Here is a 72,089-nt window from a genome sequence, read left to right on the forward strand (position 1 = left end):
AAACAAATCCAACGTAACGTGTTGGAGCTGTGGGGAAAAAGGACACTTTCGGACAGATTGTACAAAACTAAAGAAGAAGCAGAATCATAAATCTGAAGATGATGATGATGCTATATATACAACAGAAGATGTTGAGGACGTTTTAATCCGTAGTGTGGACAGCCCAGCTAAATCCTGGATTTTGGATTCAGGTGCATCATTCCATTCGTCTCCAAGTAAGGAATTATTTTAAAATTTCAAATCAGGAAATTTCGGGAAGGTGTATCTTGCCAACAACAAAACCTTGGAGATTGAAGGAAAGGGAGATGTCTCCATACAAACTCCAGCAGGAAATTAGTGGACATTACAAGATGTCAGATACACTCCTAGTCTCAAGAATAACCTGATCTCTATTAGTCAGTTGGATAGCACAGGCTATGCAGTAGAGTTTGGAAAGAGTTCATGGAAGATTGTGAAGGGCGCCATGGTTGTTGCACGTGGCACAAAATTCGGAACCTTATACACCACTGCAGAGTGTATAAACATGACTGCTGCTGCTGAGAGTGCTTCCAATTCAAGTCTATGGTACAATAGACTTGGACATATGAGCGTCAAAGGAGCTTTAGAAGGCTTAAAATCTGTTGATATGGGTCTTTGTGAGAGCTGCGTTATGGGCAAACAGAAACGAGTTAGTTTCACAAAGGCTGCTAGAGAACCGAAGAAAGTGCGGTTGGAAATGATCCATACAGACGTCTGGGGACCATCTCCAGTTTCATCACTTGGTGGATCAAGGTACTACGTCACCTTCATCGATGACTTCAGCAAGAAGGTATGGGTTTACTTTCTGAAACACAAGTCCGATGTGTTTACCACCTTCAAGAAGTGGAAAGCTGAAGTTGAAAATCAGACCGGCTTGAAGATCAAATGCCTGAGGTCTGACAATGGAGGAGAGTACAACAAATCAGAGTTTATAACATTTTGTATAGCTGAGAAAATTAGATTAATAAGAACAATTCCCGGTAAGGCAAGACAAAATGGTATTGCATAAAGGATGAACAGAACATTGAATGAGCGAACAAGAAGCATGAGGATTCATTCTGGACTGCCAAAGACATTCTGGGCTGATGCTGTGAACACAGCAGCATATTTGATTAATAGAGGGCCGTCAGTACCCTTGAAGTTCAAATTGCCCGAAGAAGTATGGACAGGAAAAGAACTCAAGTACTCTCACTTGAGAGCCTTTGGTTGTACTGCGTATGTTCATGTTGATCCAGAGAAGAGAGATAAGCTTGATGCTAAGGCTGTGAAATGCTACTTCATAGGCTATGGCTTTGACATGTTCGGGTACAGGTTTTGGGATGAGAAAAATATGAAAATCCTAAGACACTGTGATGTGACCTTTGATGAAAATGTCATGTACAAGGACAAAGAGAAGATAAACTCTGAGACTACGAAGCAAGTGGGAGTTGAACTTGAGTGACAGGAAAATTCATGTAGTGATGGTACAACAGAAGCTCAAGAAACTCCTTATCCTATTGCTGAAGAACCAGACGTGGAGCAAGTTGCACCTGAGCAGGTGTTGAGGAGATCATCCAGAACTATCAGAGCACCAGATAGATATTCAACCTCATTACATTATCTGTTGCTGACTAACGAAGGAGAACCAGATTTCTTTGATGAGGCCCTACAAGTGGAAGGTTCAACCAAGTGGGAGCAAGCCATGGATGATGAGATGAGCTCACTTGAAAGGAATAATACGTGGGTGCTGACTGAGTTGCCTACAGAAAAGAGAGCTCTGTTGAACAAATGGGTGTTTAAAATCAAGGTTGAACCAGATGGCAGAAGAAGGTTTAAAGCTCGGTTAGTAGTTAAAGGATATTCACAAAGAAAAGGCATTGATTATGCTGAGATCTTTTCTCCAGTTGTGAAATTAACTACTATCCAAATTCTGCTGAGTATTGTTGCATCGGAGAATTTGCACCTTGAGCAAATGAATGTAAAAACAGCGTTTTTACATGGAGATCTAGATGAGGAGATCTATATGCAACAACTAGAAGGATTTGCAGCTCCAGGCAAGGAGCACATGGTGTGTAAGCTCAATAAAAGCTTGTATAGACTGAAACAAGCACCGAGACAATGGTACAAGAAGTTTGACTCCTTCATGTGAAAGAGTGATTTCCACAGGAGTGAAAAGGATCAGTGTTGCTACCTCAAAGAATACACTGATTCTTATGTGTTTCTACTCCTGTTTGTTGATGATATACTAATTGCTGGATCAAGTATGAGGGAGATAAACCACTTGAAGGCAAGCTTGTCTTCAGTATTTGAGATGAAAGATTTGGGCGCAGCGAAGCAGATTCTTGGGATGAGGATTTCTCGAGATAGATCTGCTGGCACATTAAATCTATCCCAAGAGCAGTACATTGAGAAGGTGTTGTACAAATTCAAGATGAATGATGCTAAACCCAGGACTACCCCCTTGGCAAATCATATTAAACTGTCAAAGGGGCAATCTCCCAAGACAGTTGAGGAACGTGAGCACATGGCATCAGTTCCGTACGCTTCTGCAGTTGGGAGTTTGATGTATGCTATGGTCTGCACTAGACCTGACATAACACATACAGTGGGAGTTGTTAGCAAGTACATGGAAAATCCAGGGAAAGAACATTGGGAAGCTGTGAAGTGGCTTCTGAGATATCTGAGAGGTACATCCAATACTTCACTTTGTTATGGCAATGGCAAAGTAGTTTTGAAAGGTTTTGTGGATGCTGATCTGAGTGGAGATGTAGACTCTAGCAAGAGCACATTTGAATATATCGACACTATAGATGGAACAGGAGTGAGTTGGATGTCCAAGCTTCAGAAATGCGTTGCTCTTTCATCTACTGAAGCAGAGTACGTGGCAATAGCTGAAGCTGGAAAGGAGATGATATGGATGACAGACTATCTAGAAGAATTAGGTAGGAAGCAGTTGAAGAAGATCCTTTATACAGATAGTCAGAGTGCCATACAGTTGGCGAAAAACCTAGTCTATCATTCAAGGACAAAACACATTAGAAGACGATACCACTTCACTCGCAGGTTAGTGGAAGAAGGCGATATGTGTTTGGAGAAGATAGAGGGCGCAAAGAATCCAACAGACATGTTGACAAAATGTGTTGATGTTGGAAAATTAAGGTTATGCAAAGCCTTAATTGGTATGGTGCAGTGATCGTTTGAGAATGAAATTCTTGGTTGACTGGGGAGGCTTCCACCGACATTGAGAGCTCCAAAATCGTCGTGATTTGGATTTTTCTAGATAATTCGTCGAAAATATCATCTCCGATCAGCGAGCTACCAACTTCGAGTTTGAATTCCAACTGTTGGATTTGATGATCTTTGAACGTTCTAGATTGTATACAAATTTGGGAAAAATCCAACGACACGATTTTGAGATTCAAAGGACTTTGTGCAGATGGTCACATGAAGAGGTTTTTATTTTCAGCAGAATGACACTTTCGTAATTATCTATATTATCAGGGTAATTTGGTAATTTGCCACTTTCAGAATATTTTATTATTATTTTTCCCAAAAAATTCATAATTTTCCTCAAAATTTCTTCATCTCTTGTTGGTCATTTTTCCGTCCTTGAGCATCCTGAAATTCCCTCTAGATAAGGAATTAAATATCCGGAAATTTCCTTAAAAATTGGAAATTGACCTTTTCGTCATTTTCGCTTACGCTTTCATTCTCAATACTTCTCCAAATGCCTTAGTCCTTACCGTTACTCATTAGGGTATAGAAATGACTTGCTTAAGCCCACTTTCCTTGCTTCATCCTCTTAATTTCTTTATTGGATCATTTCGGTCTTACATGGGTGGCTTTGCTTCATTTTTTTAGGGTGTTACAGCTTTTTACCTCGACCGACCATCAACAAACAACTAAAAAGAAATGTAGAAATTTAAAATAAACAGACGATTGGATTCCTTGGGACGACACCTTCTGTGACCTCATAGTTCTCGAGCAGCGCTTCTTACCTTGACCAAGACACGACTGGATGCCTTGGGACGATCCCCGCTGTTTCCACAGAGTTCTCGAGCAATGCTTCTATAACACCTGTTCATCGACAGCTCGATTCACATGAGTTACCACTAACATAGATATTTTGCTTTGAAAATCGGTCATAAAACAAAAAATTTCATACATGACAAGTAAAACATGTGAATCAAGTATATTTTACAACACAAAATAATCAAAGTAAGTTTTCAACAACGAAAGCACATGTACTTAAAACAGACTCAGATAAGGATTCCTTGTTGTCTCGAGCCTGCTGGTCTCGTCCTCGATTGGCCTGCAACTTCTAATTTGGCCAAAAAAGTTAAAATAATCTTGATAAGTAATTAATTTACTCAATAAATAGCTAACTTGTCATTCACAAGTTTATTACTTCCCTTTGTAGTTGTTCTTAAGTTTTATTCTCCATTAATTCCTAGTTTCTTTTACTTGGATCATTTGTAAGTTAATAAGGTATTTCAACTACCTCTCGCTTAGGTTACTTCAATATGGTTATTTAAAATTTTAGGACTCGTACGTAAGACTCAATCTCAATCAATTACGATCCGTCTACTAATTTCTTTAGCAGCATGTAACATCATATAAGACTCAATACTCATACTCTAAATCTTTCAATAATTTGTTTGGCGATAAATGGAAATGCAGTAAAGATGAGAATCAATATTTGGTTTACCATGGTTAGAAGAAATATCTCTCTGAAAGCACAAAATTTTATGGACAAGGTCAACTAAATTGACAAGCATCGAAAGACATTGATAGATTTCCGACGCTTGCTTATTTTGTTAGCCAATGTATGCTGCGTGACAAAATTTAGTACATCTAGAGATATTTTTGCCCACCACAATCTACCTTTGATGCCTCCAAAGCCCTCCATCTCCCTTATATTTCTTTTTCTCCATTTGCTTCCCTACTCCTTCACTGGCACTCTCTTTCTTCCATTTTTTTGTGTTTTTCACGTGGTGAATGGCTATCCATTTGCGGTGTTTGAGGGAACTTGCTACTTTTTGGGTTTTCTCTCTTTTTAAAAATCTTTTTGTTTCCTTTGTTCATAAATTATGTTGTCAGTGTAGGTTCATTTTGATGGTTTTACTATAACACGTATGCAATTTGGATCTTAGGCACTCTAAGTACATCAATTATAGTAAATTAGCTAGCATGTTCAAAAGAATTAAAAAAACTCAATGAGTTTGAATACTAACCTTTTGGAGTTCAAATACCTTTTTCCTCACGAACGGTTTTGAACCACCACTAGTGTCTTCCCTACTATTCTCCGGCCTTAGAATGGGATTGTGGAATCCGGTGAGTCATATTTGCATGTTCATGCAAATTTGATATTACCAAATTTTGACACTAAAAATTCCGCTCAAATTTGTGGGATTATGTGGCAAGCATGCAAGTTTGAGTTAACCAAATTTTCACACTCAAAATTCCACTCAAGTTTGTGGGGGTTTATTTGGCAAACATGCATGTTTGGTTAAACCAAATTTTGAAACTCAAAATTCCACAAACTCAAAACATGGATTTTTCCATTAGGTGAATAAACATTTTGACTTTCTTTATTTTAATTCAACAGTTAGTTTAAATAATTAATTTCAAATCAATATAATATAAATGATAAATTAAAAATTTTAATTAATATTTAACATTAAATAAAATGCCAATCCCAATCAATTCCGGCACATATGGATTATCAATCACTATTCATAATTAAAATATTTAAATCTTATTTAAATAACTCAAATTCTCTCTTTTTGTTCAATTCATAATTAAAACAAAATGAGGTTAAATATATCGTGTATATTTAGCGTGTATTCCCTAATTTGAATTTGAACACTTTGAACTGACTCGTTACACTGTTCTAAGGTTTAGTGCCATATGAGCTAGTAGAGGGACCTAATGGACCTACAGATCATGGGCTCAAATGATCCGAGATTAACCGGTTAAACTCATTAACCTTGTTAACCAACATTCATTAACTACTAGGACACTCCACTGTAGCCTAGTAGTTGCACTCCCCTCACTAGACATATTTCTGTCCATTTGATATAACCATGATTAGTAAGTCGATCTTTCACATGTTGTTTGTAACTAGAGCTGGGTCAATTTACCGTTTTACCCCTAAAGTTACTTTTTGTTTCTTAAGTCCCACTGATCCTCTAATGAACAATTGGTTTGTGGTCCAACCACCAAACCGAATCCCTCTTGAGCCAATGAGAGGGTGGGGCCCCATGTTCAAGACTTGGAGTCAGTACTTAAGGGAACAACCTCTCTACTATCCCTAAAAGCGGGTAGGAGTGAATTCCATCATACACCCTAAGTCCCCAGCTATTCACCCAGTCTTACCCCTGAAATGGGAGGCTTATTGAGTCGGTGAACTCGGGCCACTCTCACCCATGCAAATCTAAGGATAATTTCGAATAAACAGGAGTTTGTAGTTAGCTTAGGATTAAGATCGAGTTACCTAGGTCATCGAATGAAAAAATCAGTCTCAACAGTAAACGACATTATAAAGTGAGAGTGGTTTTCTTCATGGTCCGATCTTATGCAATACTCATTACATAGGACGCCCCCACTCACATGTCTCCACATGTACAATTTAATGATCACATTGTTTATATCATATACAAAAGTTGGCCGCATCCATAGTGCCACAGAATAAGGTACTCAGCCTTATTCCTGTACTATAGATCATTTTGACTATATACTTGCACTTGATCCACTCTTAAGTCTCTACATATAGTTCAAGTAATCATACTATAGCAAGAGTGTTCTTAGTTTATTGAATTTGGATTAATGATCGTAACATTTACTTTATTCAATAACAATGTTTACTGAATAAACATCAATAATAACGTTATTGAAAACAGAATATGTTTTTGTTTACAAACTATGAGTTTTAGGACATAAAACCCAACACATTTGGGGTATGCCCAAACAAAAAGTAAGCTTCAATTTAGGTTTAACACTTAGAGATCAATATAGGTACTGTCAATATACTTCAAACACCTTAAAAGGGATACCTAAAAATAATTCGGCTCAAAGTTTCATTTACATTTTATTTCAACGACCCAAGCTACCCCTAAAAATTACTTAAACATTATAACTAAATTCAAGGGTTTTGATCCAACAGAAAAGGTTGGATGATAATATTACCTATGAAATGTCATCGAGAATGCTTGATTAAGACTAAGTAACAATGTTAGAAAACTCAAAGATACCTCGAAAATGAACTAAAAAATTATAATTCACTAGAAGAGTTTTGATTTAATAGAAAAGGAAAATTACTAAAACATTATAACTTGTTTTGATTCAATAGAAAAGGATAGATAAAATTTCCCATGAAATCTCATCGAGAATGCTTGATGATTAGAAATCACAAACCTCCATAATAGTATGATATTGTCCACGTTCAAAAATAAGTTGTAGTTGTTTTACTTTTGGTCCCCTAAAAGGCATCCCACCCTACGCATCACACCAATGGAAATAGTAATTCTTACTTATAACAATAAGAAGTTAGGATGACCTATTGGTTTGTTGGCTTCATTCCCCTTTCCACACCCTATTGGCTTGTTGAGTGGGCATCATCAAATTGCCTAAAACGATTCTCACATCAGGCTTGTAGTGGGATTTATTTCAGCTATAGGTGCTACTGGAGGTGCGCAGCCAGAGGTAGCACAGCTTAAGGTGCGTCCGTCCTAGTCACTAGACCTTGACGGGGTGGACTATTTCCACCTCCACCTCTTCCTCTACCTCTAATATAGGGTCGTCTCCTTCCTCGTCATCCTCTTTAGTGTCCTTATGTGGCATGATTCTAAAACCAATATATAACTTTTCTTAAGTCTATATCTCGCTAACATAAATTGCACCATATCACATATAATCACAACATATAATTTAGCAAACATGACATATTCATAAAAATACAACTAGGTGGAACATAATGCTACCATACATCATATAATTAGAGGTCAACATATTTGATACTAAATTACATTCAATATTAGTAAACAAAAAAAGTACATGCAATTAAAGGCACTTCTTTATCTTATCTTATACAAGACATACCTGACGGTGATGAGACATCGATGGTGAAACCATGGAATGTGCCAAGCCTATCTCGTAGACAAGTCTACCAAATCTATAACCTAGAGCTTTGTTACCAACGGTAACGACCCTAGATTTCTATTAGCCTAAAGTTGCTGCCGTCATCATATCCTATGCTCTTATACGAAATTAAACATTTAAACTTCATCTTAAAACACAAACTTCATCTTAAAATACTGTCATGGACTTACTCATTCGAAAGCATCTTTAAAAAAACATAAAGTAAAAATGCCCTATACTAACCTATGCCTAGGAAAAAAAAAATACTACTATTCTATGCATGTGTCATTATCTCTATTTGTGATGTCGTCGTCAGCTGTATAGGAGTGTTTTGCCCTTACCTGAAATAGAAGTAGCACAAGGCTTGAGTATTTTAAGAAATACTCATAAGTGACCCACTATTGAGGCTAGGGAATGCAAACACATGCAACTAATGATCTTAGGAACCTATTGTTAAAAATATCATAGGGGTGGCCTCCAGTCCAGAAAAAATTGGATGTGTAGTACTTCCCTACACACGACTCACACGTGTGAGCATGGATCTCCAGATGGTTCGCACCCTCGGACCCATTATAGTCGAGCTAACTGTCTATAGCGACGTCGGGAGGTCAGTAGACCCCTGAGTGTCATGCAAGGCTTGATGATGATCATCATCATAGTGTACGCATCCGTACTCATCATCATAAATGAGAAGTAACTTGATGTATATGTACACACAAAATGCATGAGGTCCCTAGGATTTTTCATCTTTAGAACATCTTTATGACACAACCCTATATACACTTCACATATTACTCTAATTAATATGCATGCCTTAGCCTTCATACGTTCATCATCATTAACATTGGCTAGGGTTGTATCTTAAAAAAACTCAGTCTCATAGTGCATCATGGCATTTAATACATGCACCACGTCTTAATACAGAATAATGTCATATTAATCAATCTTATAATCTTCCATCTTACATCGTCATGTTACCATGCATCATAATCATCATATAATCATGATACAACGTCATAATGTAACGTCATAATGTAACATCATCATATAACATAATATAACATCATATAGCATCGTCAAATAACATAGTCATAGTCAACACCTCATAAAATATAAAGCATTAATGACACGTGCAAGGACCACTGGGCATGTGTTGTCATAGATAAATCAAGTCGTCCGACTTAGCCGATAGTAAGGCCACTTACTTGGTTGGTCTTGGCCGACATTTTCTCTAAACTCAAGTACGTTTGAATTTTGTCTCTCGAAGTTACTCCAAGTGTCGTCAGGAGTTGTTTCCTATTAAAACGTCCATCTCGCTTCGTTAGTAATTTACATTTCTAATCTAATTTAACTTGAACTTCAAAAAATAAGACATTATACTGACCTTAAATATTTCTATTAGAGTAAAAATAAGCTTCGGAAGGGCAAAAAACGTAAAGGACGCAGTCAAAATGTCAAACCGAGCCTAATACTCAATTTTTGAGCCTAGGACTCTGAGATACCGAGCCGAAGGTGCCGGTATATGCAACAGTGACTCTTGCTGAAGGACATTGATATATGAGTAGGTTGCGAAGTGGTTTGAGGTTGCAAAAGGTATGACACTTGCAACCGTCACTAGGCATGTGTTGCTCACACTTTAAACAATTCATATAAACCAAATAGTAGTGAAGCCACTTACATGAGTATCTTAACCGGAGTTGCTAAATTATACTTCGAGTGCTAAGTACATAATGGGGTATGTTTTTGTACATCATGGTATGTTTTTGTACATCATGCATGGGGTTTCCTATTATTTTCTCGTATGTTTTTCCTTGGCGACATTGTTCATAAATTATAGTGCCGGCTTCAGTTCATTTAGAGTAGGTAAAAATTTCCACAATCGTAAGGAATGACTCATTCCCATCGCTAGAAGGAGGGTTTGAACCTCTGACCTTGTGGTTAACAGCCACACGCTCTAACCAACTGAGATATTCCAGCTAATTATTTATAATAGCTCAAGCCCACCACACCCTTATAAGGAATGTTTCATCCCCTCTCCAACCAATGTTGGATCTCATAATCTACCCTCCGTGGGGGCCAGCATCATCGTTGGCACACCACTTGGTGACTAACTCTGATAGCTTTTGTAATAGCCCAAACCCACCGCTAGCAAATATTGTCCGCTTTTGCCCATTACATATCGTCATCACCTCACAATTCTAAAACAAGTCTACTAGTGAGAGGTTTCCACACTCTTCTAAGGAATGCTTCGTTCCCATTTCCAGCCGCTAAAAAATATTGTCCATTTTTTGCCCGTAACAAATCGAAGTCAGAATCACAATTTTAAAACACGTAGGTAAGGTTGAGTTTCCATCCAACCCTTTGATGCCAAATTGGAGTTAATAAAGTGTAACGCCCCTAATTTTCTTTAACCTAACTAGTGACGTCACCCATGCATACATAATTCATTACGCGGAAGCTCATCATAAATAACCTTGGAAACAAAATAAACTCTTTCGTAAACATTCATAAATCCTAAACAACCCATCTCCAAAAATAAACCTTCAATAACTGAATTTAAGAATAAATCTAAATAAAGCAATACTCAATGCTATAACTTAAAACCGTCCAAGAACAAGAAAGGTAAACTTCTAAAAATATCCCATCTCCAACTTCTATGGTGTCCTTAGCTCCACCGTCAATCATACATTGGCGCCTTGCCTTTACCTAAAAAATGTAGGTAGCACGTGGCTTGAGTATTTTATGAAATACTCAGTAAGTCACCCCACTGTTGGGGTCAGGAATGCAAACACATGTAACATATGAGCGGGACCAAATTTTTCATAAACTTTTCATAGCCTTGGGCACTTTTCTATTCCGAGTAGGGTTGGATGTGTGGTACTCCTTCACACATGGCCCATGTACGCGTACATGGACCAACCAGGCGAGCTCATATACGTACCCCCTGGGCCTGGCTTGGTTGGGCACAACGTGTTGCACTTCGCCGGACACCACATAACAGAGAAGGGCCCGCATGATATCATGGCGAACATAAATATCGTAATTCATTCTTTCGTATCATAAAGGGGAAGAATCCCGATGCACGTGACATACATATATGCATGAGGTCCCTTAACATATCTAACATGGCATTACATAAGAATTGTTAACATATTTACGTTTCTTACATCACATGGCATCTCACATGACCTACATTACATGACATACTACATAACATGAAAGTACACTCCAGTTGCATAAACATCTCATGACATGACTTGATAATTCTACGTGTATCTATGACATCGATCAACATATTCATTGCATATAATACTAACATCTCATTCATAACTTCACATAACATAAACAGTCAACAGTCAACATAATTCATACATCACATAACATACACAATCTACAGTCAACACAATCTATACATCACATAATCATATCACATAAATATGGTGCATGCAGGGGCCACAGGGCACGCACCATCATACAACACGTAGTAAGCTAACTCGAACAGTAAGGTCACTTACCTCGATGGTCTTGGTTGAAGTCACTCACAACGAGCTAATCCCAGCGGTTAAATACGTCCTATGATAACCACATAAAAACTTAGGAACCTTTCATAACATACCCTAGCTAAACCTCATGCTATTATCAAAGTAAACCCCCCGACCTAATCTGTCTTTAACATTTAGGAATCATACTGACTTCGGATGGTACAACTAAGGGCAGAAACTGCTTCGGAAGGGCCAAAAACCTTGGAATCGATATATTATAGTGATACCTTGCCGCTAAGCCTAGTTGCTGAGCCGGCCAACTAAGCCGCCAAGTCGAGCTGCGGGAATTGACGGAACCGGGCCGATTTCGTACGCGTGCGAAGTTGCCAGAGCTGCTGGGTGTGCGTCTGCGGCTCGACCCTATTCCAAAAACCTTGCCTTCCTTACCCGATTCTTCCTCCGAAGAGCAACCCCAAGGTTCCGGAGGAATGTTTGGAGAGAAAACAGTTTTCAAGGGAGTTAAAAAGTTGGGCATAGGAATATAAAAATAATCTTAAGACAATTGCATTCTAGGGTTTTAGGATAAGGAAACTTAGAGATATAGGAATGTTTCTATTAGGTAATAAAAGTCCAGCACGAATCCTTCCGGGGAGATTACATTTAATTATTTATTTTATATTTAGGTAATGACTTCCTAGTTGAAAATTGCACCTTTTATAATAAATGCATAACGTAATATCTTGTCATATATGGAAATAAAAATAACAATCAACCAAATAAGGCAAAAATTGGAAGTGGTGATTTGGAACAATCCTTCGAATCCCCTCTTCCGCGTCATTGCAAATTTAAAGAGAAGATTTAGGTTAGTAGAGAATATATATAATATCTACATAGAGTGGAATTCACGTTTTTATTTTAAGTTTTGAGATTTAAAAAACAAAAAATTAAACTATTTAATTTTTACATAATATTTATTAGGTTTTTAATGGTTTTATTTTTGTATTTTAATGTTTTTATTTTCGTATACTTCTTAAAATTTATATGTATATATTTATCTTAGTTTGGGGGTATCTAACCTAAAATTTTGGAATAAACCTCTGTGAGAACAACCAAGAAAATAAAGTTGTTTCAGTTATTTACTATGTGAATAAAACGCGGAAGGTAAAATAATTATAGAAAATGAAAACATGTACGACTCCCGCGTACAACCAAGAAAATAAAGTTATTTCATTACTACATCATGAAATTCTTGTCACTAAACTATAGCTACTTATTGGCAAAGTTTTCACGATCACAACATAAAATTCTCCCTATTAAACTATGACTTAGATTATCTTTTAAATTTGTTATTAAATTACTCTAAATACTTTGAATTAAATTCTGATCCTTGATTTTGATGGGCAATATCAAGACCGTTATGAATTGGATTCAAATTATAAATCTAGGTCAAATTTTTAGAGGCATTACACCCTTAAATGAAGCAATGACCAATTTCAAGCTCTCTCCGTAAAACAAATAATAACCATTGATAAAACAATCTCAAAATGAATATTAATATCTTCCTAAACTTTCTTTAATCTCACAAGTTTATGAAACATTTGCTGGGAAAGTGTCTAAAATACAAGTGAAAGGTATCTCAAATTAAGCAGGGAGGAATGACATATCATGGATCTAAATTAAATGAGTGAAGTATTTTTCTTCAATCTGGCATGGACATTTGGATTCACGAGAATTCTCACAACTCGTCATGATTTCCATTCCTTCCACTTGGACTTCCACTGGGACTTTTGTTTTTATTTTTAACTATTACATGAACAATTTGATACACCATAAAATATATCTAATTTATTATATTATTAAAGTTTATCAATTGATGTACTTGAATGCATTTTAAATGAGTACGAGAATTAAAAAAATTTAGATTATATATCAAGTACAATCGATTACTTATTGTCTAACGACTCTAATTTTCCATTAAAAAGTAAGGTCCCTACGACATACATGTCATGATTACCAAGTGCATAAATCCTTTCAAATAATTTACTAAAACAATGTTACGGACTCAAAAGATTCATAAAAAACCATTTAAACCAACAAATACCAAATCAAAATACAATAATTTAAAATAATGCAACACACTTATCAAATCCAAGGGCTACTACATCAAATGCAAATGCAACTACCTTGACTCACTTCCATGGTCTCCACGCCGTCATTCATACATTGTTGGCTTACCTTTACCTAAAAAAGAAGTAGCACTTGACTTGAGTATTTAAAAATACTTAGTAAGTAACCCCACTATTCAGGTTAAAAAATGCAATCACATACAATCATGGTGGGATCTATCTTTTCTTAAGACATCCTGACCTTATTCTCTACTTCAAGTTCGAGTAAGGTTTGATGTGTAGTACTTTTCTATACACGAAACACACATGCGTACATGGATCCCTTAAGTGAGCTCGTATACATACCTCATGGGTCTGATGGCAGGCTAGCGAACACTAACGTTGCCAGAAACCACAAAGGGAAAGGAGCATGCATAATATCATAGTGTACATAATAAGAAAGTGGACACACGTGTACTAATCATAACGAGAAAGTCTCTCGATGCATTTGACATGCGAAATGAATGAGGTCCTATAATTTCGAATCATGATACATAGTTATGATGCAAATCATACATCCATTTTATTTTTCATGACATAGCATTCCTATGAGACATACATACATATACTGGACAAATATTTTATGGCTAATATACATGGTTTATCAATGTCTCATAGGCACAACGTGAACATGTTAGCATAATACATGTGGTGTAATATGTGAAGGTTCAAGCATTATATATCATTCATATCGCAACGTAGATTCATAACATATATTTCATTCATATCATAACATAAAATGTAACACTCCTAAGTTTCTTAAGCTAATTAGTGACGTCAACTCATGCCTGCTTAAATCATAAATGCGGAAATTCATAATAGACATTTTTAAAATAAGGTCATGGACTTATATTATCGATTCAAAACATGAAATTCAACCGTTTTAAAGGAAAATCAAGCTTCACACAAACATCTAACAAAATTGACTGAAATCCAATATGTCTTATCATGTACTAACTTAAAGTACGTGGCTTGAGTATTTTATAAAATACTCAGTGAGTGACCCAACTATTAAAGTTTGATATGTAAACACATGCAATATATGAGTGAGACCTATCTTTTATAAACATAACATAGCCTTGGGCTATTATAGTTTGGGAAGGATTAGATGCATGGTACTTCTTCATACACGGCCTACGTCGATGCACATGGGCCCACAGGGTGGGCTTGTATCGTACCCCTGGGCTTGACTTGGTCGGGCACAACACATTATACGTCACCACATGCCACAGAAAAAAAATGCTAGCATGATAACACGGCGAACATAAATATCAAACGTACACGCCCATACTAACATAACATAATGAAAAAGTATCCCAATGCATATGATATACAAACATGCATAAGGTTCCATAATTTACATTAAATAACATAACATTTAATATCTTTCATTTCTTTTTCCTTTCATAACAGAGTTCATTTATGTAACATGTATGCATGACATCTCACAATTCATCACAAACTTTACATGTAAGATATACATTTCATTCATGACATTTCAGTTCATTCATAAAAATAGTGTAATGGGTTTACATGCATACGTGACTTACGTCTCATAGCAATACAAAGATACATAAACATCTCATAACATAAATATAACACATATTTATGGTACAATTATAAGCCACATGACATGCACCCTCATAGATCAAACAATAGCCTAACTCAAACAATAAGGTCACTTACTTGGTTGGTCTTTGCCAAAATCATTAACAATTTGGTAGACACCTCGAAACAACAATCCAACGTCTAACTCTTACCTATTGCAATTAATATAACATGCTTAGGACCTACTAATAACTTAACTTAACTAAACATTATGATCAATTCCAATATAACTGACGAGATGCATGTCCTTTAACTAATGAGATGTATAGGCTATGACCTTCCAATGTTGTATCCACATACACTCGAACCCTTTCTTGGAGGCATCACTACAAACAATATAACCTCCTAAATCTTTAGAACGGTAAATACTGGCATCGACACTAACCTGTGCTTCAAACCTTGGAAGCTCGCTTTAAATGTCTTAGCCCACACAAATGGAACACCCATCGTAGTCTGGTGCATGAGTGGTGAAACTATATTGGCAAAATCTCGCTTTAAAGATGTATTTTGTGAATTTTTTGTATTCATACAAGAAGTCATCAATATAAATATCTAACACATTCTTTTTTTTATTTTCTCTCTCCTATTATTTGTTTTAATATAAATGTGAGATATTGTGCAATCCTAAAAAAAATATGCCAAAAAAGAACGTGCTGGTAAGGTTGAGTTTCCATCCAACCCTTCTACGCCAAATTGGAGTTAATAAAGAGTACTCGAAAACGACTTATAATTGATAATCTATATTTTATTTACCTGTCCTTGGAATGCGAGTTTTTTTTTTCTTTTCTCACTATTAACTTTGTATTTATTAGAGATTTATTAACAAGTTGAGAATGACAACACTAAGTAACTGTTTAGGTCTAAATAGTCATTGATATATTAATACGTAGCACATGGGTTTCATTATTGTCTTCTTTTTATAAAAATAGAGTAAACATAAATAATTTGATTTTTTTTTACTTCGGTAATGTTACCTAGAATATTCAAATACACTTTTAAAAAATATGGATGGAAAAAACTTATTAAATAAGTATCTTTTTTCAACGTTAAATTTGTTTCAAAATAACCTTTGTGTGAACTCTATTAAAGTAGGATGGAAATGAGTGAAGAAGAATGGTTGAATAATTGTACAAATGATCTAATAAATTGATTAATAATCAAATACAGTACAAAAAAACAAAAACACAAATCATTAAGAAACATATTCTTTTTAAAGTTCATACATTTATGACACACAAATCTTTATAAATTAGTGGTCCCATGGTCTAGTGGTTAGGACATTGGACTCTGAATCCAATAACCCGAGTTCAAATCCCGGTGGGACCTCTTCTACATTTCTTTACTTAAAAACTACATTAGGAGATTGTCTCATGGTCTTCGCCTTGAGCATTTCTCCCCTCAATTTCTTTATGAAACTTACAGCGCGTGGTCTTAATTTTGGAATTTGATCCTCGTCTTTGCAACTTTTTTCAAGAAAGCATAATTTTGTTTCCTTAGGCAACCTTATCTAAGATGTATTAACTCTCGATTTCTTCATTAAAAGCGCTCAACTTAATATTCGAAAGCTAAAGAAAGGGTCAATTTTGAAGAAAATGGATTGTAAGTAAGACTTTGATCCTTACTCCCAAATTTTAAACGAAAATGATTATCTTCAATTGGACTTGCTCTGAGTCTTGTTAACCTTCGTGGTCTTCTACGGAAATATTCCTTGGAGGTTCGAAAATCGAACATGAGTCCTAGTTCTCCAAAACGACTTATAATTGACAATCTTTCGAGGTTTTTTTAAGTCTTATTCATCATTGACTCCTAGTTCTCTTACTAGGGTCATCTGTTCGTTAATGAGGTATCTCAGCTATCTCCAGCTTAGGTTATTGACTCTCTTTTGACATGCTTATCTAGAATTTTCGGACTCGTATGTAAGACTGACTCTCGGTCAAATACGGCTCGTATACTAATTTCTCTAGCGGCCTGTTTATCTCATATACCAACGGTCAGGAGTACTCATACTCCTTGACTTAGCACACAGCGCGTTGGCCAGGAACTCCGTGGGAATTAGTAGACTATCATACTCATATAAATAAGCCATAGCTCAACAACCAATAAGCATATCTTAGAGTCATAACCTTTCCATTAACATGCATAACATACTCACAGTTACTGCATGCTTTCATACATGTATCATGTTCAACACATAGAACATTCTGACAATCATTTATATCATGCTTACATCACATGCAAGCAGTCACAATATACAATAAACACTCAATATAATCAAAGCTCATCATAACATACTAAGCTCTTAATCAGGTAAACAACATACTCACATGTTGTAAAACAAGTTAAGAACTAGTTCAAAGATCGATACGCTACTTACTTGGTTTCGAACTCCTTTTCCCCTTTGAATGTACGTTTAATAGTATTTCAACACAATTCCTTCCTATTAGACCTATATTTTATCAATTTAAACATAAGTATAGACCAATTTTGATAGGACAGGTCAAAAGGAGTCGAACGGGACAAACCGGGAGCCAAAATACCTGCTCACGCGCCCTCAAGCGCCAACACAAGATCGGGGTTCGTTTCTCACGCGTCTGATCCGCGCACAGTCGCACTTCCACTCGCGGCCTCCCACGCGCCTCGCGTGTCCTTCACGCGCTCGTTTTCAACCTCTCCTTCCTGCAATTTTTTCCAATCTTTTCCTTTAATACCCGTTGTGTCCCGAAGCAAAAATTTAATCTCTACAGCTCGAATTTCGTTCTGATTTCTTCTACAACTTTATAGATCTCGTAACTATGGTTCTAACAAGCCCTATTTCATAATTTATTATGCAGTATGAACCAAGATATCGAGATTTAAAGGTTTGGTTATATGGGTTTTTCGTTACCTTTGAATCACCGTCCGATTCAGCTCGTGGCCGTATCCCCTTCCTCAAAGGATTCCTCGGCAACAACCTCTCTTCCTTTACCCTCGATTGACAACCAATCTTAAGCAACCAAACTCGAATTCTCATAATTTTTCCTCCTCTGTTTTCTGGGTTTTTCCCTAATTGCTATTCTTCGTTTTTCTTCCTTTTTAAAGTCTAATCAAGGCCTAATACGCTTCCACACCCTCTACTAATCCATTCATCATTCCCACGCCTCCAGCCTACGCGTCCGTCGCCCCTCATCCCGCTTTACAGCAGCTGCTTCGTTTTCATTTTTCGTTTTTTTTTTAAATTATTATTATTATTATTATTATTATTATGATTATTATTAACAAACACACAACAAATAAATACAAAATACATATTATCATTATTTTAGGTTATTACAATTTTACCCTCCTTTTAAGAACTTTCGTCCTCGAAAGTTTTCAACTCCCTAAACAAGTATGGATACTCTCGTTTAAACTCCTCATCTCTTTCCCAAGTAGCTTCACTAGCTTGCTGATTCTTCCATAAAACTTTAACAAAGGGAATATCTCTGCTACGCAAGATCTCACTTCCCGTGTTAAAATTTTCATGGGCTGTTCTTCATAGCTTAAGTCCTCCTTTAACTCCAAGTCTTCATAAGGAAGAATATGCATAGGGTCTGCAACATACTTCCTCAGCATCGAAACATGAAAAACATTATGTACAACATCAACGCTGGTGGTAATGCCAATCTATAGGCTACTGGGCCAACTCTTTCGAGGATCTCAAAAGGTCCAATAAAACGTGGGTTAAGCTTCCCCTTTTTACCGAATCGCAAAACACAACGAACTGGTGCAATCTTCAGGAACACATGATCCCCCACCTCAAACTCTAGGTCCTTCCTTCTAATATCTGCATAAATCTTCTGACGACTTTCGGCGGTCAAAATTCTCTTCCTAATCTTCTGAATCGCCTCATTGGTCGTTCGTAGCAAATCTGGACCTAACAACGGTTTACTACCTACCTCCTCCCAATAAATTGGAGTTCGATACCTCCGTCCATAAAGTGCTTCAAAAGGAGCCATCTGGATGGTTGCGTGATAACTATTATTATAGGCAAATTCCACCAAATATAGGTAGGTGTCTCAACTGCCAACAAAATCAAGTACACATGCACGCAACATGTCCTCGAGAATTTGATTTAATCTCTCTGTCTATCCATCTGTCTGAGGATGGAACGCTATACTAAACTTCAGTTGTGTACCAAGGGCTTCCTGAAGACTCTTCCAGAATCGAGAAGTAAACTGCGTATCCCTATCTGACACAACAGAAACTGGTACACCGTGCAACCTTACAATCTCCTTTAAATACAATTGTGCCCACTTGTCAACCGAATATGTAGACTTACCCGGTATAAAATGGGCTGTCTTAGTTAATCTATCCATAACCACCCATATCACTGTAAATCCCAATTGGGTTCTAGGTAGTCCTGTAATGAAATCCATAGTCACTTCTTCCCACTTCCACTAAGGCACATTTAAAGGTTGCAATAATCCAGCTGGTTTCTGTCTAGGTGCCTTAACTTGTTGACAAGTTAAACACCTACTCACACACTCAGCAACATCTTTCTTCATCCCAGGCCACCAAAAGCATGTTTTCAAATCCCGATACATCTTTGTGGCACCTAGATGCACAGTATAGGGAGACTCATGCGCCTTAGATAGAATCTTCTTCTTGATCTCTACATTGTTTGGCACACAAGTTCGGTTCTGCCACTTCAAACATCCATCACCCGTTATCAAGAAATCCTTGATTTGTTCAGTCTCAAGTTGCTTCACAACTTTTGAAAAATAAGGGTCCCTCTGTTGACCCTGAATAATTTGTTCTTACAACGTCGGACAAATAGTCATAAGAGCTAGCTGAGCTGCTGCTTTCCTGACCAACACAGCTATCTGAGCTCGTTCAAACTCCATCTGAATGTTGGGTTGTCTCGTTAGCATTGCAGATGAGTGAGCTGTCTTACGACTCAAGGCATCAGCTACCACATTAGCTTTACCAGGATGATGTAGGATCTCCACATCATAATCTTTTACCAACTCCAACCATCGACGTTGCCTCATGTTGAGCTCTTTCTGGGTGAACAGATATTTAAGACTCTTATGATCCGTATAAACTTGTATCCTCTCACCGTACAGATAATGTCTCCATATCTTCAGAGCAAACACCACAGCAGCTAACTCTAAATCATGAGTTGGGTAATTGCGTTCATAATCCTTCAATTGCCGAGAGGCATAAGCAATAACTCTCCCGTTTTGCATAAGTACGCACCCCAACCCATGCTTATAGGCATCCCTATAAATTACTAGGTTCCCAGTACCGTCAGGTACAATAAGCACTGGGGCTGACGCTAGTCTTTCCTTGAGTTCCTGAAAACTACTTTCACAAGCTCGACTCCAATCAAATTTCTTTCCTTTTCGGGTTAACTGAGTCAATGGTGCGGCAATACTTGCGAAGTCTTTAATAAAGCGCCTGTAATATCCGGCTAAACCCAGAAAACTTCTCACCTCAGTAACTGTAGTTGGTCGAGCCCGACCTATAATTACCTCCACCTTTGCTGGATCAACAGTTATACCATCATTGGATACCACATGACCAAGGAATACTACCTTTTGAAGCCAAAACTCACATTTTTAGAACTTGGTATACAATCTTTGTTTACGTAGAACCAACAAAACCTTCCTCAAATGTTCTGCATGTTCATCGTTTGTCTTGGAATAAACCAAGATATCATCAATGAACACAATGATAAAAGAATTCAGAAAGTCCTGGAATACCCGATTTATCAGCTCCATAAACACTGCAGGGGCATTAGTCAAGCCAAAGAACATCACGACAAACTCATAATGCCCATACCGAGTACGAAAAGCCGTCTTCGGTATGTCATCTTCTTTGACTCTTATCTGGTGATAACCAGAACGAAGATCAATCTTCGAAAATACCGCTGCCCCTTGAAGCTGGTCAAACAAGTCATCAATGCATGGCAAAGGATACTTATTTTTAATGGTCACCTTATTCAGCTCCCTATAGTCAATACAGAGACGGAGTGTACCGTCCTTCTTTTTCACAAACAATACTGGAGCTCCCCACGGTGACACGCTAGGTCGTATCAATCCCTGGTTCAACAACTCCTGTAATTGCAACTTCAACTCTTTCAATTCTGTGGGGGCCATCCTATAAGGAGCTTTAGAGATAGGTGTCGTCCTTGGTTCTAGTTCAATACCAAAGTTGAATTCCCGCTCTGGTGGTAAACCAGGTAACTCATCAGGGAAAACATTCAGGAATTCATTTACTACAGGTACAGTTGATACATCTGTATCCACTCGTCCCACTTCTACCACACTAGCCAGGAATGCCACAGCACCGTGACCAATCAACTTCCTAGCCTTCAAAGCAGTAATCGTCTTGGGAACACTTCCCAGCTTCGTACCCTAAAACCGGAAACTCTTTCCCATCAAGGGGTGAAAAACTATCTCCTTCTTATAACAATCGATACTGCCATGATGAGCAGATAGCCAATCCATGCCCAAAATAATATCGTAATCATACATATCTAGCACCATTAACAACACGTCTAATGGTTGGCCGGATACTTCTACTTTATTTAGTTTCACCATTTCACGGGTCATCAAAATGACTTCTGAAGGTGTAGAAACTAAAACCTCATAACCTAAAGGCTCTACTTCAAGTCAGGCTTGACAAACAAACGATGATGATATAAAATAATGCGTTGAGCCAGAATCAAATACAGTATAAGCAAAATAGCCATATATGGGTAAAGTACCTGTCACCACCGTGCTGGCATCCCCCGCTGCCTTGCTTGTCGTGGCAAAGGCTTTACCTCGAGCCTGAGGCTGTCCCCCGGCACTCGACTGACCCCTTCCTCCACCTGGAGCAGATCGCTCGAGGCGCATCACATTAGGATTCTTTGCACTACGACATACTCTGGCGAGATGACCAGTCTTACCACAGTTATAACATATCTTGTCTGCAGCATTACAAGATCCCACATGAGTTAACCCACACTTACCACAACCTGCCCTCCCTTCACCTGAGTAAGGCCGACGATCAACTCGTTGCGGTACCGTCTGCTGTTGCGAACCCGAGGATATTTGAATAAATTTTCATTTACCACTTGGTCACACCTAACTGCTAGAACCCTGATTACTCCTTGGGGTGCTAGCATCTAATTTCACCGCAGCATTATAAGCCGTAACAAAATCTTGAGAAGCATGGGCAAACACGGATCCCTGTATCTCTTGTCTAACCCTGAATAAAGAGATCTGTCTTCTCTTCCTCGGTAGCAACCATAAGAGGAACAAATCTGGATAATCGTGTGAATTCCGCCTCATATTCCTCTACTGACCTATTACCCTGTTCCAATTGCATAAAGACTTTTCGGTTTTGCAATCTCGGTAGAGCAGGATAGTATTTCTCACAAAACTTATGTCTGAAGGCCGCCCATGTGATTGGGGCTCCACCAGCCTCCATCTTCGGCTTCTTTGATTTCCACCAAAAATTGGCTGGTCCCTCTAACAAATATGTAGCACACAACACCTTATGATTCTATGGGCAGTTGTAGAATGTAAACTTTGTTTCAATACATTCCAAACACCATTCAGCTGCCTCAGGATCAGTCCCCTTTCCTCCAAACCTTGGCAGGGCAAGTTTCATGAAATCTCGTATGTACTCACTCTCCTTTGTCATACATCGTCGGCCATAAGTTACTACCCGCGATGGTGCCTCTGTCACCACAGCTGTACCAGGTAGCTCTGTCAACCGTGTTGGAGGTATTACTGTCTGAACACCTACTCCTGGTGCTTCAGACACTAATGTCGTCTGGCCCGATACAGGTGCTGTTGGAGCCGCCTGGCTTCCAAGACCAGCAAGGGCTACCTGTACCCCTTGGTCCACCCGGCTCTGCACCGCCTGATCTACTCGACTCTCAATCAATGATTGTAATGCCTCCAAAGTAATCACAACAGTCAGCTAATCTCTAGATGCCGACTGAGCAGCAGGCTCCGGAACCGCCTCTGTTGGAGCAGTTCCCTCTACAGGCTGCCCCTCATTCCCCGAGTCCACATTGGACGTACCAGGGTCTAAATTCTTAAATACCACCATATCTGTCACACACATAATTAAGTGGTCATCATCAATTCTTTTAAACTTTCATACTATTCTTTCATACAATTTAATCATACATCACTTACCTAACCGAGGCGAGATACCGCTGAGCTGGACTAAAGGAATCCATAGTGTCTATTCTAGACTATCTACAGAACCTATATTCTAGGCTCTAATACCAACTTGTAACACCCGCTCATCGTCAACGCGATTAACAGGAGTTACCGTCAACAACGACAACATACTCTAACACCCAATCATAATCTCAAAAATATTTCTAAAAAAAAAAAAAAAACATCCAGTAAACAAAAACATTTAAAACTAGTACTTTTTAAAACTTAATACGACCAAGATAAAATCCTGACACCGAAAACATAATTACATAAACAGACCCGGACATGGATTCCCAGTAGTCTCTAGCCCGCTGGTCTCGTCCTCGGTTGGCCTGCATCATCTAAATCTGGAAAGAAAAGTTATAATAATTTTGATGAGTAATTACGTTACTCAGTAAGTAGCTAGCTTATCATTCAAGAGTTCATAACTAATCTTTCCAAGTGTTTTTAAGTTTTATTCATCATTGGCTCCTAGTTCTCTTACTAGGGTCATCTGTTCGTTAATGAGGTATCTCAGCTATCTCCAGCTTAGGCTATTGACTCTCTTTTGACATGCTTATCTAGAATTTTCGGACTCGTATGTAAGACTCGCTCTCGGTCAAATACGGCCCGTCTACTAATTTCTCTAGCGGCCTGTTTATCTCATATACCAACGGTCAGGAGTACTCATACTCCCTGACTTAGCACACAGCGCGTTGGCCAGGAACTCCGCGAGAATTAGTAGACTATCATACTCATATAAATAAGCCATAGCTCAACAACCAATAAGCATATCTTAGAGTCATAACCTTTCTATTAACGAGCATAACATACTCACAGTTACTGCATGCTTTCATACATGTATCATGTTTAACACATAGAACATTCTGACAATCATTTATATCATGCTTACATCACAGGCAAGCAGTCACAATATACAATAAACACTCAATATCATCAAAGCTCATCATAAAATACTAAGCTCTTAATCAGGTAAACAACATACTCACATGTTGTAAAACAAGTTAAGAACTAGTTCAAAGATCGATACGCTACTTACTTGGTTTCGAACTCCTTTTCCCCCTTGAATGTACGTTTAATAGTATTTCAACACAATTCCTTCCTATTAGACCTATATTTTATCAATTTCAACATAAGTATAGACCAATTTTGATAGGACAGGTCAAAAAGAGTCGAACGGAACAAACCGGGAGCCAAAATACCTGCTCACGCGCCAACATAAGATCGGGGTTCGTTTCTCACGCGCCTGATCGGCGCATAGTCGCACTTCCACTCGCGGACTCCCACACGCCTCGCGTGTTCTTCAGGCGCTCGTTTTCAACCTCTCCTTCCTGCAATTTTTCCCAATCTTTTCCTTTAATACCCGTTGTGTCCTGAAGCAAAAATTTAATCTCTACAGCTCGAATTTCGTTCTGATTTCTTCTACAACATTATAGATCTCCTAACTATGGTTCTAACAAGCCCTATTTCATAATTTATTATGCAGTATGAACCAAGATATCGAGATTTAAAAGTTTGGTGATATGGGTTTTTCGTTACCTTCGAATCACCGTCCGATTCAGCTCGTGGTCGTATCCCCTTCCTCAAAGGATTCCTCAGCAACAACCTCTCTTCCTTTACCCTCGATTGACAACCAATCTTAAGCAACCAAACTCGAATTCTCATAATTTTTCCTCCTCTGTTTCCTCGGGTTTTTCCCTAATTGCTATTCTTCGTTTTTCTTCCTTTTTGAACCCTAATCAAGGCCTAATACGCTTCCACACCCTCTACTAATCCATTCATCATTCCCACGCCTTCAGCCTACGCGTCCGTCGCCCCTCATCCCCCTTTACAGCAGCTGCTTGACGCAGCTGCTTCGTTTTCATTTTTTCTTTTTTGTTTTTAATTATTATTATTATTATTATTATTATTATTAACAAACACACAACAAATAAATACAAAATACATATTATCATTATTTTAGGTTATTACAATCTACACACATTCTTTTTTTATTTTCTCTCTCCTATTATTTGTTTTATATTATTTGTTTTAATATAAATGTGAGATATTGTGCAATCCTATTGTGCAATCCTAAAAAAAATATGCCAATTAAGAACGTGCTGGTAAGGTTGAGTTTCCATCCAACCCTTCCACGCCAAATTGGAGTTAATAAAGAGTACTCGAAAACGACTTATAATTGACAATCTATATTTTATTTACATGTCCTTAGAATGCGAGTTGTTTTTTCTTTTCTCACTATTAACTTTGTATTTATTAGAAATTGTATTAACAAATTGAGAATGACAAAACTAAGTAACTGTTTAGATCTAAATAGTCATTGATATATTAATACGTAGCACATGGGTTTCATTATTGTCTTCTTTTTATAAAAATAGAGTAAACATAAATAATTTGATTTTTTTTTTTACTTCGGTATTGTTACCTAGTTCAAATAAACTTTTAAAAAATATGGATGGGAAAAACTTATTAAATAATTATCTTTTTTTAACGTTCAATTTGTTTCAAAATAACATTTGTGTGAACTCTATTAAAGTAGGATGGAAATGAGTGAAGAAGAATGGTTGAATAATTGTACAAATGATCTAATAAATTAATTAATTTTATTGCATTGAAACCCTATCAAATACATAACTAATAACTAAAAACAAAGACACAAATCATTTTCAAAATTTAGAGATCTACCAAAAACAAATAAGATACTATTATTCTTTTCAAAGTTCATATATTTATGACACACAAATCTTTACAAATTAGTGGTCCCATGGTCTAGTGGTTATGACATTGGACTTTGAATCCAATAACCTGAGTTCAAATCTCGGTGGGACCTTTACATAATAGATAAAAATTTAGAACTTGTTTAGAGAAAATTTATAAGACACAAATTTTATGAACATCTATGGTCCCATGGTCTATGGATACAAAGATGAAAGTAATGATACATTAGGAGATTGTCCCATGGTCTTCGCCTTGGGCATTTCTCCCCTCGATTTCTTTATGAAACTTAAAGATGGTGATGTCTTAAAGCGCGTGGTCTTAATTTTGGAATTTGATCCTCCGTCTGCAACTTATTCAAGAAAGCAGAATTTTGTTTCCTTAGGCAACCTTATCTAAGACGTATTAACTCTCGATTTCTTCATTAAAAGCGCTCAACTTAATATTCTAAAGCTAAAGAAAGGGTCAATTTTGAAGAAAATGGATTGTAAGTAAGACTTCGATCCTTACTCCCAAATTTTAAACGAAAAATAATTTTCTTCAATTGGACTTGCTCTGAGTCTTGTTAACCTTCGTGGTCTTCTACGGAAATATTCCTTAGAGGTTCGAAAATCGAACATGATAGGTTTCTAGAAAAATTTGCATATAGCCTCTTATTTAATTTTCGAGCTTCAACCATCTTCCTTTAAAGACGGACCAAATTGAGAAGTTGTGTTTGAGGCACCTTCAACACTTTATTTCATCACCAAACTTGTGGGTAGTCTCATTCAAAAGCAGGGTTTGAAGGAAAATGGTTGACTATGGCTCTCAAATTTGGAAGAAATCCTGCGAGTAAGGAACCCAAAATCTTAGAGGCTATAACAACTCACAGTTGAAGGCTCGACTTAGCTCGATTCTTGCTCCAAACGAAAGCTCCTACTTCAGGCTTTATAGAGAGAGCTTAAATCGACGTTAAAAACTTCTAGATTGTCGTGAATTTGAGATTGAATTTTATAAAATTTATGCCAAACATATTTTCTCTAATTAGTGGGGAAGTGATCTCCATTTTAAATTTGGTCGTTGGATTCGATGAGTTGTGTCTCTTCTACAACATACTTAGAAGGCCATTTGAATATGTCATGATTCAAAGATTTTATACAAAGTTACGAGGCCATTGGAATATGTCTAGATTTAACCGAGATTTGGGGTGGTAAATGTCCAACATACCCCTATAAGAATTCTAAAATGTTTTCAAGATTACAAAAAACCTCAATTGTTAAATAAACTTTTTAAGAGACCCATTTATGACCTTAACGGTAAGTATTTAAGATCATATGAGAAAATTAGAGCGTGTTTGACGTATGAACTTAAGAAAAATGACGAAACAACCCTTAAAAACCTTTTATAAGAATCAAGGTTTGTTATGAATATCAAATGACAAGATGTGTATATGAAACTATTCTTAAGTATCTCAAGTTTTACTACATATAAGAACATTTATTATGCTTATGCAATATCAGTCTTAAATGAGAGTTTTATTAAGAAATTTGAGGAATGAGAGTTTTCTTTTTTAAGATGTTTATGCACAAATAGTAAGAGGAAGCTTTGAGGTTGTATGAGCAAAGTGGTCAATGATTAGATACTTTAGCAAGATTTGGAGTATGTGACTTAAAAGATAAAGTAATACATAGAGACTAATCAAGTCATGATCAGTTAAAGGAAGAAACCAAATCACGAGGAATAAATTAGGAAGGTTTGGATTAAGGTTGAATGTTATATCTAAGTTATTCCAACATTAATACCAATACGAGATCCGAGCCGTGAATCTACTTGAATTTTTTTAGATTATGGCCACGACAACTTGGTAGAGTTAAGGTAGACCGAGCCATAGACACATGAGCTACTAAGTCAGGACTTCACACTCCTTAACATTTGTTTTAGAGAGCAATAGCTCTAGTCATTAAGAGGAAAGAATGGGCCCACACGACGATATATTTTACATTAAGAGTTGATCTAGATAGTTATTAAAAAGAAAAAAAAAAACATGCATACATGTAGAAACAAGGGTTCCCTCAAGCATATGAACCAAGAAGGCAAGGTTAAAAGGTTTTCTAGGAGTTCGAGATAGTTGTGTGAGATAGAGTGATGTTGTTGGGCTCACTAATTTCCCATAGCTTAAGTAATTTCCCATAGATATTGAACAAGGTTTCTAAACTTGTTTTATAAGTGTTCATATTGATTAGAGGAGGCTAATCAAAGACAAAAAGATAACAAGATAAGCCCTTAAGCCAACTTGATACCTCTATATAAAGAGGTCGGATTGTGAGATCCCACAATAGTTGGAGAGGGGAACATTCTTTATGAGGGTGTGAAAATTTCTCTATGCGTTTTAAAAGCGTAAGGTAATCCCGAAAATCAAAAGAAGAAAATATCTGCTAGCGATGAGCTTGGGCTATTACAATGTGCAAAGCCACGAGCACATGTCATCATACAACACACAATTATAACCAAATGATGGTAAGTTCACTTACTTGGTTAGCCTAAGCTGAAGCTACTACGACCATTTGACGTTAGCTTAATGCTGGCCTCTAAATTTTAATTTTGCCTAAGAAGTCCAACAATCATAAATTAAAATTCTACCATGGAAATTAACTCACCCATAAAGTAATTTAAACTTACTCATAAGTATATAAACTAACGAAACCTTAATTTTTAACGCGAAGGTCGTAGGTTTGACAATTACATAGGCAAAAATTTTCATTAATTCTTAATAATATCTTTTCATGATACGGGGTTACAAAACTACGAACTTTAAACCGACGTGACCTGCGAGGTAACCTTTCACAATTTTTCTTTAGATCTGAGTCGTGATATGTTCGTCTATGAAGGATGAAATTTTGAATTTTTCTTTAGATCTGAGCCGTGATATGTTATTCTATGAAGGATGAAATTTTGAGGATTTCTGAGAGAAGAACGAAATTTCTTTAGATCTGAGACGGGATATGTTCGTCCATGAAGGATGAAATTTTGAATTTTTCTTTAGAAGTGAGGCGTGATGTGTTATTCTATGAAGGATGAAATTTTGAGGATTTTTTAGAGTCCTTTCAGGAACAAGAAGGAGGTAAATGAGGATTTTTGGGAGTCCTTTCAAATTTTGAGGATTTCTGATAGTCCTTTCCGGAACAAGAACAACTTTTGACGATTCCTGAGAAATTTTGAAGATTTCTGAGAGTCCTTTCAGGAACAAGAACGAGGTAAATGAGGATTTCTGGTAGTCTTGGGAGTCCTTTCAAATTTTGAAGATTTCTGATAGTCATTTCCGGAACAAGAACAAATTTTGAAGATTTTTGAGAAATTTTGAGGATTTCTAAATTTTTTAGGATTTATGAGAGTTCTTTTAGGAACAAGAAGGAGGTAAATAAGGATTTCTGGGAGTTCTTTCAAATTTTGAGGATTTTTAAGATTCCTGAATTTATGGGAGTCCTTTCAAATTTGAGGATTTATGAGAGTTCTTTTAGGAACAAGAAGGAGGTAAATGAGGATTTCAGATTTCTGGGGGTCGTTTCAAATTTTGAGGATTTGTGAGAGTTCTTTCAGGGGACTCTCAGGAACAAGAACAAATTTTAACGATTTATGAGAGTCCTTTCAGGAACAAGGAGGTAAATGACTTTCACAATTTTGCATTAAATATGAGCCGTTCGATATGTTCTTCTATGAAGGATGAAATTAGAGGATTTCTAAGATTGATTTCATGAACAAAAAGGAGGTAAATGGATTGACTTTGAAGGCCAGATTTAGTATTGCGACTGTCAGTAGAGAAAATTTTTCGGCAAGCCACATGTTAACTTGCGGGACGGAAAGCGCATCAGACAACCGGAAAGCCGCGTGTCAGACAGCCTGAGGGACACGTATTGACAATTGGGTGGAATAACGCGTAAGGCACGTTGTAAAGTGACGCGTCTCCACTCGATATGCGACACGCGGTAGCTCTTCTGACCCACGCCCACGTCTAACCCAGTTTGACTCGAAGGATGTTCGACCCGATCTGCATGGTGCAACGCTTCAATGTAAAGAATTTCACTTCCTAGCGCGCACCTCCGGTTTTGAACCCACGACTCATCAGCAGCTAACCTCTCTTTCTCCACACCTTCTTCAATTCTCTTCACAATCTCATAAATCCTTCCCGTTCTCTTCCCTCTCCTATTTGAGATAGAAAGAACTCTCACTCAGCTCCGCCACTTCCTTCTCTAACCTCTAAATCTCCATTTCTAAAAGCTTTCTTTTCCTTTTCAATCTCTACTTTCTCCTTTAAAAGGCGTCCGTTCAGCGATTTCAACGTCTACAACTGAGACTTCTCCACAGATTTATCCATGGCATTGTTGCTCTAAATCTCTGTTCTCCTTTTGATGATCTGGAAGTTTCTTTGTCTCGTTCGTCGAACGCGTGTTCAATCAAGATTCCTTCTTCGATTTTCTATTCTCCGATATCGTGATTTTGCCAAATTTGTTGCGTATCCCCTAGTTTCCAACGGCTTCCACTGCCTCACAACTACCGCCATCGTCTTTTGCTCTGCCGTGTTCTTTCGCTTTCAGATCCTCATTTTGAGCCATCAAGAGAAGACCTTCGTTTGTTGCGTCATCCAAGGCTAGGTTGATTTTTTCTTCCACCTTTTTATCAGCTCGAAGATCTTTTACAAAATGCCCCTCTGCCACAATTGTAACATTTGTCGGAGTTACAATCGTTTGCATAGTGACCATATTTGTGACATTTGTAGCACTGAATGTTGGAGTAAATTGATCGGTCGTCTCTTCCTCGACTGTGTCCTCTTCCAAGTCAATTTTCTTGGCTCGACTGTCCCTTCTTCTTATAGTATCCTTCATGACTGCTGCCTTGACCACCATGACCAGTTTTACTACTTTCACGGCCAAAACCTCTACCTTCAAAATTTTAAGAGTAGAGTACATTTTCATCTTTGATTGACGCCTTGGTTTGAAGTGCTTGATCGAGTGTTTCCTTCTTCTTCTTCTTACGTTGCTCGTGTGCCTCGAGAGAACCAGCTAGCTCATCGACTGTGAACATCGCTAGGTCCTTTAACTCTTCTATCGCGCATACAACATTCTCAAAGTTGTTGGTTAATGACCTTAAAATCTATTCCAAAACCCGCGTCTCGGCTAACATTTCTCCATTTCGGTTGAGTTGGTTTACAACAGTTTGTACATGCGTGATGTAGTCAGATACACTTTCTGACTCCTTCATCTTCATGCTCTCCAACTTGCCAAGAAGAGTTTGGAGACGCACTTGCTTGACTCGGTCGATTCCTTTGAACACTTTTCCTAAAGTGTCCCACACTTCTTTTGAAGTAGTTGCACTAGCAAGCTTCTCAAAGCCCGACTCGTCAACGACTTGGAACAACATGTATAGTGCCCCTTATCCTTTTATCGCTCCTCTTTCAACGCTTTGTTTCGTGCCGCTGTATAACCCGTGGTATCTTTTGGTTCTTCTAACCCTTCTTCGACAACCTCCCATGCATCTTGAGAACCGAGAAAAGCTTTCATATGAATGCTCCAATGCTCATAGTTTGTCTTCGTTAGTTGCGGTAGTGGTATTTGACCCGTCACATTCACCATTGGTTTGATACAAATTTGTGAAAGAAAACTCATAAATTTGTGAAATAAATCTCCCACACACTAACAATAGAAGGAGACAAATAACACTTTGTTTATCTCGAAAAACAATCTTCTATTGCTTCTCTGTTTCTTTTCTTTTTTTCTCTGCTCTGCTTTATGGTTTTACCACCGTAATAACAAATGTATTTATAAGGTCTTCTAAAACTAAATATAGACATCGGGATGCCACTGTTCCTAACCCATAAAAAGTCATTGTTCATGTAAAGATTCTTGTCCTTTCATCTTCAACACTCTTGGCCTTTTCATCTAAGACTGACTCATAGATTTAAAGCCCCTAAAATTCTCCATGGGGAATCCGATCCCTGCCACTTCCTTGAGATTAATCCCTTACCCTGATCCCCACACAAATAAATAGAGAATTTCATGGAAATGGAGAATGAAATAGATGGTGGGGATGATCACAGGGAATGGACATTGCTACCTGTGGCCCCTGCACATGTCGTGTTTTATGATTGTATGACATATACTATGTTATGTATATGCTATGATATACAATACTTTGGCTAATTACGTATCACCATCAGCCTCACGATTTTAAAATATGTCTACTAGGATGAGGTATCCACAACCTTAAAGAAAATGCTTGGTTCCCTCTCCAATTGCTAGCAGATATTGTTTTTTTTTTTCCTGTTACTTATCGTTGTATGTCTACAAGTTTTAAAACGCGTCTATTAGGGTGAGCTTTCCACATCCTTATAAGGAATGCTTCATTCCCCTCTACAACCAATGTTAGATCTCAAAATAAATAGTCAAGATGGCCGAGTGGTCTAAGGCTTTGTACTCAAGTTTTTGTCTTTGTGAGAGTGCGTGGGTTCAAATCCCACTTTTGACAACTTTATATTAACTATTACCGTAAGTTTTTTCTATACTTGGAGTAGGCATATGTAATCTTATATTCTCACAAATTGCTAGTTTAATCTCTCCACTTTTGATTTTTTATTAAACAAATTGCTAGTTTAATCTCTCCACTTTTGATTTTTTATTAAATGATTAGTTTGTCAAATTTCTAATACTTACACAGTAAGTTTTTTCTATACTTGGAGTAGGCATATGTAATCTTATATTCTCACTTTGTCAAATTGCTAGTTTAATCTCTCCACTTTTGATTTTTTATTAAATGATTAGTCTGTCAAATTGCTAGTTAAGAGTTTAAAGGCATACTTACTTGGTCTGGCAGGGAGTCCTCCTAAGCTAGGCCATAGAGCGTCTGATACCACTCTGTAAGGATCAGGCTGTCGCGATTGTTCTAAAAGACGGGTAAATGTTTTGTGAAATAAACAAAGAAATTTAAAAAAACTATATTTACATAATATCGTTTATACATAAGTATTTAAAAACACAACGTACTAGTTAAAACACAAAATAAGGAATGGGCACAAAACATTTTAAAACAAGAGGGTTGAGGACAACAAGTGAGGTTTGTCTATGGCACCTGCTTCAGAGTCTGCTCCCGACCTCGACCAACTCCTGATTACCTAAAAAAAAATGGAGAATAAAGAATGAGACAAAGACTCTGTAAGTAGTCTACCTGTAGGCTCTTAATCGTGTCCTTAATATTCTAGGGTACCACATTCTTTGTTGTTGTCTTGTTCTGGTTCTTGTTATTGTTGTAAGTACTTAAGTTCTCCAGTTCTTGTTCTTGAGTTGGGGTTCTTATCTTGATTATCGTGAGGACCTTGGTCCCTGGATTATGAAACGTTGAAGGACCTTAGTACATTGTTCTTGGTTCTTGGTTCTGGTCCTTAGAACTTGGATCTTGATCCATGTTCTAGCCCTTGATCTTTCTCTTATTTCTGGTACTTTCTTTGTTCTTGTTCTGTTCTTGATTCGTTCTCCAAGACACTCCCCCTAGGATTTACGGCACTAGCTATGCACCTAACAATCATGTGTCCAAGTCTTTATGCGTTCCAAGCGATACAGTCTTAACCTACGTTCATGGTTTCATGAGTTCCAAGTGACGTAGTCTTAACCCGCATCTTAGGGCTTGCCCTCTGATACCGTCTGCTAACCTATGCCCAAGGCTTCATGCATTCCAAGCGGCATAGTCTGAAAACCACCATCCAAGACTTCTTGAGTTCCAAGAGATGTAGTCTAATCCTGCATCAAGGGCTTGCCCTATGATAGTCTGAACACCTACGCCCAAGCCTTCATGCTTTCCAAGCAGCGTAGTCTAAGTTATGAGCACGTTGTACCGTGGGAGGTCTTAGGAGTTTTTGATTCTTCGCCAGGGTAACTTACTATATTCTTGTTTCATCATGGCACTAGACTACTCCCCATGATAAACCATAAAGGTCATGTGGTCGGTGCATACATGAATATGGCATCCTGCAAATCTTTTGGATACTCGTAACATAGTGCAGGGCATCTCTTCTAGGTGAGAGAAATGAGGCCAATCATGATATTCTGCAAAGGAAACATGGTGCAGGGCATCCCACCTAGAAGAAGAAATCTTGGGCCACAAAAAGCATTGCTTGGTAGGAGGTCATAGGTCACTTTGGACATGATTAGACTTTTTGTGTCTAAGGACCTTGGTCCCTTATCCTTGAGTGGTACCTTGCATCTTCTTACTTGGGTAGTTGTAAAGCTTGTGTGGTATTGTTCTTGGTTCTCAATCTTGTAAGTTTCTAAGGTTCGTAATTCCTTGAGGCAGAAGTTGTAACTTTCACTTGTAACCATATGAACCCATCTTAGCATGAGTTATTCTAGAAGGTCATAGATTCCTAAGGAGTTCTTTAGAGGGTTCTAGAAGAGTCTTGATTCTTGTAGTGTTTCCTTTAGGTGTTTCTTGGGTCCTAACTTGGTTTAGGTTCCAAACTTGCTCCAATCAACTTGAAACCTCAAACATATCTTCATGTTCTTCATACTAGACCTTATAAGAAGTACGAAACCATTTGGAACACGTATAGACCTTGGATTTTCATAAGTCGTCCTAGGGGCATTTTGGTCATTTTACCCATAATTCTTAGTTTTGCTACTTAACGTGTTCCAATAGCTTTCAAATTTTCATAAGTCATCCTAGGAGTTCATTTAGTGGGTTATTTTAATGTTACTTAAATCCTGAGCATTTTGATCAGTTCAGGGCCTTAACTCACATTTCTTTTTGTTTTTCTTTCATATATCCTAAATTCAGGGTTCATATGGAAAATCGAATGGATTCCTACAAGTATTTTTTAACAAAATGTCCAAGGTCACTATTTACCTCGTCGTCGACATTTGGGATTTCCGTTCTTGAGCTTTCAGTATCCGAATTATCTCAAATTTCCTTCCACACCATAAAGATTTTCGTGAGGACCGGTCAGGAAGGAGGTTAAAATTGAGAAAACCGAGGGAAGGTCAATATATACCTATCTTTGACTTTTATTGGTCAAAGTTTGACCTTTGACTTTGGACTTCATCTTCTTCATTGGTAGCTAGAAAAATCTCGATTTTTTCTTATCAGACCCCTCTGGTTTTACCTTTTTACAGCTATATATAGACATTTAATGGATTCAATTGCTCCACGAAACCTTTAGATGAAGTTTGAAGCAAGATGTAGAGACCAAGTTCATACCTTTTTGTGGTATGTAGCACAAGTTATAACCTTCCAAAGTTTGTCGGAAAATATGTTTCTCGCCAGAGTATATCTAGAAATCTTTTGTTGGGCAACCGATTATAATCCCATATGAAATATGTAGGAGTTGGTAGGAAGGAAAATGATTAACCATAGCCCTCGAATTTGGAAGAAATTCGAGAAAGAAAAACTCATAATCTAAGAGCTTCAAACTCGAGTTTTAGGAATTCTCATCACTTGATTCTTGTCTTAAAACTTTGCCCCAACTTCAGACTTTATAGGGGAAGTTTCCACCGACATTGAGAGCTCCAGAATCGTCGTGATTTGGAATTTTCTGGATAATTCGTCGAAAATATCCTCTCCGGTTAGCGAGCTACCAACTTCGAGTTTGAACTCCGACTGTTGGATTTGATAATCTTTGAACGTTCTAGATTGTATCCAAATTTAGAGAAAATCCAACGACACGATTTTGAGATTCGAAGGACTTTGTGCAGATAGTCACATGCAGAGGTTTTTATTATCAGCAGAATGACACTTTTGTAATTATCCATATAATCAGGGTAATTTTGTAATTTCCCACTTTCATAATATTTTATTATTATTTTTCTCGTCATAATTTTCCTAAAAATTTCTTCATCTCTTGTTGGTCATTTTTCCGTCCTTGAGCATCTTGAAATTCCCTCTAGATAAGGAATTAAATATCCGAAAATTTCCTTAAAAATTGGGAAGTGACATTTTCGTCCTTTTCGCTTATGCTTTCATTCCCAATACTTCTCCAAAGGCCTTATTCCGTACAGTTACTCATTAGAGTATAGAAATGACTTGCTTAAGACCCTTTTCCTTGCTTAATCCTCTTGATTTCTTTATTGGCTCCTTTCGGTCTTACATGTGTGGCTTTGCTTCATTTTTGGGGTGTTGCAACTTCTTACCTCGACCGACCACCAACAAACAACTAAAAAAGAAATGTAGAAATTTAAAATAAACAGACGACTGGATTCCTTGGTACGACACCCTCTGTGACCACATCTTTTTGTTTCGTTTGTTCATAAATTATGTTGTCAGTTTAGGTTCATTTTGATGGTGTTACTACAACACGTACAGAAGCAATTTGGATCTTAGGCACTCTAAGTACATCAATTATAGTAAATTAGCTAGCATCTTCAAAAGCATTAAAACTTGAATACTAACCTTTTGTAGTTCAAATTCCTTTTTCCTCACGAACGGTTTCGAACCACCACTAGTATCTTCCCTACTATTCTCCAGCCTTAGAACCAGATTGTGGAATCCGTGAGTGATGAAACTTGATAGAAATTTAGTATATGTAAACGGAGAGTTTTGAGAGATTTTCTCAAAGTTTTTCAAGAAGAATTTCCTTGTACCTTGATCACTCTATTTATACAGTCATATTTGCATGTTCATGCTAATTTGAGATTACCACATTTTGACACTCAAAATTTCCCTCAAATTTGTGGGGTTTATTTGGCAAACATGCAAGTTTGGTTAAACCATATATTGACATTCAATATTCCACCAACTCAAACATGGATTTTTCCATTAGGTGAATAAACATTTTGACTTTTTTTAATTTTAATTCAACAATTAATTTAAATAATTAGTTTCAAATCAAAATAATATTAAATGATTAATTAAAAATTAATTAATATTAACATTAAATAAAATGCCAATCCCAATCAATTCTGGCATATATTGATTATTCATAATTAAAATATTTAAATCTTATTTAAATATCTCAAATTCTATCTTTTTGTACAATTCATAATTAAAACAAAATGAGGTTAATATATCGTATGTATTTAGCGTGTATTCCCTAATTTGAATTCGAACACTTGAACGGTTTTGATTTAATAGAAAAGGAAAATTACTAAAACATTATAACTCAATTCAAGGGTTTTGATTCAATAGAAAAGGATAGATAATATTACCCATGAAATCTCATTGAGATGCTTCATGATTAGAAATCACAACCTCCATAATAGTATGATATTGTCCACGTTAAAAAATAAGTTCTAGTTGTTTTACTTTTGGTTCTCTAAAAGGCATCACACCCTAAGCATCACACTAATGGAAATAGTAATTCTTACTTATAACAATAAGCAGTTAGGATGGCCTATTGCCTTGTTGGCTTCATTCCCCTTTCTACACCCTATTAGCTTGTTGAGTGGGCATCGTCGTATTGCCTGAAACGATTCTCACACCAGGCTTGTAGTGGGATTTATTTCAGCTATCGGTGCTACTGGAGGTGCGCAGCCTGAGGTAGCACAACTTAAGGTTCATCCGTCCTAGTCTCTAAATCTTCACGAGGTGGGCTATCTTCACCTCCACCTCTTCCTCTACCTCTAATACAGGGTGGTCTCCTTCCTCGTCGTCCTCTTCAGTGTCCTTATGTGGCATGATTCTAAAACCAATATATAATTTTTCTTAAGTCTATATCTCCCTAACATAAATTTCATCATATCACATATAATCACAACATATAATTTAGCAAACATGACATTCATAAAAATACAACTAGGTGGAACATAATGCTACAATAAATCATATAATTAAAGCTCAACATATTTGATACTAAATTACATCAATATTAGTAAACAAGAAAGCACATGCAATTAAAGACATTTCTTTTTCTTATCTTATACAAGACATACCTGACGGTGACGGGACATTGATGGTGAAACCATGGAACGTGCCAAGCCTATCTCGTAGGCAAGTCTACCGAATCTATAACCTAGAGCTTTGTTACCAACGGTAACGACCCTAGATTTCTATTAGCCTAAAGTTGCTACCGTCATCATATCCTATGCTCTTATACGAAATTAAACATTTAAACTTCATCTTAAAACACAAACTTCATCTTAAAATACTGTAATGGACTTACTCATTTGAAAGCATCTTTAAAACAAAATAAATAAATAGTAACTAAAACAATTAAAACATCAAAGTAAAATTGCCCTATACTAACCTATGCCTACGAAAATAAAAGTACACACAAGTAGCACAAGGCTTGAGTATTTTATGAAATACTCCTATGTGACCCACTATTGAGGCTAGGGAATGCAAACACATGCAACTAATGATCTTAGGAACCTATTGTTAAAAATATCATAGGGGTAGCCTCCATTCCAGAAAAAATTGGATGTGTAGTACTTCCCTACACATGACTCACACGTGCGAGCATGGATCTCCAGATGGTTCGCACCCTCTAGACCCATCATAGTCGAGCTAACTGTCTGTAGCGACGTCTAGGGGTCACCAGACCCCTGAGTGTCATGCAAGGCATGATGATGATCATCATCGTAGTGTAAGCATCCGTACTCATGATCATAAATGGGAAGTAACTTGATGTATATGTACACACAAAATGCATGAGGTCCCTAGGGTTTTTCATCTTTAGAACATTTTTATGACACAACCCTATATGCACTTCACATATTACTCTAAGTAATATGCATGCCTTGGCCTTCATACGTTCATCATCATTAACATTGGCTAGGGTTGTATCTTAAAAAAACTCAGTCTCATAGTGCATCATGTCATTTAATACATCCACCACGTCTTCATACGGAATAATGTCATATTAATCAATCTTATAATCTTCCATCTTACATCGTCATGTTATCATGCATCATCATCATCATATCATCATGATACAACGTCATCATGTAACATCATCATATAACATAATATAACATCATACAACATCATCAAATAACATAGTCATAGTCATCACCTCATAAAATATAAAGCATAAATGACACGTGCAAGGACCACTGGCCCCTTGTTCAAGACCTGGAGTCAATGCTTAAGGGAACTACCTCTCTTCTATCCCTAAAAGTGGGTAGGAGTGAATTTCGTCTTGCACCCCATGTCCCCAGCCATTCACCCAGTCTTACCTCTAAAATGGGAGGCCTATTGAGTCGGCGAACTAGAGCCACTCTCACCCATTCAAATCTAAGGATAATTCTGAATAAACAAGAGTTCATTGTTAGCTAAGGATTAAAACCGAGTTACCTAGATTATCGAATGAAAAGAAAATGAGTCTCAACAGTAAACGACATTATAAAGTGAGAGTGGTTTTCTTCATGGTCTGATCTTATGCAATACTCATTGCATAGGACGCCCCCACTCACATGTCTCCACATGTACAATTTAGTGATCACATTGTTTATATCATATACAAAAGTGAGCCGCATCCATAGTGTCCCCAAAATAAGGTACTCAGCCTTATCCTTATACTATAGATCATTTTGACCATATACTTGAACTTGATCCACTCTTATGTCTCTACATATAGTTCAAGTAATCATACTATAGCTAGAGTGTTCTTAGTTTATTGGATTTAGATTAATGATCGGAAAGTTCACTTTATTCAATAACAATCTTTACTGAATAAACAACAATAATAACTTTATTGAAAATAGAATATGTTTTTGTTTACAAACTATGAGTTTTTGGATATAAAACCCAACAGTTTCCTATTAAAACGTCCGTCTCACTTCGTTAGTAATTTACATTTCTAATCTAATTTAACTTGAACTTCATAAATAAGACGTTATACTGACCTTAAATATTTATATTAGAGTCAAAATAAGCTTCGGAAGGGCAAAAAATGTAAAGGTCGGTGTCAAAATGTCAAACCAAGCCTAATACATCAGTTTTTAGCCTAGGACTCCGAGAGGCTGAGCCGAAGGAGCCAGTGTATGCAACAGTGACCCTGTCGCTGAGGGATGTTGACATATGAGCAGGTTGGGAATTGGTTCAAGGTGCGGGTCTCGAATGTTCATGTGGGCACACAGGTCTGTGTAGTGGATCCGTGGGTTGGGCTGTGTTCTGTGTATTTGGGCTTGAATGTGTGTTCTGTGTATTTCGTCTTCTCCATTCATTTCTACGCATTTTCCTTTCTTCATTCCTCCATATCAAAACTTGTTGTCTACATCTAGTTTCTTCTCCTTCTTTCTCATGGTGTTAACCGTATTTATACGTTGGATCCTATGGTCGTCATCTCGACGGTGCCTTGCATATCTTGAAACCTTTCATGGTCTTGGTCCTCGCATACATGCCCATTGACCTGGGCTTCAACTAGCATACACGACGGTGCCTTGCATATCTTGAAACCTTTCATGGTCTTGGTCCTCGCATACATGCCCATTGACCTGGGCTTCAACTAGCATACACTCATGCAGTTGGTATACCATGGAGGGAAGGGAGTGCATGTAGCATGTAGTAAGGGAGTGCATGTAGTATTGTGGTGTATACAATATCGCGTATCATAACATCATTGTGAACAATCAAAAGGAGGACACTTGCAACCGTCACTAAGTATGAGCCGCTCACACTTCAAACAATTCACCTTATGTTAATTTGGTGTAGGTAGACTTATTCCCATCGCTAAAAGGAGGGTTTGAACCTCTGACCTTGTGGTTAACAACCACATGCTCTAACCAACTAAGCTATTCCAACTAATTATTTGTAATAGCTTAAGCCCACTACACTCTTATAAGCAATGTTTCATCCCCTCTCTAACCAATGTTGGATCTCTAACCAACTAAACTATTCCAACAAATTATGAATATTAGCCTAGATATTGTCTACTTTGACTCATTCCATATCGTCGTCGACCTCACGGTTTTAAAACACGTCTAATAGTAAGAGATTTCCACATGCTTATAAGAAATGTTTCATCCCCTCCCCAACTGATGTGGGATTTTACAATCCACCCCCTTGTGTTTCCAGCAACCTCATTGGTACACCACTCGATGACTAGCTTTAATACAATTTGTTACAAACCAAGCCCACCTCTTTCAGATATTGTCTACTTTTGCTAATTACGTATCATCATCAGCCTCTCGATTTTAAAATATGTCTACTAGAAAGAGATATCCACAACCTTATAGGAAATGTTTGGTTCTCCTCTCCAATTGCTAGCAAATATTGTTTGTTTTGGCCTATTACGTATCGTCGTAAGTTTAAATGTTTTCAAATGCGTCTTTTAGGGAGAGGTTTCCACACCCTTATAAGGAATGCATCATGCCGCTCTCCAACCAATGTTAGGGCTCACAATAAATAGTTAGGATGGCTAAGTGGTCGAAGGCATTAGGAGTCAAGTTTTGGTCCTTGTGAGAGTGCGTGGGTTGAAATCCCACATTGGATAACTTACTTAGAAAGGTTTTCTTTTATAAAGTGCTATTCTTTTATTAAGTTGATTCAAAATTTCTATTCAAAAGATGTTTTCCACTACCTTAAGGAATGAATTCATTCATATTAGCAGAACCTCCGACCTTGTTGTTAAAGCCCACACGCTCTAACAAACTGAGCTATTCTAGCTAATCATTTGTAATAGCTCAAGCCCCGACCTTGTTGTTAAAGCCCACACGCTCTAACCAACTGAGTTATTCTAGCTAATCATTTGTAATAGCTCAAGCCCAGACCTTGTTGTTAAAGCCCACACGCTCTAACCAACTGAGCTATTCTAGCTAATCATTTGTAATAGCTCAAGCCCAGACCTTGTTGTTAAAGCCCAGCTCTAACCAACTGAGCTATTCTAGCTAATCATTTGTAATAGCTCAAGCCCAGACCTTGTTGTTAAAGCCCACACGCTCTAACCAATTGAGCTATTCTAGCTAATCATTTGTAATAGCTCAAGCCCAGCATCAGTAAATATTTTCAGCCTTGGCTCTTATGTATTACTGTCAACTTCACAGTTTTAAAAGCATCTATTAGGGAGTGGTTTCCACATCCTTATGAGGGATGTTTCTTCCCCTCTCCAACCTATGTTCGATCACACAATCCATCTACTAACAAATATTGTCCGATTTTGTCCATTACGTATCACCATCAACCGAACAATTCTAAAATGAGTCTACTAGGGAGAGGTTTCCACGTCCTTATAAGGAATATTTCGTTCCCTTTTCCAATCGCTAAAAAATATTGTCCATTTTTTCCCATTATATATTGACGTCAGAATCATTTTAAATCACGCTTACCGGAGAGATGTTTAAAGACTTATAAGTTATACTTCATTCACCTCTCCAACGAATGCGGGATCAGAGGGTGTGCGTTCAAATCCCACTTCTGACAACTCAAATTAAGGTAAAATAAAAATACAATCTTATCATTATTGAAATCAATTGAACTCACTAGAGATTTAAAATGGCCACGATGTGATTTTCCAAGCTTCTACAAAAGTTAGTATTGTTCAAGTTTACCCTTACGCCTGAATCTCAAGGACACTCTGATTTTCTGTACTACCTGAGTGCATAGCAAAAGATGAGTTGTGAGCCTTTGTCAATATCTCGTTCCTTAATTCTCCCACTAGGCCCTCTATTAACTGACTCATAATTACCTATATTAAAAAAAATCAGCTTCAAAAAGGTAAAAAACGTAAAGGTTGGTGTCAAAAATGTCAAATCGAGCCAAATATGTCATTTTTTAGCCTAGAATTCCGAGAAGCTGAGCCGAAGGGGCCGGTGTATGCAATAGTGATCCTGTCGTTGAGGGACATTGACACATGAGCAAGTCGCGAAGTGGGTCGAGGCACGGGTCTTGAATGTTCATGCCCCTCTGCCACAATTGTAACATTTGTCGGAGTTACCATCGTTCACATAGTGACCATATTTGTGACATTTGTAGCACTGAATGTTGGAGTAAATTGATCGGCCCCCTCTTCCTCGACTGCGTCCTCTTCCACGCCAATTTTCTTGGCTCAACTATCCCTTCTTCTTATAGTATCTTTCATGACTGCTGCCTTGACCACCATGACCATTTTTAATACTTTCATTGACACAACCTCTACCTTCAAAATCTTGAGAGTAGAGTATCTTTTCATCTTTGATTGACACCTTGGTTTGAAGTGCTTGATCGAGTGTTTCCTCCTTCTTCTTCTTACGTTGTTCGTATGCCTCGAGAGAACCGGCTAGCTCACCGACTGTGAACGTCGCTAGGTCATTTGACTCTTCTATCGCGCATACAAGATTCTCAAAGTTGTTGATTAATGAGCTTAAAATCTTCTCCAAAACCCGCATCTCGGCTAATATTTCTCCATGCCGGTTGAGTTGGTTTACCACAGTTTGTACATGCATGATGTAGTTAGATACATTTTCTGACTCCTTCATCTTCATGCTCTGCTCTCCAACTTGCCACGAAGAGTTTGGAGACGCACTTGCTTTACTCGGTCGATTACTTTGAACACTTTTCCTAAAATGTTCCACGCTTCTTTTGAAGTAGTTGCACTGGCAAGCTTCTCAAAGCCCGACTCGTCAACGGCTTGGAACAACATGTACAGTGCCCCCTTATTCTTTGATCGCACCTCTTTTAATGTCTTGTTTTGTGTCGCTGTATAACCCATGGTATCTTTTGATTCCTTTAACCCTTCTTCAACCACCTCCCATGCATCTTGAGAACCGAGAAGAGATTTCATATGAATGCTCCAATTCTCATATTTTGTCTTTGTTAGTCACGGTAGCAGCATTTGGCCCGTCACATTCGCCATTGGCTTGATACCAATTTGTTAAAGAAAACTCACAAATTTGTGAAATAAATCTCACACACACTAACGATAGAAGACGACAAAGAACACTCTGTTCCTCTGTTTTTTTTTTTTTTTCTCTGCTCTGTTTTACTATTTTACATTAGAAATAATAAATGTATTTATAAGGTCTCCTAAAACTAAATATAGACATCAGAATGCCACTAAAAATGTATTTAATATAGACATCAGAATGCCACTAAAAATGTATTTAATATAGACATCAAAATGCCACTACAAATGTATTTATAAGGTCTTCTAAAACTAAATATAGACATCAGAATGCCCCCACTACAAATGTATTTATAAGGTCTTCTAAAACTAAATATAGACATCAGAATGCCCCCACTACAAATGTATTTATAAGGTCTTCTAAAACTAAAGATAGACATAAGAATGCAACTATTTCCTAACCTAGACATCAGAATGCCGCCCCTACAATTGTCATCAGAATGCCGCCACTACAAATGTATTTACAAGGTCCTCTAAAACAAAATATAGACATCAAAATGCCATGGTTCTAACCCATAAAAAGTTACTGTTCCTAAAACTAAATATAGACATCAGAATGTCGCCACTACAAATGTATTTATGAGGTTTTTTCAAACTAAATATAGACATCAGAATGCCACGGTTTCCTAACCTATAGGCCACTGTTTCCTAACCTAGACATTAGAATGCCGCCACTACAAATGTATTTATAAGGTCTTCTGAATCTAAATATAGACATAAGAATGCAACTGTTTGCTATGTATTTATAAGGTCTTCTAAAACTACATATAGCATCAGAATGCCACTGTTTACGTCACTGTTCCTAGACATCAGAATGTTACTACTTCCTAACCCATAAAACGTCACTGTTCCTAGACATCAGAATGCCACTGTTTCCTAACCCATAAAAAATCAGAATGCCACTAGTTACGTCACTGTTCCTAGACATCAGAATGCCATTGTTTCCTAACATATAAAACGTCACTGTTTCTAGAAATCAGAATACCACTGTTTCCTAACCCATAAAACCATCAAAATGCCACTATTTACGTCACTGTTCCTGGACATCAGAATGACACTGTTTCCTAACCCATAAAACGTCATTGTTCCTAGACATCAGAATGCCACTATTTCAGAATGCCATTGTTTCGATCATCAGAATGCCACTATTTCGAACATCAGAATGCGACTGTTTCCTAACCCATAAAATGTCACACTATTTCGTAACCCATAAAACGTCACACTGTTTCCTAACCCATAAAACGTCACACTGTTTCCTAACCCATAAAACGTCACACTGTTTCCTCACCCATAAAACGTCACACTGTTTCCTCACCCATAAAACGTCACACTGTTTCCTCACCCATAAAACGTCACTGTTCCTAAAACGTCACACTGTTTCCTCACCCATAAAACGTCACACTGTTTCCTCACCCATAAAACGTCACACTGTTTCCTAACCCATAAAACGTCACACTGTTCCCTCACCCATAAAACGTCACACTGTTTCCTCACCCATAAAACGTCACTGTTCCTAAAACGTCATACTGTTTCCTCACCCATAAAACGTCACACTGTTTCCTCACCCATAAAACGTCACTGTTCCTAAAACGTCACACTGTTTCCTCACCCATAAAACGTCACACTGTTTCCTCACCCATAAAACGTCACACTGTTTCCTCACCCATAAAACGTCACTGTTCCTAAAACGTCACACTGTTTCCTCACCCATAAAATGTCACACTGTTTCCTCACCCATAAAACGTCACTGTTCCTAAAACGTCACACTGTTTCCTCACCCATAAAACGTCACTGTTCCTAAAACGTCACACTGTTTCCTCACCCATAAAACGTCACACTGTTTCCTCACCCATAAAACGTCACACTGTTTCCTCACCCATAAAACGTCACTGTTCCTATTATTTTCTCGTATGTTTTTCCTTGGCGACATTGTTCATAAATTATAGTGCCGACATTAGTTCATTTAAATTAGGTATTGTTCATAAATTATAGTGCCGACATTAGTTCATTTAAATTAGGTAAAAATTTCCACAATCGTAAGTATTGACTCATTCCCATTGCTAGAAGGAGGGCACGCTCTAACCAACTGAGCTATTCCAGCTAATTATTTCTATTAGCTCAAGCCCACCATACCCTTATAAGGAATGTTTCATCCCCTCTCCAACCAATGTTGGATCTCATAATCTACCCTCCTTGGGGCCCAGTATCCTCGCTGGCACACCACTTGGTGACTAACTCTGATAGCTTTTGTAATAGCTCAAACGCACCGCTAGCAAATATTGTCCGCATTTGCCCATTACGTATCGTCATCACCTCACAATTCTAAAACGAGTCTACTAGGGAGAGGTTTCCACACTCTTCTAAGGAATGCTTCGTTCCCATTTCCAGCCGCTAAAAAATATTGTCCAATTTGTCCGTACCAAATCGTCATCAGAATCACAGTTTTAAAACACGCTACGAGAGAGATGTTTACGGGCACTTATAAGTTATTCTTCATTCTCCTCTCAAACCAATGCGGGATAAGAGGGCGTGGGTTCAAATCCCACTTCTAACAACTCACATAAAGGTAAAATTAAAATACAATAGCATATCATTATTGAAATCAATTCAACTCCCTCGAGATTTAAAATTGTCATGACATGATTTTCCAAACATCTAATAAAGTTAGTGTTCTTCAAGTTTACCCTTACGCCCCAATCTCAAGGACATTGTGATTTTTTGTATGGGGTGCATAGCAAATCGTGAGTTGTGAGCAAACTCAATCCTTTCCACGGTGCAGGATCTGAACCAAACCGCTACACCGCTCTTTTTACGAGTTCAAGAGCAAACTCAATCCTTTTCACGGTGCAGGATCAAACCGATACAAGTATTTGAGTTTAATAATAACACACTACGACTCTCTCAAAGAGTAGATTTACAATTTGGGATACTCACAACTATTTCCTCACAATACAATAATAATCCCTCTCAAGAATAAGATGAAAAGAAATAAACTTGTAAGCTTGGAGAGAGCAACAAATAATGGAGACTTTGAACAAATGAGGATTGGAGAATGTATGTAAGTTGTGTATTTTAAAATGTGGGAAAGATGAGTTTATATAGAGGAGAAAAGTGGCAAAATGTAGGATTGAATATTGACCATTGGATTGTGTTGGGAACAACGGAAGGTGGAGATTAAAAGTAAATAAATAAGAAAATTTTCTAAATTCATTTATTTTAAAATTTTAATATAATAGTAATATAATATAATAATAATAAAAAGTTAGTGAGTAACGGTCAAATGAAATTCAAAATTTATTATAAATATAATAATATAATAATAATAAAAACTATGTGAGCAACCACCAAAATTCTAAAATATAATAATATAATAATATAATATAGTAATAATAAAAATCGATGTGAGTAACGGTTAGATTCAAATTTATATTTTGGAAAAATAACTTTATTTAAAAATATAGTAATAAGAAAAACTCCACCATTTGTTACTCTCCCAAAATCATAAATGTCATACTTTGATATATTTTGATTTGTCCATCATTTTGATTTTGCTGTCACATCATCACGTCGGGTATGTTGTCTCGACTGTAATTTCTTCGTTTTAGCTATGATTTGAGTAATTGAAAAGTCGTTGAAATTGTTATTCCCAACCTTATACTGTGGACAGTTCAAAATACTGAAAATAGTTAATAATTAGAAAGTAGGTTTGTTATCATCAAAACATCAATTAATTGATTGAAATTAATTAAAGTGAGATGAAGGGCCAAAAAGCCAACATCCTAACCCATAAAACGTCACTGTTCCTAGACATCAGAATGCCATTGTTTCCTAACCCATAAAACGTCACTGTTCCTAGACATCAGAATGCCACTGTTTCCTCACCCATAAAACGTCACTGTTCCTAGACATCAGAATGCCACTATTTCGAACATCAGAATGCCACTGTTTCCTAACCCATAAAACATCACTGTTCCTAGACATCAGAATGCCACTGTTTTCTCACCCATAAAACGTCACTGTTCCCCGACATCAGAATGCCACCATAAAATGTCACACTATTTCCTCACCCATAAAACGTCACATTGTTTCCTCACCCATAAAACGTCACACTGTTTCCTCACCCATAAAACGTCACACTGTTTCCTCACCCATAAAACGTCACACTGTTTCCTCACCCATAAAAGGTCACTGTTCCCCGACATCAGAATGCCACCATAAAACGTCACACTGTTTCCTCACCCATAAAACGTCACACTGTTTCCTCACCCATAAAACGTCACTGTTCCCCAACATCAGAATGCCACCATAAAATGTCACTGTTCCCCGACATCAGAATGCCACCATAAAACGTCACACTGTTTCCTCACCCATAAAACGTCACTGTTCCCCAACATCAGAATGCCACCATAAAACGTCACATTGTTTCCTCACCCATAAAACGTCACATTGTTTTCTCACCCATAAAACGTCACACTGTTTCCTCACCCATAAAACGTCACACTGTTTCCTCACCCATAAAACGTCACACTGTTTCCTCACCCATAAAAGGTCACTGTTCCCCGACATCAGAATGCCACCATAAAACGTCACACTGTTTCCTCACCCATAAAACGTCACACTGTTTCCTCACCCATAAAACGTCACACTGTTTCCTCACCCATAAAACGTCACACTGTTTCCTCACCCATAAAACGTCACACTGTTTCCTCACCCATAAAACGTCACTGTTCCCCGACATCAGAATGCCACCATAAAACGTCACACTGTTTCCTCACACAATCGTAAGTATTGACTCATTCCCATCGCTAGAAGGAGGGTTTGAACCTCCGACCTTGTGGTTAACAGCCACATGCTCTAACCAACTGAGCTATTCCAGCTAATTATTTGTAATAGCTCAAGCCCACCATACCCTTATAAGGAATGTTTCATCCCCTCTCCAACCAATGTTCGATCTCATAATCCACCCTCCTTGGGGCCCAGTATCCTCGCTGGCACCACCACTTGGTGACTAACTCTGATAGCTTTTGTAATAAACCCAAACCCACCGCTAGAAAATATTGTCCGCATTTGCCCATTACGTATCGTTATCACCTCACAATTCTAAAACGAGTCTACTAGGGAGAGGTTTCCACACTCTTCTAAGGAATGCTTCGTTCCCATTTCCAGCCGCTAAAAAATATTGTCCATTTTTGCCCGTAACAAATCGTCGTCAGAATCACAGTTTTAAAACACGCTACGAGAGAGATGTTTACGGACACTTATAAGTTATTCTTCATTCTCCTCTCAAACCAATGCGAGATAAGAGGGCGTGGGTTCAAATCCCACTTCTAACAACTCACATAAAGGTAAAATTAAAATACAATAGCATATCATTATTGAAATCAATTCAACTCCGTGGGGATTTAAAATTGTCATGACATGATTTTCCAAGCATCTAATAAAGTTAGTGTTCTTCAAGTTTACCCTTACGCCCCAATCTCAAGGACACTGATTTTCTGTATCGTGTGGGTGCGTACACTGATTTTCAATATCTCCTTAATTCCTCATTTTCTCTCTCCTATTTTTTGTTTTTATGTAAATGTGAGTTATTGTGGGGTTCTAAAAAAATATGCCAAAAAAAGAACACATAGGTAAGGTTGAGTTTCCATCCAACCCTTTGATCCCAAATTGGAGTTAATAAAGAGTACTCCAAAACTGCTTATAATCAACTCATTATTGTTGTTACAATTTATTTTACTGAATTTAACACTATATGTTTGAATTAAGTCTCATTTTCAGGAGAAGAGGACAATATAAATCTCTATTCGAAAATAAATCGTAACACAAGTCTTTCGTGGTTTGTGTTTTCGTTTTGGCCTTCGCCTACAAACTCAAACATTTCAAACGACATTGTTTTGGTGTGACTTTGAGAGCAAATTAGGGCATGCTTCATTCAATGTTTTCTGGTAAGAAAAGGGAACATGGCTTTTTGATCCATGGGTAATGAAAGATGCATATGGTTGGCAGATAGTAATTAATGATCCTCTAAACAAATTTGAGTTCTTGCTCACATGGAAAAATGGTTGTTCTCAACCTTATTAAATAATGATCCAAGTTAGTGGATAAAAATGTCGCATCTTTATTGCTTTTGTGGAACAAACCTTTGTGAGAACAACCAAGAAAGTAAAGTTGTTTCAGTTATTTACTATGTGAATAAAACGCGAAAGGTAAAATAATTATAGAAAATGAAAACAAGTACGACTCCGGCCTAGATGAGAGTAAAACTATTGTGGTGGCTAGGATTTGGGCTCAAATCTCCATTGCTACACATGAAATTCTTGCCACTAAACTATAGCTACTTATTGGCCAAGTTTTCACGACCACAACATAAAATTCTCACCATTAAATTACGACTACTTGAGATTATCTTTTAAATTTGTTATTAAATTACTCTAAATACTTTGTATTAAATTTTTGTCCTTGATTTTGATGGGCAATATCAAGACCATAAACCCTTAAATGAAGCAATGACCAATTTCAATCCCTCTCGGTAAAACTAATAATAACCATTGATATAACAATCTTAAAATGAATATTAATGTCTTCCTAAACTTTCTTTTAATCCCACAAGTTTATGAAACATTTGCTGGGAAAGTGCCTAAACTACAAGTGAAAGGTATCTCAAATTAAGGAGGGAGAAATGACATATCATGGATCTAAATTAAATGAGTGAAGTATTTTTTTTGAATCTGGCATGGACAATTGGATTCACGAGAATTCTCACAACTCGTCATGATTTCCATTCCTTCCACGGGGACTTTTGTTTTTATTTTTAACTATTACATGAACAATTTGATACACCATAAAATATAATAAATAGTTTATCAATTGATGTACTTGAATGCATTTTAAATGAGTACGAGAATTAAAAAAATTTAGATTATATATCGAGTACAATCGATTACTTATTGTCTAACGACTCTAATTTTCCATTAAAAAATTATGTCCCTACGACATGCATGTCATGATTACCAAGTGCAGAAATCCTTTAAAATAATTTACTAAAACAATGCTAAGGACTCAACGATTCATAAAAAACCATTTAAACCAACAAATATCGAAATCAAAATACAATAATTTAAAATAATGCAACACACTTATCAAATCTAAGGGCTACTACATCAAATGCAAATGCAACTACCTTGACTTCACTTCCATGGTCTCCACAGTGACACCGTAATTCATACATTGTTGGCTTACCTTTACCTAAAAAAGAAGTAGCACGTGACTTGAGTATTTAAAAATACTTAGTAAGTAACCCCACTATTGAGGTTAAAAAATGCAATCACATACAATCATGGTGGGATCTATCTTTTCTTAAGACATCCTGACCTTATTCTCTACTTCAAGTTCGAGTAAGGTTTGATGTGTAGTACTTTTCTATACATGAAACACACATGCGCACATGGGTTCATTAAGTGAGCTCGTATACATACCTCATGGGTCTGATGACAGGCTAGCGAACACTAACGTTGCCAAAAACCACAAAGGGAAAGGAGCATGAATAATATCATAGTGTACATAATAAGAAAGTGTACACATGTGTACTAATCATAACGAGAAAGTCTCTCGATGTATTTGACATGCGAAATGAATGAGGTCCTATAGTTTCGAATCATGATACATAGTTATGATGCAAATCATAAATCCATTTTATTTTTCATGACATAGCATTCCTATGAGACACACATACGTATACTGGACAAATATTTTATGGATAATATACATGGTTTATCAATGTCTCATAGGCACAACGTGAACATGTTAACAAAATACGCGTGGTGTAATATGTGAAGGTTCAAGCATTATATATCATTCATATCACAACGTAGATTCATAACATATATTTCATTCATATCAGAACATAAAATGTAACACCCCTAAGTTTCTTAAGCTAATTAGTGACGTCAACTCATGCCTGCTTAAATCATAAATGCGGAAATTCATAATAGACATTTTTAAAATGAGGTCATGGACTTACATAATCAATTCAAAACATGAATTTCAACCGTTTTAAAGGAAAATCAAGCTTCACACAAACACCTAACAAAATTGACTGAAATCCATTATGTCCTATCATGTACGCACTTAAAATTCAAGACATTCAAAACATTCAACTGTCCTATTATTGTCTATTCTGACTTCCATGGTCTGCCCAACGTTCACCTTCATCAGTTCATAGGATCTTTACCTTTACCGGAGAGATTAAGTTTGTACGTGGCTTGAGTATTTTATAAAATACTCAGTAAGTGACCAAACTGTTGGAGTTTGATACGTAAACACATGCAATATATGAGTGAGACCTATCTTTTATAAACATAACATAGCCTTGGGCTCTTATAGTTTCGGGAAGGATTGGATGCATGGTACTTCTTCATACACGACCTACGTCCATGCACACTGGCCCACAAGGTGGGCTCGTATCGTACCCCTAGGCTTGACTTGGTCGGGCACAACACATTATACGTCACCACATGCAACAGAAAAAAAAAATGCTAGCATGATAACACGACGAACATAAATATCAAACGTACGCGCCCGTACTAACATAACATAATGAAAAAGTATCCCAATGCATATGATATACAAACATGCATAAGGTTCCATAATTTACATTTCATAACATAACATTTAATATCTTTCATTTCTTTTTCCTTTCATAACAGAGTTCATTTATGTAACATGTATGCATGACATCTCACAATTCATCACAAACTTTACATGTAAGATATACATTTCATTCATGACGTTTTAGTTCATTCAAAAAAATAGTGTAATGGGTTTACATGCATACGTGACATACGTCTCATACCAATACAAAGATACATAAACATAACACATATTTATGGTACAATTATAAGCCACATGACATGCACCCTCGTAGATCAAACAATAGCCTAACTCAAACAATAAGGTCACTTACTTGGTTGGTCTTGGCCAAAGTTATTAACAATTTGGTAGACACCTTGAAACAACAATCCATTAACAATTTGGTAGACACCTTGAAACAACAATCCAATGTCTAACTCTTACCTATAGCAATTAATATAACATGTTTAGGACCTACTAATAACTTAACTTAACTAAACATTATGATCAATTCCAATATAACTGACGAGATGCATGTCCTTTAACTAATGAGATGTATAGGCTATGACCTTCCAATGTTGTATCCACATACACTCGAACCCTTTCTTTGAGGCATCACTACAAACAATATAACCTCCTAAATCTTTAGAACTATAAATACTGGCATCGACACTAACCTGTGCTTCAAACCTTGGAAGCTCGCTTCAAATGTCTCAGCCCGCACAAATGGAACAACCATCCTAGTCTGGTGCATGAGTGGTGAAACTATATTGGCAAAATCTCGCACGAAACGTAGATACTACCCTGTTAGACCCAAGAACCTATATACCTCAATATTTGTAGATGGACGGACCCACTTAATAGTTAAGACATACATGTAGTAACCTTATTTTTTAATGGAAAAGTAGGGTAGTCACGTATTGTTATTTCTAATGTTGTCACTACTTTCTTTGTTTAAATTTATTTCCTTACAAGCACGTTTGAATTTAATGAAAATTACTTTTTAAATTCATCAGGGGAGAACTTAAATGAAAACTTCCTTTTTATTAAAAGACTTATATGAAAGTTTTGTTCACTCAGAAGTCGGTTGCGTATTTATAACTTACTCAATGACGGGCTACACATAGTAAGACTATAGGTAATGACATTTATTCTTAGTGGTCGTATATAAGAAACATCTAATGTATAGTAATGAATGTAAATTATTATATACGGTAGATTGTTATACATAATAAAAATACATATAGTAAATGGAACCATATCTACCATTTTAAAGATGTATTTTGTGAATTTTTTTGTATTCATACTCGAAGTCATCAATATAAATATCTAACACATATTCTTTTTTTTTTATTTTCTCTCTCCTATTATTTGTTTTAATATAAATGTGAGATATTGTGCAATCCTAAAAAAAATATGCCAAGAAAGAACGTGATGGTGAGGATGAGTTGCAATCCAACCCTTCCACGCCAAATTGGAGTTAATAAAGAGTAGTCCAAACCGACTTATAATTGACAATCTACTACTTGACAATCTATATTTTATTTACATGTCTTTAGAATGCGAGTTGTTTTTTCTTTTCTCACTATTAACTTTGTATTTATTGGAGATTGTATTAATAAGTTGAGAATGAAAACACTAAGTAACTGTTTAGATCTAAGTGGTCAATGATTGAATACTTTAGCAAGATTTATAGTCTGTGACTTAAAAGATAAAGTAAGATATATAGACTAATCAAGTCATGATCTTGTTAAAGGAAGAAACTAAATCACCAGGAAGAAATTAGGAAGGTTTGAATTAAGGTTGAATGTTATATCTAAGTTATTCCAACATTAATACCAACACGAGATCAGAGTTACAATGATGTTGTTGGGCTCACTAATTTCCCATAGCTTAAGTAATTTTTATGAATCAGATATTGAACAAGGTTTCAAGACTTGTTTTATAATAGTGTTCATATCGATTAGGAGGCTAATCAGAGACAAAAAAAGATAACAAGATGAGCCCTTAAGCCTATGGCCTATTAGCTCAGTTGATTAGAACGTCATGCTAATAATGTGAAGGTCATTGGTTTGACACTTGCATGGGCAAATTTCATTTCTTCTTAATAATATCTTTTCATGATACGGGGTTACAACATTACGAACTTTAAAGATAATGACTTAAAGTTTTAAGTTTATTATGCATAAAATTATGTAACCTAAACTCGATTGACTAAATTAGGAACTATCGATCTACAATGTGCATAAAACCTATGGCCTATTAGCTCAGTTGGTTAGAGCGTTGTGCTAATAACGCAAAGGTCGTAGGTTTGACACCTGCATCGACTAATTTCATTAATTTTTAATAATAACTTTTCATGATACGAGTTAAAACACTGCAAACTTTTTTTTAAAGTTTATTATGCATAAAGTTATATAAACGAAACTCGATTGACTGCGTTAGGAGCCAACGATCTATAATGTGCATAAAACTTATGCCCTATTAGCTCAGTTGGTTAATTGTCGTGTTAATAACGTGAAGGTTGTAGGTTCGACAATCACATAGGCCAAATTTCATTAATTCTTAATAATATCTTTTCATGATACGGGGTTACAACACTACAAACTTTAAACCGACGTGACCTGCGAGGTAAATAACTTTCACAATTTTTCTTTAGATCTGAGCCGTTCAATATGGTCTTCATATGAAATTCGTGGATTTCTGAGAGTCCTTTTAGGAACAAAAAGAAGGTAAATGACTTTCACACCTTTTTCTTTAGATCTGAGCCGTTCGATATGTTCTTCTATGAAGGATGAAACTCGTAGATTTCTGAGAGTCCTTTCAGGAACAAGAAGGAGGTAAATGAACTGACTTTGAAGGCCAAATTCAGTATTGCGACTGTCAGTAGAGAAAAATTTCTGGCAAGCCACATGTCGACTTGCGGGAGGGAAAGCGCGTCAGACAGCAGGCAAGCCGCGTGTCAGACAGCCTGAGGGATACGTATTGACGATTAGGTGGAATAATGCGTCTGGCACGTTGTAAAGTGACGCGTCTCCACTCGATATGTGACATGTGGTAGCTCTTCCGACCCACGCCCATGTCTAACCCAGTTTGACTCGAAGGATGTTTGACCCAATCCGCATGGTGCCACGCTTCAATGTAAAGAATTTCACTTCCTAGCGCGCGCCTCCGGATTTGAACCCATGACTCATCAGCAGCTGACCTCTCTTTCTCCACACCTTCTTCAATTCTCTTCAACAGCTAAGAAATTACCTTCTCATTCTCTTCCTTCTCCTATTTGAGACAGAAAGAACTCTCACTCAGCTCTGCCACTTCCTTCTCTAACCTTTCAATCTCCATTTTTAAAAGCATTCTTTTCTTTTTCAATCTCTACTTTGTCCTTCAAAAGGCGCTCGTTTAGCGATTTCAACGTCTGCAACTCAGACTTCTCCACAGATTTATCCACGGCAGATTTTGGTTGTTGCTCTAAATCTCTGTTCTCCTTCTGATGATCTGGAAGTTTCTTTGGCCCGTTCGCCGATCGCGTGTTCAATCCAGATTCCTTCTTCGATTTTCTCATCTTCGATATCGCGATTTTGCCAAATCCGCTACGTATCCTCTCATTTCCAATGGCTTCCACCACCTCACAACTACCGCCATCATATTTTGCTCCGTCGTGTTCTTTCGCTTTCAGATCTTCATTTTGAGCCATCAAGAGAAGACCTTCGTTTGTTGCGTCATCCAAGGCTAGGTTGATTGTTTCTTCCACCTTTTTATCGGCTCGACAATCTTTTGCAAATTGTCCCTCTGCCACAATTGTAACATTTGTTGGAGTTACAATCGTTCGCATAGTGACCATATTTGTGACATTTGTAGCACTGAATGTTGGAGTAAATTGATCGGCAGCCTCTTCCTCGACTGCGTCCTCTTCCACGCCAATTTTCTTGGCTCGACTGTCCCTTCTTCTTATAGTATCCTTCATGACTGCTGCCTTGACCACCATAACCATTTTTACTACTTTCACGGCCAAAACCTATACCTTCAAAATTTTGAGAGTAGAGTACCTTTTCATCTTTGATTGACGCCTTGGTTTGAAGTGCTTGATTGAGTGTTTCCTCCTTCTTCTTCTTACGTTGCTCGTGTGCCTCGAGAGAACCGGCTAGCTCATCGACTGTGAACATCGCTAGGTTCTTTAACTCTTCTATCGTGCATACAACATTCTCAAAGTTGTTTGTTAATGACCTTAAAATCTATTCCAAAACCCGCGTCTTGGCTAACATTTCTTCATTTCGGTTGAGTTGGTTTACCACAATTTGTACATGCGTGGTGTAGTCAGATACACCTTCTGACTCCTTCATCTTCATGCTCTCCTACTTGCAACGAAGAGTTTGGAGACGCACTTGCTTGATTAGGTCAATTCCTTTGACCACTTTTCCTAAAGTGTCCCACACTTCTTTTGAAGTAGTTGCACTGGCAAGCTTCTCAAAGCCCAACTCATCAACGACTCAGAACAACATGTATAGTGCCCCCTTATCCTTTGATCGCACCTCTTTTCACGCCTTGTTTCGTGTCGCTGTATAACCCGCGATATCTTTTGGTTCTTCTAACCCTTCTTCGACCACCTCCCATGCATCTGGAGAACCGAGAAAAGCTTTCATATGAATGCTCCAATTCTGGTAGTTTGTCTTCGTTAGTCGCAGTAGCGGCATTTGACCCGTCACATTCGCCATTGGCTTGATACAAATTTATTAAAGAAAACTCATAAATTTGTGAAATAAATCTCACACACACTAACATAGAAGGAGACAAAGAATGTTAGATAAAACCTTTGTTTTTCCTTATTTAGATTCACACGTTTACATTTAATTCTCCGTTTGACCATTTGACAAACACGTCGAATTGATTAGCGAATTCTTAGACGGCAATTTTCTAGGAAGTGGCACAGATTCAGTTGGCCACTCTCCACCCATTTTTAGGAAGAGGCGGCCGAACAAGACGTGGAGTCTGGAGGACATGCCGCCAGGGACACCGAGCAATCGGTCAACCTCTCGGCCAGGTACCGGAAGATGGAAGACCTATTAGGGAGAGGTGAACCACCTGGACTGGCGGCGCGCCAACACGAAGAAGAGGCGGCCGAACAAGACTTGGAGTCTGGAGGACATGCCGCCAGGGACACCGAGCCATAGAGCTCAAAACGGAGTTCAAACGAAACGAAATAAGGCAGATATAACACAGGTTTTAGGAGGAGATTGTTAGATAAAACCTTTGTTTTTCCTTATTTAGATTCACACGTTTACATTTAATTCTCTGTTTGACCATTTGACAAACACGTCGAATTGATTAGCGAATTCTTAGACGGCAATTTTCTAGGAAGTGGCACAGATTCAGTTGGCCACTCTCCACCCATTTTAAGAAGAGGCGGCCGAACAAGACGTGGAGTCTGGAGGACATGCCGCCAGGGACACCGAGCAATCGGTCAACCTCTCGGCCAGGTACCGGAAGATGGAAGACCTATTAGGGAGAGGTGAACCACCTGGACTGGCGGCGCGCCAACTCGAAGAAGAGGCGGCCGAACAAGACGTGGAGTCTGGAGGACATGCCGCCAGGGACACCGAGCCATAGGGCTCAAAACGGAGTTCAAACGAAACGAAATAAGGCAGATATAACACAGGTTTTAGGAGGAGATTGTTAGATAAAACCTTTGTTTTTCCTTATTTAGATTCACACGTTTACATTTAATTCTCCGTTTGACCATTTGACAAACACGTCGAATTGATTAGCGAATTCTTAGACGGCAATTTTCTAGGAAGTGGCACAGATTCAGTTGGCCACTCTCCACCCATTTTAAGAAGAGGCGGCCGAACAAGACGTGGAGTCTGGAGGACATGCCGCCAGGGACACCGAGCAATCGGTCAACCTCTCGGCCAGGTACCGGAAGATGGAAGACCTATTAGGGAGAGGTGAACCACCTGGACTGGCGGCGCGCCAACTCGAAGAAGAGGCGGCCGAACAAGACGTGGAGTCTGGAGGACATGCCGCCAGGGACACCGAGCCATAGGGCTCAAAACGGAGTTCAAACGAAACGAAATAAGGCAGATATAACACAGGTTTTAGGAGGAGATTGTTAGATAAAACCTTTGTTTTTCCTTATTTAGATTCACACGTTTACATTTAATTCTCCGTTTGACCATTTGACAAACACGTCGAATTGATTAGCGAATTCTTAGACGGCAATTTTCTAGGAAGTGGCACAGATTCAGTTGGTCACTCTCCACCCATTTTTAGGATATAAAACCTTTGTTTTTCCTTATTTAGATTCACACGTTTACATTTAATTCTCCATTTGACCATTTGACAAACACGTCGAATTGATTAGCGAATTCTTAGACGGCAATTTTCTAGGAAGTGGCACAGATTCAGTTGGCCACTCTCCACCCATTTTTAGGATAGGTTATATTTAAATAGGAGATCTGTTCACAAGATTTAATAACCTGATTTTGAAGAGCAGTCAAACTTTCAGAACTTCTCTCTGTTATTTTACGCATTTTATTTTCTTCCAACAACCTCCTGTCGACAATTTCCTCTCACCAAAAAGAAAGGATTTCTGTGGCCGATTATCGAAATCCTACAAAGAACACTCTGTTTATGTGAAAAAAATACTCTCACACACACTAACTAACATAGAAGGAGACAAAGAACACTTTGTTTATCTGAAAAAAAAATAATCCTCTGTTGCTTCTCTGTTTCTTTTTTTTTTTTTTCTCATTCTCTGCTTTACCGTTTTACCATACTAATAACAAATGTATTTATAAGGTCTTCTAAAACCAAATATAGACATCAAGATGCCACTGTTTCCTAACCCATAAAAAGTCATTGTTCCTGTAACATTCTTGGGCTTTCATCTCGAACACTCTTGGCCTTTTCCTCTAAGACTGACTCTTGGATTTAAAACCCACTAAAATTCTCCATGGGGAATCCGATCCCTGCCGCTTCCTTGCGATGAATCCCTTACCCTGATCCCCACACAAATAAATAGAGAGTTTCGTAGAAATGGAGAACGAAATAGATGGTGGGGATGATGACAGAGAATGGACATCGCTACATGTGGCCCCTGCACATGTCGTGTTTTATGATTGTATGACATTACTATGTTATGTATATGCTATGATATGCGATATGTTGCATACAAGTTACGCAATGATATCATATACACTATTCTAGGACTATGAGACATTAGAAAATCATGTATTGTTAATTATTAAAAATATGAAATGAATCAAGTATTTATATCTCATAGGAACACTATGCTAGGAATAGATTGGTGGTATGACTAGCGCCATGAATATATGTAATTCTTTAATGTTATGGGACCTCATGCATTTTGTATACCACGTGCATCGAGATACTTCTATATTATGTTTGGTACACCCTATGCCTATGTATTGTTAATCATGAACAATATGACAAGAATCAAGTATGTATGTCTCATAGGAACTTTATGTCGTGTTTTAATGTTAGGGATCTCATGTATTTTATATGGGAGGTGCATCGGGATACTTCTCCATTATGATTAATACAGATATACCTTACAATATTTATGTTCCTTATGATATTATGCGGGTCTTTTCCCTTTATGGTATTTAGTAGTGTGAGTGTGCACAAGCTCGACGAGGCAAACCCACAGAGTACTCTTATACCAACCCACCTGGTGATCAATGTGCATATTCATCGGTCGTGTGTAGGGAAGTACAACATATTCAACTTTGCTCAAACTGAAAAGAAAAGCCCAAGCCCATGCCACAATGTATTTATGAAAGGATAGGTCCCACTATATTACACGTAATTCATATTCCGACCCTAACAATGGGATTACTTACTGAGTATTTATTAAAGTACTCAAACCAATTATGTTAAAGTAAAGGTAAGATACCCATTTACGGATGACAACATTGCGTTGAAGGCCAAGGAACCAAATTTAGGGCAGTTGCATCATGTTATTTTTAATGATCCTTAGGTTTGATCACGACATTGCTTTATTTTTATTTAAACTAATGTTATCTATTTTCCACTATGTTGTTCATAAGCGTTTAGGCAATAGTTTGGAAAAAGAATCGAGTTCCCAATAGTAGGCAATAAGCATTTAGATTTTGGGTCTCCTACTCTCAAATTTCTTCCAAATTCGAGAGCAATTCTACACCATTTCGATTCAAACTTGTTCTTACAATGCTGAAAGTGCCTAGAAATCATTCCCCCAATCCAATTCGTCATTGAAGAGCTTAATGGAAAACTCAAAATTTAAATCCGAGGATACACAAGAATACTTCAAGCAAGGACGATCCCAATTGTACCTCCAAGGAATGTTTCCATAGAAGACAACCAAGGGAAATAACCTCAAGAACAAGCCCAATTGAAGAAAATCCATTTTGGGCTCAAATTAGGGGTAAGTTTCAAAATCCTATCGACGGTCTCTTTTCCTTCAAATTAAGGATTCCTTAAGCTTCAGAAAGTTACTTGTACTCCATTTTTACCAACTATGAAGCCAAGAAAGTTAATTTTTTCCATGCAAAAACTACCCTTATTAAAATTAGCATAAAGTTTCTCTTTCCTACGCATAATCAAAACTTACCTAACATGCTTCACATGTTCATACAAAGTCTTTGAATAAATTAAAATATCATCAAAATGTACAACAACATGCTTTCCTAAATATTCTCTCAAGACGTGATTCATTAAGCGCATAAATGTACTAGGAGCATTAGTAAACCCAGGAGGCATAACAAGTCATTCATACAATCCAACCTTAGTCTTGAAAGCTCTTTTCTATTCATCTTCTATATGCCCTCTCAATTCTTTTTGGTGCTAAAATTTCTCTACCCCTTCTTCTGACTCTTCATCTCCCACCCCTAGGACTATGTCCCGCTAAAAGAGTGACATTGTCATCTTCTTCATTTTCAACTTCTTCATTCGAGAGTACTTCCCTCCCTTGAAGATTACATAAGGCTATTTCAATTCACTCCATCCGGTTTGACGATGTACTAATAACTTGATTTAAACGAGTAATAGTTCTGACTTGTGCTTCTCTCCACCTAGCTTTATTGATCTCCCCTCCATTTCCTTCGTCTTGGTTCATAATTGTACAAACAATAGTTAAATATGTTTAGGATCTCACATACACAACTCACTAATTTTACAGTCACGGACACTTGTGTTTATTACACACAAAGGTAGGCTATTTGGGAAGGTGACTAAATTATGATCAAGGTAGGCTAATACATGGATAAAAAAAGTCTTATAATAGCAAGCTATTCAATGAAATCAAGACAAGTTAATTATGAAATAACAGCAAAATAAAAACAAAGAAATAAGGGCACAAATATATTTTTGAATTGAATTGAAGAAAAAAGAATTTCAAAGAGAATGGTGGTGTAGATTTGAGAACAACTAACTTTCCAACCTATAAAATACTGAAAAATTTAGAAGTTATCTTCAAGTCTAAATGATGAGGAAAAAAAAATATCAAACACAAATATTCAAGATTTAGATGGAATAAGAAGAAGGTGAATAGCAGATTATTTGATCTTGAAATAAAGATATAAATGGTCTAAAATAAATGGTAAGGACCATTTATAATGAATAAATATGATAAGGATTTCTTTTTTTGTTTTTTTTTTCAACCTCTAAATATGATCTTCAAAAAGAAAATAAGAACAAGGTCAAAAGATGATGAAAATGATGGAAATGGCAGCAAGAAATAAATGGACAGATTTGAAGAAAAGAAAAACATAAACGAATAAACAAGAGATAAAATCAATTCTAGAATAGGCCACATAGATGCAAACTAGGCTCTATACCAAATTGATTAGAGAACCGAAATCCTCAACCCAACCATCCAAGTTTAGTTGAAGCAAAAACCTTTGAATAAAAGAAATTAACTAATTCGTCCAAGCTTTTGTTTTTTGTATTTCTTTGTATTTTTGTATTTTTTTTTCTTTCGTATGTTTTGGTCTTCTTGTTAGATATTCGCCCACTATTCTCAAGTGGCAAGTCATCTGATCTTTCAAGAGTCATATATGTCATATAGTCATATATTGCATATTCGCCAACTCAACTATTGCAACTTGAATCATAGTAGGGGAAATGGTAAGAGCATAACTAAATTACCTGATTTCTAGTATGCTTAGAAGAGTTAAACTGCATGGCACCAACGGCGGGAATAGCTTAGATAAGCTAAATAGGGCACAACGATAATAACTCAATTTTAAAAACTTCAAAGCACAACTATAATAACTCAATTTTCAAGGCTTCAAATCATTTTTCATGGTACTGACAAAGAAAAAAATTGATAAAAATTGTTATGAGATTCAAAAAATAAGGACAACTACTCGTAACACATAGAACTCACGTGACAAAGAAAAAAATTGATAAAAATTGGAACGAGATTTGAAAACTAATGACAACAGCTCGTAACACATAGAACTGATGGCTCGAGACGACCCTACTCTGTGACCTTCACTAACCATTAGTGATTCCCCGGAAAAGTAATATATAGTGCAACTAAATAAGTAACCTACTTGTAGGCGGTAATCGAATCCTTGGTCGAGCAAGTTACCACAGGTTTTTCTCTATGTTATAGAAAGTTCAGGTGTAGATTATATGTAACGACCCTAGTTTTCAAGGGACCTAGAGTCACTAGAATATGCATGATGCAACTACTTTATGCGAAAATATTTTTTTCATTATGTTTTTGTATCGAAGGTACCCCTAAAAAGAACTCAACATTATTATTTAGGATGCTAAATTAAGACTATGTAACAATGTTAGGAATAACCAACCTCCATAATTATATGACATTGTCCACTTTGGTTGAAGGGTTAATTTTTTCCACATACTAAAATGGAATGATTTATTACCATTGCTAAAAAGAGAGCTTGAACCTCCCCAACCTTATCGTTAACAATCATACGCTCTAACCAACTGAACTATTCCAACAAATTATGAGTATTAGCCTAGATATTGTCTACTTTGGCTAGTTACATATCGTCGTCAACCGCACGATTTTAAAACGTGTCTAATAGTGAGATAATTTCACATGCTTATAAGAAATGTTTCATCCCCTCCCCAACCGATGTGGGATTTTACAATCCACCCCCTTGTGTTCCCAGTAATCTCGTTGGCACACCACCCGATGACTAACTCTAATACAATTTGTTACAAACCAAGCTCACCTCTATCAGATATTGTCTAGTTTAGCTAATTACATATCACCATTAGCCTTACGATTTAAAAATATGTCTACTAGGATGAGGTATCCACAACCTTAAAGAAAATGCTTGGTTCCCCTCTCCAATTGCTAGCAGATATTGTTTTTTTTTTGTTTTCCTGTTACTTATCGTTGTATGTCTAAAAGTTTTAAAACGCCTCTATAAGGGAGAGGTTTCCACATCCTTATAAGGAATGCTTCGTTCCCCTCTCCAACCAATATTCGTTAACTACTAGGACACTCCACTATAGCCTAGTAGTTGCACTCCCCTCACTATAGATATATTTCTGTCCATTTGATATAACCATGATTAGTAAGTCGATCCTTCACAGGTTGTTCGTAACTAGAGCTGGGTCAATTTACCGTTTTACCCCTAAAGTAACTTATTGTTCCTTATGTCTCACTGATCCTCTAATTAACAATTGGTTTGTGGTCCAACCAGTAAACCGAATCCCTCTCAGGCCAATGAGAGGGTGGGGCCCCTTGTTCAAGACCTGGAGTCAGTGCTTAAGGGAACTACCTCTCTTCTATCCCTAAAAGTGGGTAGGAGCGAATTCCATCTTGCACCCCACGTCCCCAGCCATTCACCCAGTCTTACCTCTGAAATGGGAGGCCTATTGAGTCGGCGAACTAGAGCCACTCTCATCCATGTAAATCTAAGGATAATTCCGAATAAACAGGAGTTCATGGTTAGCTCAGGATTAAAACCGAGTTACCTAGGTTATCGAATGAAAAGAAAATCAGCCTCAACAGTAAACGACATTATAAAGTGAGAGTGGTTTTCTTCATGGTCCGACCTTATGCAATACTCATTGCATAGGATGCCCCCACTCACATGTCTCCACATGTACAATTTAGTGATCACATTGTTTATATCATATACAAAAGTGGGCCGCATCCATAGTGTCCCCAGAATAAGGTACTCAGTCTTATCCTTATACTATAGATCATTTTGACTATATACTTGAACTTGATTCACTCTCATGTCTCTACATATAGTTCAAGTAATCATACTATAGCCAGAGTGTTCTTAGTTTATTGGATTTAGATTAATGATCGTAAAGTTCACTTTATTCAATAACAATCTTTACTGAATAAACAACAATAATAACTTTATTGAAAATAGAATATCTTTTTGTTTACAAACTATGAGTATTAGGACATAAAACCCAACAAACTCCCACCTGGACTAAAACTCTAGTGGGGTTTTATAACGTTGAGTAGAGAGAAATACAATAAACTAGGGCATCACATACTCATGCCATTTCTCCCACTTGCCCTAGATTACATAACTCGTAGTCCTAGACTCACTAGGTGCCCTTCAAACACTTTAGCCGTGAGGGGCTTTGTAAATGGATCAGCAATGTTGTGCTCTGAAGCTATCTATGTGACGATCACATCTCCTCGTTGCACAATCTCCCTTATGAGATGATATTTGCGCTCAATATGTTTTCCTCGCTTATGGCTTCTTGGTTCTTTTGAATTTGCAACTGCTCCACTGTTATCACAATAAAGAGTGACATGCATATTTGGAACAACTTCCAAATCAGTTAAGAACTTCCTAAGCCATACAAATTCTTTCGCTGCTTCACAAGCAGCAACATACTCAGTCTCCATGGTGGAATCAGCAATGCAACCTTGCTTTATGCTTCTCCATATTATTGCTCCTCCGTTCAGAGTGAAGACAGATCCTGATGTCGATTTCCTCGAATCTACATCGGTCTGAAATCTGAGTCAGTGTACCCTGTAAGGAGAGATCCTTAGCACCATACATTAGCATATAGTCCTCGTTCTCCTAAGATACTTGAGGATATTCTTAACGGCAGTCCAATGAGCACGTCCCGGATTGGACTGATATCTGCTGACAATTCCCACAGCATAACATATGTCGGGTCGGGTACATAGCATGACATACATCAGACTGGCGACCGCTGATGCATAGGGAATGTGTCTCATATCCTCAACTTCTTGAGGTGTCTTAGGACTTTGTTCCTTCGACAAATGAACTCCATGCCTGAAAGGTAATAATCCTTTCTTGGAGTCCTGCATCTTATATCGAATCAACATTTTGTCGATGTACGATGCCTGAGACAATGCTAGTGTTTTGTTCTTGCGATTCCGAATAATTTGGATTCCAAGAACAAACTGAGCCTCTCCCAAATCTTTCATTTGGAATTGTGTCGCTAGCCAATACTTAATGTCAGTAAAAAATCCCACATCATTAACAATGAGTAGGATATCCTCAACGTATAACACCAGGAAAGCTACTGTAGAGTTGACTATCCTTTTATAAACACAAGGTTCGTCAACATTCTGTTTAAAGCCATAAGATTTGATCGCAGTATCAAACTTTATATTACAGGATCGAGATGCTTGCTTCAACCCATAAATGGATCTTTTAAGCTTGCAAACCCTTTGCTCGTGATCTTGTTCAATGAACCCCTCTAGTTGAGCCATATAGATACTCTCTTCAAGATTTCCGTTTAGAAAGGCTGTCTTAACATCCATTTGCCAAATTTTATAATCATAAAATGTGGCAATAGACAAGAGTATTCTAATCGATTTAAGCATAGCAACAGGAGAGAAGATTTCTTCATAGTCCACCCCCTCTCTTTGGGTATAACCCTTTGCTACTAGTCGAGCTTTAAAGGTCTGTACCTTACCGGTTTGGTCTCGTTTCCTCTTATAGATCCATTTGCAACCAATAGGTTTTACCCCATCTGGTTGATCTACAAGTTCTCAGACTGAATTGAAGTACATTTACTCCATTTCAAGATTCATGGCTTTAATCCACTGATATCTATCTTCATCATTCATTGCCTGTTTATAGGTCAATGGATCCTCAACGCCATCATCAGGTATGATGACTTGAGTTTCTGCCAAACCTAAGTAACGATCGGGTTGAGTTATAACCCTCCCACTACGTCGAGGCATTTTCAACTCTTGAGAAGGATGTGATTGACCAGAAGTGTGAGCTCCATCAACAACTTTTGTTGAAGAACCAGCTTGATCAACAACTCTTGTTGTTTTATCAGTAGCTTCTTTAGAAATCTCACTTAATACTAGTTTGCTACGAAGTTGATGATTTCTTACGTGGTCTTCCTCTAAGAATGTAGCGTTTGTTGATACAAACACTCTATTTTCTTGAGGGTCATAAAACAAACCACCTTTCGTCTCTTTGGGGTATCCTACGAATAGACATAATTTAGAACGACGTTCTAATTTCTTGGGGTTTCGCAACAACACATGTGCTGGACATCCCCAAATTCTGAAGTGACATAAACTACCTTTACACCCTTTCCATAACTCATAAGGTGTTTCTGAAACACTCTTAGTAGGAACCATGTTCAAAATGTATGTAGCAGTCTCCACTGCATTTCCCCAAAATGGATCGAGTAATTGAGCGAAACTCATCATAGACCGAACCATGTCTAATAGAGTTCTATTTCTCCTTTCTGATACACCATTTTGTTGAGGCATACCAGGGGCTGAGAGTTGAGACCTTATTCCATGTTCTATCATATAGTCCTGAAATCTTAAGTCCATGTACTCTCCTCCTCGATCTGATCGAAGTATTTTAATAGTCTTACCTAATAGATTCTCAACCTCAGTCTTATATTCTCTGAATTTTTCAAGAGCTTCGAACTTGTGATGCATTAGGTAAAGATAGCCATACCTTGAATAATTATCAATAAAACTGATGAAATATTCATACCCTCCTCGTGCTTTGACATTCATTGGACCACAGAGATCTGTATGCACGAGTTCTAAGGTTTCTTTGGCTCTACAACCTTTTTTGGAAAATGATCGTTTAGTCATTTTACCCTCAAGACAAGACTCACATGGAGGTAAAGAGTTGTCTTCTAACTCATTTAGAAGTCCTCTTTTAACCAATCTCTCAATCCTATTGAGATTAATGTGACCTAGTCTTAAGTGCCAAAGATAGGTATTAGGAGAAATCTTTTATCGTTTCTTTTGAGTTTCAGCTGTTTTAAACATTTCGGTATTTAAAATAGCTTTTGTTTCGCTTGGTTTTAACATATATAAGTTGTTTTCTAGTTTTGCAGAACAAATATGAATACCTCTTTTGCAAATGAACACTTCATCGATTTCAAAAGCTACTTTATACAATTGTTCTAATAAACAAGAGATAGATATTAGATTTCTTTTCATTTCAAGAACAAAAAGTACATTATCTAATATAATGAATCTATCTCCAAAAAACAACTTTAAATTTTCTACTGATCTTGCTGAGACAATCTCTCCTGTTCCAACCCTGAGTGTTATCTCGCCGTCCGCAAGCATTCTCCAGGAGCTAGTTTCCTGGTAAAAAGAACAAATATGATTAGTCGCCCCTAAATCTAGTATCCAAGTTGAGTTGTCATACTCTACTAAACATATTTCTACAACGAGTAAATCATATTTACCTTGTTGTGTCTTTCGGCTTTCTTCTCTGCAAGGTATTTTGGGCAGTTTCTCTTCCAGTGCTCGTTTTCGTTGCAATGGAAACATTTTCCTTTATCTGCTTTTTGAACCTTGTGTTTGCGGTTAGTAGGAATCTTATTTTTCCCTTTACCCTTCTTCTTCATCAAAACACTTTTAGAAGTTGAAGGTCCAGACTTATTTTTGGAGGACGATCCTCGTAGTAATTTCTTGGAGATAGCAACATTTGCTTCTCCTATTTGGCCCTTGTTCATTAAGAGGGACTGATAAGTCTGTAGCTCATTGAGAAGAGCAGTCAAGTTATATTCTATTTTGTTCATAACCACATTGGTGCGGAACTGGAAAAAGCTCTTCGGAAGAGACATCATGATAACATTGACTCGACTCTTCTCATCAATGACAGCTTCATTTTCTTCTGCCACATTGAAATGGACCATCATGTTCAGGACATGTTCTCTAACTGAGGTCCCTTCTTTCATACAGCAGTTGTAAATGTATTTTATGGCTTCATGTCTAAGGGAGAAGGACGGTTGTCCAAACATCCCTTTTAGAGATTCCATAATCTCTTTAGCAGTACCCATAACATCGTATTTCTTAGCCAAAACATTAGATATGCTGGCTAGAATGTACACTCGGGCTTTATCATTTGCCTTTATCCATCTGTCATACGCATCCCGAACTGTTCGGTTTGCATTTGAGCTGGGGTTTGGAGGACACTCCTCAGTTAAAAAAAACTTTAAATCATCAATGACCAGTATTGTGTTTAGGTTTGATTTTTAAGTTGTGTAGTTGTCGCCGTTTAATTTCTCAAAAGCGAGTAATTGTACTATTGAGTTTGTCATGCTGTGATATAAAGAAAATTCTATTAGTGATTTGACTTAATCCTGTTTAATCCAATCAGTTTTAGCAAATGTAATAATGTACCCAAATCATTATTAATTTGCAACGATACTGTAGTGAGTTAGAGCAACTGCTACCTAGGGGCAGTCAATCACTCATTCACTAAACCAAGACATTCTTGACTTAAACACTATTCCCAGAATAACTATTGTACCTATAGTGTTCTTAGTTATCGCTGTTTATTTTACCTTTATTTGAGTTGTCAGAAGTGGGATTTGAACGCACACCCTCTGATCCGGCATTCGTTGGAGAGGGGAATGAAGTATAACATATAAGTCTTTAAACATCTCTCCGGTAGGCGTGATTTAAAATGATTCTGACGGCAATATAGGGTCCGGAGCTTGACCTTCAGATCATAACGGGAAAAAATGGACAATATTTTTTAGCGGTTGGAAAAGGGAACGAAACATTCCTTATAAGGATGTGGAAACCTCTCCCTAGTAGACTCGTTTTAGAATTGTTCGGTTGATGGTGATACGTAATGGACAAAATCGGCCAATATTTGTTAGTGGATGGATTGTGAGATTGAACATAGGTTGGAGAGGGGAAGAAACATCCCTCATAAGGATGTGGAAACCACTTTCTAATAGATGCTTTTAAAACCGTGAAGTTGACAGTAATACATAAGAGCCAAGGCTGAAAATATTTACTGATGCTGGGCTTGAGCTATTACAAATGATTAGCTATAATAGCTCAGTTTGTTAGAGCGTGTGGGCTTTAACAACAAGGTCTGGGCTTGAGCTATTACAAATGATTAGCTAGAATAGCTCAGGTGTAGGCTTTAACAACAAGGTCTGGGCTTGATCTATTACAAATGATTAGCTAGAATAGCTCAGTTGGTTAGAGCGTGTGGGCTTTAACAACAAGGTCTAGGCTTGAGCTATTACAAATGATTAGCTAGAATAGCTCAGTTGGTTAGAGCGTGTGGGCTTTAACAATAAGGTCGGAGGTTCTGCTAATATGAATGAATTCATTCCTTAAGGTAGTGGAAAACATCTTTTGAATAGAAATTTTGGCTAATATGAATGAATTCATTCCTTAAGGTAGTGGAAAACATCTTTTGAATAGAAATTTTGAATCAATTTAATAAAAGAATAGCACTTTATAAAAGAAAACCTTTCTAAGTAAGTTGTCCAAAGTGGGATTCCAACCCACGCACTCTCACAAGGACCAAAACTTGACTCCTAAGTCCTTCCAACACTCAACCATTTATTGTGAGCCCTAACATTGGTTGGAGAGCAGAATGAAGCATTCCTTATAAGGTTGTGGAAACCTCTCCCTAAAAGATGCATTTTAAAACTTTTAAACTTACGACGATACGTAATAGGCCAAAACAAACAATATTTGCTAGCAATTGGAGAGGAGAACCAAACATTTCCTATAAGGTTGTGGATATCTCTTTCTAGTAGACATATTTTAAAATCGTGAGGCTGATGGTGATACGTAATTAGCAAAAGTAGACAATATCTGAAAGAGGTGGGCTTGGTTTGTAACAAATTGTATTAGAGCTAGTCATCGGGTGGTGTGCCAACGAGGTTGCTGGGAACACAAGGGGGTGGATTGTAAAATCCCACATCAGTTGGGGAGGGGATGAAACATTTCTTATAAGCATGTGAAAATCTCTTACTATTAGACGTGTTTTAAAACCGTGAGGTTGATGACGATATGGAATGAGTCAAAGTAGACAATATCTAGGTTAATATTCATAATTTGTTGGAATAGTTTAGTTGGTTAGAGCGTATGATTGTTAACGTTAAGGTCGGAGGTTCAACTCTCTTTTTACCAATGGGAATGAATCATTCCATTTTAGTATATGGAAAAATTTAACGACAAATTTAACCCTCCAACCAAAGTGGACAATGTCATATAATTATGTAGGTTCGTGATTCCTAACATTGTTACCTAGTCTTAATCTAGCATTCTTAATAATAATATTGTGTTCTTTTTAGGGGTAGCTTCATTACAAAGACATAATGTAAAAAATATTTTTGCATAATGCAGTTACATCATGCATATTCTAGTGACTCTAGGTCCCTAGAAAACTAGGGTCGTTACATATAATCTACACCTAAACTTTCTATAACCTAGAGAAAAACCCGTGGCAACTCGCTCGATCAAGGATTCGATTACAGCCTACAAGTAGGTTACTTATTTAGTTGCACTAGATATTACTTTTCATTTTTGGGTGATCACTAATTGTTAGTTAAAGTCACAGAGGAGGGTTGTCCCGAGCCGTCAGTTCTATGTGTACAAGTTGTTGTCATTAGTTTTCGAATCTCGTTCCAATTTTTATCAAATTTTTTTATTTGACACGTCAATTCTATGTGTTACAAGTTGTTGTCTTAGTTTTCGAATCTCGTTCCAATTTTTATGAAATTTTTTCTTTTGCAGGACGTGTAATGAATAATGATTTGAAGTCTTGAAAATTGAGTTATTATAGTTGTGCTTTGAAGTCTTTAAATTTGAGTTATTACAGTTGTGCCCTATTTAGCTTATCCCACTATTTCCGACCATTGGTGCCATGCAATTTAACTCTTCTAAGCATGCCAGAAATCATGTAATTTAGTTATGGTCTTACCATTTCCCCTACTATGGATTCAAGTTGCAATAGGTGAGTGAATATGTAATATATGACTATATAGCTCCTGGAAGATCAGATGACTTGCAACTCGAGACTCGTTGGTGAAAATGTTACAAAAAGACCAAAACCTACAAAAAAATAAAATAATAATAATAATAATAATAATAAATAAATAAATAAGGGAAAAAAAATTATAGTTTGTAAACAAAGACATATTCTATTTTCAATAAAGTTAT

At 37.2% G+C, this 72,089-nt stretch overlaps 1 long non-coding RNA gene and 4 other non-coding genes across 5 annotated transcripts; 2 read left to right on the forward strand and 3 right to left on the reverse strand.

Moving 5' to 3' along the window:
* Window positions 1–10,039: 10,039 nt before the first annotated feature.
* Window positions 10,040–10,113, reverse strand: TRNAN-GUU (transfer RNA asparagine (anticodon GUU)). Its single transcript has one exon. It is a non-coding gene; the product is annotated as a tRNA-Asn (tRNA).
* A 6,532-nt stretch (window positions 10,114–16,645) lies between these two features.
* On the forward strand, window positions 16,646–16,717 carry TRNAQ-CUG (transfer RNA glutamine (anticodon CUG)). Its single transcript has one exon. It is a non-coding gene; the product is annotated as a tRNA-Gln (tRNA).
* A 7,157-nt stretch (window positions 16,718–23,874) lies between these two features.
* On the reverse strand, window positions 23,875–24,853 carry LOC111784021 (uncharacterized). The gene is made up of 3 exons (XR_015412049.1): window positions 24,777–24,853; window positions 24,614–24,685; window positions 23,875–23,921 (listed from the first exon to the last, which is right to left on the reverse strand). It is a non-coding gene; the product is annotated as an uncharacterized LOC111784021 (long non-coding RNA).
* Window positions 24,854–26,332: 1,479 nt separating this feature from the next.
* On the forward strand, window positions 26,333–26,404 carry TRNAQ-UUG (transfer RNA glutamine (anticodon UUG)). Its single transcript has one exon. It is a non-coding gene; the product is annotated as a tRNA-Gln (tRNA).
* Window positions 26,405–48,862: 22,458 nt separating this feature from the next.
* TRNAN-GUU (transfer RNA asparagine (anticodon GUU)) lies at window positions 48,863–48,936 on the reverse strand. Its single transcript has one exon. It is a non-coding gene; the product is annotated as a tRNA-Asn (tRNA).
* Window positions 48,937–72,089: the final 23,153 nt, after the last annotated feature.

Source organism: Cucurbita pepo, chromosome 16, assembly GCF_057944985.1.
Source record: "Cucurbita pepo subsp. pepo isolate OVF chromosome 16, ASM5794498v1, whole genome shotgun sequence".
NCBI classification, from domain to species: domain Eukaryota; kingdom Viridiplantae; phylum Streptophyta; class Magnoliopsida; order Cucurbitales; family Cucurbitaceae; genus Cucurbita; species Cucurbita pepo.